This window comes from Bos grunniens, chromosome 15, assembly GCF_055505025.1.
Source record: "Bos grunniens cultivar Pamir isolate PY7600 chromosome 15, Bosgru_T2T1.0, whole genome shotgun sequence".
Classification (NCBI taxonomy): domain Eukaryota; kingdom Metazoa; phylum Chordata; class Mammalia; order Artiodactyla; family Bovidae; genus Bos; species Bos grunniens.
The window spans coordinates 48278273-48350361 of NC_141179.1; the positions used below are offsets into that span (position 1 = coordinate 48278273).

General features: G+C 40.2%; 1 protein-coding gene and 2 pseudogenes across 1 annotated transcript; all 3 read right to left on the reverse strand.

Annotated features, from left to right (window-relative positions):
- Positions 1 to 2451: 2451 nt before the first annotated feature.
- On the reverse strand, positions 2452 to 3393 carry LOC147357948 (olfactory receptor 52H1-like). The gene has a single exon (XM_086342002.1). It carries the CDS (start codon positions 3391 to 3393, stop codon positions 2452 to 2454), a length of 942 nt encoding a protein of 313 aa, XP_086198128.1.
- A 14793-nt stretch (positions 3394 to 18186) lies between these two features.
- Positions 18187 to 20073, reverse strand: LOC147357949 (endogenous retrovirus group K member 25 Env polyprotein-like; annotated as a pseudogene).
- Positions 20074 to 35832: 15759 nt separating this feature from the next.
- Positions 35833 to 36743, reverse strand: LOC147357950 (olfactory receptor 51Q1-like; annotated as a pseudogene).
- Between the last annotated feature and the right edge of the window lie 35346 nt (positions 36744 to 72089).

A 72089-nucleotide genomic window follows, 5' to 3' on the forward strand; every position in this document is an offset into this window, starting at 1 on the left:
ACAATTCCATTCACCATTGCAATGGAAAGAATAAAATACTTAGGAATATATCTACCTAAAGAAACTAAAGAACTATATATAGAAAAGTATAAAACACTGGTGCAAGAAATCAAAGAGGACACTAATAGATGGACAAATATACAATGTTCATGGATTGGAAGAATCAATATAGTGAAAATGAGTATACTACCCAAAGCAATTTATAGATTCAATGCAATCCCTATCAAGCTACCAATGGTATTCTTCACAGAGCTAGAAGAAATAATTTCACAATTTGTATGGAAATACAAAAAACCTCGAATAGCTAAAGCTATCTTGAGAAAGAAGAATGGAACTGGAGGAATCAACCTGCCTGACTTCAGGCTCTACTACAAAGCCACAGTCATCAAGACAGTATGGTACTGGCACAAAGACAGAAATATAGATCAATGGAACAAAATAGAAAGCCCAGAGATAAATCCACGCACATATGGACACCTTATCTTTGACAAGGAGGCAAGAATATACAATGGATTAAAGACAATCTCTTTAACAAGTGGTGCTGGGAAAACTGGTCAACTACTTGTAAAAGAATGAAACTAGAACACTTTCTAACACCATACACAAAAATAAACTCAAAATGGATTAAAGATCTCAACATAAGACCAGAAACTATAAAAATCCTAGAGGAGAACATAGGCAAAACACTCTCCGACATACATCACAGCAGGATCCTCTATGACCCACCTCCCAGAATATTGGAAATAAAAGCAAAAATAAACAAATGGGACCTAATTAAACTTAAAAGCTTCTGCACAACAAAGGAAACTATAAGCATGGTGAAAAGACAGCCTTCAGAATGGGAGAAAATAATAGCAAATGAAGCAACTGACAAACAACTAATCTCAAAAATATACAAGCAACTCCTATAGCTCAATTCCAGAAAAATAAATGACCCAATCAAAAAATGGGCCAAAGAGCTAAATAGACATTTCTCTAAAGAAGACATACAGGTGGCTAACAAACACATGAAAAGATGCTCAACATCACTCATTATCAGAGAAATGCAAATCAAAACCACAATGAGGTACCGTTTCACGCCAGTCAGAATGGCTGCGATCCAAAAGTCTACAAGCAATAAATGCTGGAGAGGGTGTGGAGAAAAGGGAACCCTCTTACACTGTTGGTGGGAATGCAAACTAGTACAGCCACTATGGAGAACAGTGTGGAGATTCCTTAGAAAACTGGAAATAGAACTGCCTTACGATCCAGCAATCCCACTTCTGGGCATACACACTGAGGAAACCAGAAGGGAAAGAGACACGTGTACCCCAATGTTCATCGCAGCACTGTTTATAATAGCCAGGACATGGAAGCAACCTAGATGTCCATCAGCAGATGAATGGATAAGAAAGCAGTGGAACATGTACACAATGGAGTATTACTCAGCCATTAAAAAGAATACATTTGAATCAGTTCTAATAAGGTGGATGAAACTGGAGCCTATTATACAGAGTGAAGTAAGCCAGAAAGAAAAACACCAATACAATATACTAACACATATATATGGAATTTAGAAAGATGGTAACAATAACCCTGTATACGAGACAGCAAAAGAGACACTGATATATAGAACAGTCTTTGGGACTCTGTGGGAGAGGGAGAGGGTGGAATGATTTGGGAGAATGGCATTGAAACATGTATAATATCATGTATGAAATGAGTCTCCAGTCCAGTTTCGATGCACAATACTGGATGCTTGGGGCTGGTGCACTGGGACTACCCAGAGGGACGTTATGGGGATGGAGGAGAGAGGAGGGAGGAGGGTTCAGGATGGGAAACACATGTATACCTGTGGCATATTCATTTTGATCTATGGCATTTGATATATTCATTTTGATCTATGGCATTGATATATCATTTTGATATATGGCAAAACCAATACAATATTGTAAAGTTAAATAAAATAAAATAAAAAGAAATTTTTAAAAAAGCAATAAAGGACAGAGGAGGAGGAATTAATAATGTATAGAATCAAGACTGAAGTGTGAACCCCTAAGTTTGTTAGTTGTAGTAGAAAGAATTAATAGTTAAAAAGGCAGGAGGCTTTGCCTTTGATTAAAAAACTGGGAAACACAGGGATAGGTTGCATGTTAGGAAGTATCTAGCCATCAAATCTCAAAATCAGGAATAGGAAATATATAAACCTTACTCTTACTGCTGTTCTGTACCCATCATTAGTTTCTCCATACAAGTAGTGAGAAAAGCTAAATCAAGAAAATCTTTGATTTTCTAGAAGTCCCAAAGACTTTATTTCTCCCCTCTCCCTCATGCTTATACTTTTATTACATGAGTAGAACTCTAAAATTTCAAGTAAATAGTAGATACAACTTTATTTTATGTCTTCCAATGTTATGCAAAATTTTATCTTATCAGTATTACCTAAATTTCTCCTTCAGTGATGCTTCCCACTCATTGTGTCTTCTTCAAAGTAAAGAGGAGAACAAATTTGTCCTGAATCTTCTTGGTCTTCACTCCATACACTACAGGATTTAGAGCAGGAGGGATGGCCACATAGAAGTTGGCAAATAAGATGAGCATATTTCGAGGTACACTGTGCCCAAAGCGATGGGCGAGGATGGAAAAGGCAGCAGGTGTGTAAAAGATGAGGATGACACAGACATGTGAACCACAGGTGCCGAGTGCCTTTTGGCGGGCACCCTGGGATGAGAGATGAAAGACAGCACGGAGGATGAAGATATAGGAGACAGCAATAAAGATCACATCTGAAGCAACAGTCATGACAGGCACTGAAAATCCATACCAGATGTTGATGGAGATGTCAGTGGAGGAAAGCCTAGCAACACCTATATGCTCACAGTATGTGTGGGGGATGATTCGTGTTCCACAGAAAGGCAACCGCTTCAGCAGAAAGACATCTGGCAAGATGACCGAGAAACTCCTCACAACAATGACCACCACAAGCTTGATAATCACCTGAGGAGCTAGGATGCTGGTGTATCTCAAGGGGAAGCAGATAGCCACATAGCGATCCAGTGCCATAGTCAGCAGGATGGCTGAGTCTACTACAAAGCTGAAGTGGAGGAAGAACATTTGGGCGAGACAACCAGTGAAAGTTATTTCCTGGGAGCCAAGCCAGAGGTTACTGAGCAGTTTGGGTACCGTGTCAGTAGACAAGATGAGGTCCGTGGTGGCCAGCAGAGAGAGGAAGAAAAACATGGGCTCATGGAGGCTGTCCTCAACAACAATGAGGTAGAGGAGAGTACCATTGCCCACAATAGCCAGACCATAGATGACACAAAAGGGAATCCCGATCCAGACGTGAAACTTCTCCAGGCCAGGTATTCCAGCAAGGATAAAGGAACCAGGATTGTAACAGCTCAAGTTATACATGGTCTTTTCAGTCTGGGATGCACTGGTTTTTGAGCCCTGAGGACAAATCAGCTGTCAGAATATATCATGAAAGTTAACAATTCCACTCTGGTGGTGAGCACTCTGGTGGTGAGCTGTTGAGGACAGCAGCTGTCACATTCAGCATTCCTCTATGAGAAGTACCTTCTCCCCTGGATGAACTAGCATCTATAGAATTGACTTGTTATTGCCCCCTTTGCTTTGCCGTTGGCCCCACTTCATTTCTTTATGCATTTGTTAATAAACCATGTGAAATAGTTATTTTTGTAGGTCAGCAATTTCATATGATTAAACCTAAATAATCATGCCCCTTTAACCAATGGAGAATATTTAGGATAGGCATAGGTTCAAATGAAGAAATAAGTTATATATGAGGAGGAAGAAGGAGACATGTATGAGGGAGACAGAGAGGAAGAGAGAGAAAAAAATAGAAAAATATTAAAATTATTAAATGGGATGTGACAAGACAAAAAGGGAGTAATTGACCTGTAAGGAGTAAATATTATGTCTTAGACACTGGGTTTGATAAAATAAGCTGAGGTATTTTAATAAAGTAGCAGAAAAATAATGACAGGGGTGAAGAAAAAGAAAGGACATATTCCAGTGTGTGTGTACTATGGGAGGTTTGTTACACAGAGATTGAAATACAGTTCAGATTAAGGTATGCTTACTGGGATGTGAATATTAAGAAAAGGGATGGGGACTCAGTCATGTCTGACTCTTTGCTACCCCATAAACTGTAGCCCACCAGGCTCCACTGTCCATGGGATTATCCCAGCAAGAATACTGGACCAGGTTGCCATTACCTACTCCAAAGGATCTTCCCAAACCGGGGATCAAACTTGAGTCTCCTATATCTCTTGCATTGGCAGGCAGATTCTTTACCACTGTGCCACCTGGGAAGCCCATAAGAGAAGGCTTCTGTCAGGAAATGCACAAGATAAGTGAGCAACATTTCTGTGACTCAGAGAGCAGTGAGCTCAGAGGATAATTTATGACTTCAGGGGCAATGCCCTAAGCTTTGGAGGATCTGCTTCCTAACATAAACTGGGGAGACACCTCTGCTCATCTGTGGTCTGGGAATGCCTCCATACTAGATATCAGCCAGAGTGATTTAACCTAGGCAAAGTCAAGTGGAGTATATTTTCACCTCCAAGAGATGAACTAAAGACTAATAAAGTTTTGATCAGTGTTTTCATTTTCTAATCTGCCAGTACTTGAACTGCAAATCCATCTTTGGGAATCTTCAGTTCACCCATATAGAGCCGGCCTTTAAGATGACTTTTGTATTGGAAATATCCCTCGAGTTTTAACTTTATTCTGTGATCTATTTTATAAAGTACTTTTGAAAAGAGAATCAGAACACTGTTACCAGGAAGCACAGCATCAGAAAGACCCAGCACAACATGAGCCATCTTTAGGCCAGTTTCGGAGAGGTTTAGTTCTTATACTCTGTCACATATTTACAAAGTCATTCAAAAAGTTTTTAAGGAAGGAAGTGGATTTTGTGGACAAGCTATAACAGCTCTGTATCACTGAATTTGTCAGTTTTCTAGAGTTTTGTGGGCAAGGAGGCAGAAGTGGATTGAGCCATGTAGAATTTTGAGATATCTCTTTCCTACTCCTGCTCAAAGCTTTATATAGTGAGCTTCTCATAAGGGATGGTTTTGGTTGTTGCAAGAGCCCTGGATTAGCCTAAGTGAACAAAGTAACTACTTAGGAGGAATGTAACTAGTCCCCACTGTCCAAAGACAGCTCTCTGCCACTTAAATATATTCTATTTTTTTTAAGGCTGCTTTACTTAAAACAATAATAATAATAATTTCATTTATTTTTCACTGTGCTGGGTGTTTGTTGCTGCATGGGCTTTTCTCTAGTTATGGAGAGCAGAGGCTGCTCTCTAGTTTCGGCCTGTGGGTTTCTCATTGCTATGGCTTCTCTTTTTGTGGAGCATGGGCTCTAGGTTGTGTGGGCTTCAGCAGTTGCCGCAGATGAGCTCAATAGTGACAGCTCCTGGGCTCTAGAGCACAGACTGAATAGTTGTGGTACATGGGCATGTGGAATCTTCCCAGACCTCCTGCGTTGCAGGTGGATTCTTTACCACTAAGCCACCAGGGAAGCCCTAGAATACATATTCTAAATTACTCCTCCAGATCTAATGCAGACTGAACTCCTACAGGCACTGAACTTTTTAGAATAAAGAAAACAACAGACCTTGCAAAATCCTCCCTTAAAAAGATGGTGACATCATCTCTTGTAGCATGAAAAATAAATAGACCAAGAAAGCTCAAAAATGTAACTGTAAATTTAAGCTAGATTGCAACTCAGTCCTTTGGAGGATAAATTCACTGCCTCCTGAAAAGAAGCACATTTCCTCAGGGTCACAGGGAAAAAAAAATATAATAAAAGGAGAAAATAAACCCCTAATCATTAAAACTACAAAAGGGAGTCAAAAAAGAAACATCCAAACCAGTCTGCTGCCTTAGTCAAAATCATTTGACTGACCTCAGCCTTTTACCCAGAGAGCTCTTCTTTGCTTATGAATCCTCTGCCATTACCGGTCACAGTACTTGGGAACATCTTCCTCCCAGAGTCATGTCCTCCAGGGCACAGCCTCTACTTGGACGCTAAATAAACTCAAGGCTATGTTATTTGATAAAATCAGAGAGCCAGTGTAACATTTTTCTTCTTTCTAGTTAATTATAGTTTTCAACTCACCAAACTCTGTCTTCTGTCTCTTGCTTCACAGAAATAGTAGGAAGTTTCAATTTAAAGGAAGAAAGCAACATTTTAGGCTGGAAGAGATTCTGAAAGAGATGAAAGAAAACACTTATGCATTTTCTTATATCCCCAGGAGACAGAACATAAGTTATATCCCCTCCATTTCCCATTCCCAGGCAAGGAATAGAATCAAACGTATTAACTTCTCTCCCTTGAGATGGAATGAAGTTTGATGGTTTCAATACGCTGTGGATATTGGATCCCTGAGAGATTCAGTCTAAAAAATTCAGTCTGTTGAGACAGAATTCTCATAGGCCTAAGAATGTTCCTGTACTTTTGGCTTTCATTAATTAGTCTAGTTGTATAAACTTGGATAAATATTGTAGGTTTGCACTTAAAAGCTTCCCTGATGGCTCAGTTGGTAGAGTCTACCTGCAATGTGGGAGACCTAGGTTCAATCCCTGGGTGGGGAAGATCCCCAGCAGAAGGAAATGGCAACCCACTTCAGTATTCTTGTCTGGGAAATTCCACAGACAGAGGACCCTGGTGGGCTGCAGTCCATGGGGTCACAAAGAGTCAGACACAAATGAGTGACTAACACTTTCACTTTTCTTTACACTTAAAATTTTCTAGTCTTGATATTGGAATATAAGTGCTCCAACTTTTTCTTCCAAAAATTTTTAACCATTCCTGGCACTTTGCATTACCATGATAGCTTTAAAAGCAATTTCTGAACTTACAAGAACACATACACACACACTCTGAGTTTTTATCTTGAATGCATGGAATCTGTACATTCATATGGAACTACTTTATATGTTTATAATACTGTATATTTGTATTATAAGTAGTATAAATATGATATATGACTGAATCAATGTAGTCTTTTGATTTCCTCAATAATGGGTTAAGATGTCCATATGTTCTTAAAAAATACAAATACCCTTTTTTTGGTTGGATGTGGAATACCTTTTTCCTACTTGCTAAAACAAATTTGTGCTTAAAATAGCACAAATTTACTATCTTATAGTTTTGTAATTCAAAATTCTTGCATATGTGTCACTGGGCCAAAATCAAGGGATTAAGATGACTGTGTTCCATTCTGAAAGTTCTAGAAGGTAATCTGTTCACTAGCTTTTTCTAGCATCTAGTCCCTTTCCTCCATCTTCAAAGCCAGCAATGTTCCATATTCACACTTCACTCTGACTTTTCTCTTCTGCCTTCCTCTTCTTTTTGATGATAGCCTTTCTGGTGAAGGTGACATGATATCTCATTGCAGTTTTAATTTACATTTCTCTGATGACTAGCAATGTTGAACACCTTTTCATGTGCCTATTGGCCATCTGTATATCTTCTGAAACATGTCTCTTGAGGCTTTGTGCTCAGTTTTTTTTTTACATGTAATTTATTTTTAATTGGAGGATAATTGCTTTACAATGTTGTGTTGGTTTCTGCCACACATCAATATGTATCAGCCATAGATATATACGTGTCTCTTCCTCCCCCCACCTCGCTTGAATCTCCCTCCCACCTCTCACTCCATACCACCCCCTAAGGTTATCACAGAGCACCTGGTTTGTGCTCCTCTCATCATACAGCACATTCCCAGTAGCTTTCTGTTTTACATATGGTAATGTGTATGTGTCAATGTCACTTGCAATTCATCCCACTCTCTCCCTCCCTAGTGTCCATAAGTCTGTTCTCTCTGTGTCTCCTTTGCTGCCCTGAAAATAGTTTCAGCCTACCTTTAAATTGGATTGTTTTGATACTGAGTTGTGTGAGCTGCTTATATTAATATTAATACATTTTGGATATTAACACCTTATCAGACATATAATTTGTAAAAATCTTCTTTCATTTCTAGGTTGTATTTCATTTTGTCAATAGTTCCCTTTGCTACAAAAAGTTTTAAGTTAGGTCCCATTTGTTTATTTTTGCTTTTTTTTCTTTGACTTAGGAGTGCTCAGTAGCTCAGTCGTGTGATCCCCATGGACTCTAGCCTGACAGATGCCTCTGTCCATGAAATTTTCCAATTAAGAATACTGGAGAGGGTTGCCATTTCCTACTTCAAGGGATCTTCCCCACCCAGGGATTGAACCCACATCTCCTGCATTGCAGGAAGATTCTTTACCACTGCGCCACCTGGGAAGCTCCAGAACAGATTCCCCCAAAATATCGCTACAATTTGTCAGTGTTCTGCCTATGTTTTTTTCTGATATTTTTATGGTTTCAAGTCTTATTGTTAGTCTTTAATCCATTATGAGTTTATTTTTGTATATGAGAAAGTGTTCTAATTTCATTCTTTTATATGTAAGCTGTCCAGTTTTTCCCAGCACCACTTATTGAAGAGACTGCTTTTTTCTCCATTGTATATGCTTGCCTCTTTGCCATAGATTAATTGACCACAGTGCCAGGAATTATTTTGGGCAATCAGTTATGACCTTGGCAATCAGTTATATCCCATTGATAGGTGTATCTCCTATTGTGCAGAAATGTTATGTTCTCATCCACAGAAATGGCAATATTTGATTTACCTGTGGGATTATGGAAGGTCACGTGAACTATGGTAAAATTATAGGGTTGGGTTGGGTTGGGTTAGGGTGGGCTTCTCTTGTGGCTCAGCTCATAAAGAATCTATCTGCAATGTGGGAGACCTTGGTTTGATCCCTGGGTTGGGAAGATCCCCTGAAGAAAGGAAAGGCTACCCCCTCCATGGATTGTGAAGTCCATGGGCTCACAAAGAGTCGGACAGGACTGAGCAACTTTCACTTTCACTTTTGGATTAGAGCGATGATGTAGTTTTATTTGAGACATTTTGAATGGGCTCTATAGAATAACTTCAGTGCAAAGACAATGTTTGTTGTGTTGGGAGGGAAAACATGGGTCTCAAAACATGAGACCAACTAGAAAATGAAAAATTCTGAAAGATGCTGAGAACAAGGTGGCTTGATAATACTGTGATGTCTCCTTATCCCAGTAGCATTACACATCTGTTAGCTCTGAAATGATTTTTTAAAAATTCACAATATTAAATATAAGCAAAGGAATCAGCACTATAATCTATTTTTTTCCAGATTATGGTGAAGTAGTGAACTGGTGAAAGAAAGGATGAACCAAGTTCCTGGTCACTCCCCATAAAAACGATCACATCATCAGCACATAGTGTCGGGCTTCCCTCTCCCTACCCACACTTAGAAATGGAGTCTTCTCCTAAGGTTTTCTCCATCACATGAATCCCACAGACACCCTCCGGGGCAGCATGCCTCACCATTAAACACTCATAGTATGTCTGTCAAATCAGGAGTTCAAAATACTCTCTTCTGTTCCTTTGGGAAAGTTTCTGGCTACTTCAGAGTCAAGGTCTCACCCCTGGAGAAAACAAAAATTGATCCCCACACTGTTGAGTTTTACTTCTACTCCATTTATGCACTTGAACTGTCTTCTTGGAAACCCTTGGAAAGGGAAGAGTGGATGCCTGACCTTGGAGGCAGAGAAATGTGCTCGTGTCCCAGTTACCTTTGGGTGATTTGAGATAATCTTTACCTGTCAGAAAGACAGTTTTCTTTTCAAAATGAAATCATTAACCTCTCCCTCTCTTCCTCCTTGAGATAATATGAAATGATATGAAATGATAAATTTAATAAAACTTTGGTACCTAAAAAACTTAATTTGTGGAATCACTGCATAGATATGTGTTCCCAGGAAGATGTCAGAATGTGATGTAGCTGGATCAGGATCCTGGGTGTTTGTGACATATCTGATATGAGAACAAAGTCTAGAGTCTCCAAGTCTTCAAAGGCTGCTCCCTTATAGGGAGGTTCTCAGAACAGCATGATATTTCATGATCTCTGGGAATAATTAGAAACCACTGGAAAAGAAGACATTATGAACACTAAATGAATAGGGGACTGCATCTCATGTGTTTGTAAAGAGTCTGATGCTGACACATTTGGTGTGCAAATTCACACCAAATGGTACTTTTCCATTCTGGTGCCTAAATTATGTGGCTAAGATGAATCAACTCTTTGCAGCAAGGACAAAATATTCCTTAAGATTCAAGTCTGTTTTTGGGAATCTAAACAGAAAGATAATAAAAAACTGTATCTCTTTTATTCCCAGAGCAGAAAGTTAAATATAAAGGAGTTGTCTCTAATTCTAGGTGCTTCACAGGTAAAGACTCAACTTTCACATGATAAACCAGTTCAGTTCAGTTCAGTTGAGTCATTCAGTCATGTCCGACTCTTTGGGACCCCATGAATCGCAGCACACCAGGCCTCCCTGTCCATCACAAACTCCTGTAGTTCACTCAGACTCACGCTCATCGAGTAAGTGATGCCATCCAGCCATCTCATCCTCTGTCATCCCCTTCTCCTCCTGCCCCCAATCCCTCCCAACATCAGACTCTTTTCCAATGAGTCAACTCTTCGCATGAGGTGGCCAGAGTACTGGAGTTTCAGCTTTAGCATCATTCCTTCCAAAGAAATCCCAGGGCTGATCTCCTTCAGAATGGACTGATTGGATCTCCTTGCAGTCCAAGGGACTCTCAAGAGTCTTCTCCAACACCACAGTTCAAAAGCATCAATTCTTCAGCGCTCAGCCTTCTTCACAGTCCAACTCTCACATCCATACATGACCACAGGAAAAACCATAACCTTGACTAGACAGACCTTTGTTGGCAAAGTAATGTCTAGCACATACTAAATATGGGAACCTGAGTTACATAGTTACACACAGTGTGAGTTAAATTTATGAAGTCACAGGCTTTTGATACTGCAATATCTTATTCCTAATACTGGTCCTGACCCAAACTCTTCAACTTCCTATGACCAAAATTCTCTACCATAGAATGTGGTCCTTTCAAAGTTTACAGAACAATCTAGCCATGATTTGTGAACAGAAATCTAAGCTAAATATATACTCTGTTTTTCTGCCTTGAGCATTGTTTTATCTTAATTGCCCACCAGATAACTCTATTAGCTTTAAATTATTTTACCAGTATAAAAGGACCATCTCTGGCTTCCCATATGTAGCTTTTCATGATGCCATTCACATCCAACTGAGAAAAAAGAAAATATGAGTCAAAAAATGATAGGTGCCCCCACTTAAAAAGCTTATTTACATCCCCATCAGCCCTTGATTGTGGAAATAGAGATGGTTTCAATGTGAGAGCCAGAAAGTAAAGACAAGAATGAGCCCAATCATACCAGAATGTGATATTGTCGGATTTCTAAAAAGGTAAAAAATCTCCAACCTCTGTGGAAGCACAAGGCTTCTAGTATATGGAAATGAGACATATTTATGGGAAAAACAAGGCTATAATTCTGGTGACCTAAGAGATGATTTGAATAATTCATGATTCTATCATTTATTAAACAAAATTGAAGTGATATACAAATTTTGTGCTGAGCATTAAACCAGGCTTTTGAGAATCAAAGATGAATATATAATCCTAATATAATTCTAATATTCCTCAAGCTATTCATATGGTTTTCATTGAGGGTACAAGCAAACAAATATATCCATGTAGGTGCTTTACAGGTGTCTCTCTTCTCATTTTGTATACAATTGATAATCTCTTCCACTCCATTAAATTCAGCATACTCACGTGCAATTGATTTCCAACTCTTTTATTTCTACTCACCTTTGTCTCTTAAATATATAATAATATATTTAGTAGTAAATAAGCCACAGGAAAGAGTAACTTAGAATATCTAATATGCAACTTGTTATTCACCAACCAGTTGTCTCCTTTCTTGTAACCCATTTCCATAAAGTTACCAATATACACAAAAGTCCGTCTAATCAAGGCTATGGTTTTTCCAGTGGTCATGTATGGATGTGAGAGTTGGACTATAAAGAAAGCTGAGCACAAAAGAATTAATGCTTTTAAACTGTGGTGGTGGAGAAGATTTTTGAGAGTCCCTTGGACTGCAAGGAGGTCCAACCAGTCCATCTTAAAAGAAATCAGTCCTGGGTGTTCACTGGAAGGACTAATGTTGAAGCTGAAACTCCAATACTTTGGCCGCCTGATGTGAAGAGCTGATTCATTTGAAAAGACCCTGATGTTGGGAAAGATTGAAGGTGGGAGGAGAGGGGGATGACAGAGGATGAGATGGTTGGTTGGCATCACCGACACAATGGACATGAGTTTGGGTAGACTCTGGGAGCTGGTGATGGACAGGGAGGCCTGGCATGCTGCAGTTCATGGGGTTGCAAAGTGTCAGACCCAACTGAACTGAACCAAACCAGTATACACTCACTTTCTAAAACCTGGGACATTTACTTGCAGTTTAGTCTCTATTGAGTCTGTTTAGTCCCTTGGACTGCAAGGAGATCCAACCAGTCCATTCTGAAGGAGATCAGCCCTGGGATTTCTTTAGAGGGAATGATGCTGAAGCTGAAACTCCAGTACTTTGGCCACCTCATGCGAAGAGTTGACTCATTGGAAAAGACTCTGATGCTGGAAGGGATTGGGGGCAGAAGGAGAAGGGGACGACAGAGGATGAGATGGCTGGATGGCATCACTGACTCGATGGACATGAGTCTCAGTGAACTCCGGGAGTTTGTGATGGACAGGGAGACTTGCCATGCTGCGATTCATGGGGTCGCAAAGAGTCGGACACAACTGAGCGACTGAACTGAACTGAACTGAGTCCAGATGCTTAACATTTTTTAGACATGTAATCTTCTTAATCACTACATTTAATGTTTTATTTATTTTAACCGGTATGTACCACTATATTTAGTCTCCTTTACTGCAGATTTACTTTCCCCATGTCACCAAAATCTATGACAACATCTGAATTTAAAAAAAAACAAAAACAAAAAACCTCTCTACAATAGGTCTCTTTTGTGTACATGACAAAAATCAAATTAGACTAGAATAAGTAGAGAAAGAATGCAGGATTGGAGCAGGGGAAGCAGTCACCATTTTAATCAAAGTTTAATTTTGATACTCAAACACTGTCTTCAGAATCTGATCTGTGTCTTTCTCCAATTCTACTATTTGACCTATATTGATTCTTTTTCTCAGTTTATACAGGAAACACAAACATCCTGATATAAACTCCAGATGAAGAGAGCTTCTCTTCCCAGATGTTGCAAAATGTTCAGATTCCTGCAGGCATTTGCCTGCACAGAATCAGATGCCCATATTAAAAGCATCACTACATTGTTGCAGAAAGGAAATGAAGGGATGCTGAAGAAAGTTTCTATTTTTTGGAAACTAAGTTAATATTAGTCTGAGGTAGATCTAGATAATATAGGAAACACATTTTAATCACTAGACCAACCAGTAGGGAAAAAAAAAAAAACTGAAAAAATACCACCTTGAACACAGGGAAACAAAATGTTATACTAGTTTATATTCATTTAATACAAAATAAGCTAGTTAAGGAGAAAAAGAATGAAAATTACAATAGCCACATAGGAAGCAAACAGCAAAACAGTAAATTTAAATACAGTCACATCAACAATTGCATTAAATGTCATGTATTAATGCCTCAGTTGAAATCAGAGATTTGTTGAAATGGATAAAAAGCAAAATTCATTTCTTGCTATTTACAAGAGACATAGTCAAGGCACAAAAAGGGCAAAGTTAAAAAAGATAGAAAAATATATACCATGCTTGCATGAAATGCAAGCAGAAATTTAAAAAATAGGTCAAAGATTTATGTTAATATTAGATAAAATACTTCAAGATTAATATTAGGGAAGATGAGAGGGAAATTTTATAATTATAAAATGTTCACTACATCAAAAATATACAACAGTTATAAATACAGATGCACAGAACAGCAGAGCTTCAAAATACTTGAAGCAAAAATAAAAGGAGAAATACACAATTCAATAATAATAGTTGTATATTTCAATAACTGACTGTCAATAAGATAACAGCTTATCAAATATATTGAAGACATGTACAATACTATCAACCAAATTGACCCAATCGACATATAAAGATAATTTTACTCAATGAACGAGAAACATACAATATTTTCAAATTCATAATAATTTTTTCTCTGGATATACAGTACCTTAGGCCACAAACAAGTGTCAATAAACTTATAAGCTTGAAATAATAAAAATATATGTTCTCTAATGGGCTTCCTCAGTGGCTCAGTGGTAAAGAATTCGTCTGCAATGCAGGAGATGCAGCAGACTCAGGTTCAATCTCTGGGTCAGGAAGACCCCTGGAGAAGGAAACGGCCACCCACTCCAGTGTGCTTGCCTGGGAAATCCCACGGACAGAAGAGCCTGGTGGACTATAATCTTTAGGATCGCAAAGAGTCCCGAATGAGCAAGCACCCATGCACAAGTTGTTCTCTAATTATGTCAGAATTAAAATTGAAATCCACAACAGATGTTAAACTCAGAAATCACCAAGTATTCTCTCATTAACAACACATTTTAAAATGTCCAAGTTTTAACAAACAAACAAAATTTAAAGAAAAAGAAAAGTGTGAAGGAAATTTGAGTGTATGTTGAGCTGAATGAAAATTAAAACTAAACAATCAAAATGTGTGAAATGTTAAATATACTTATGTCATTAAACCCTATATCAGAAGAGATGGTCCCAAATCAGTGATAAGTTTCCAGTTCAATAAACAGAAAGGAAGAGTAAATTAAACCAGCACACCCACCCACCCACACCCCAACGCACCCCAACACATCCCAACACACACACAAACACACACAAAGAAAAAAATAAATGTAACAGCAGAAATAAATGAATAAGAAAGTTTAAAAATAAACAAAATAAAGAAAGCTTAAAAACAAAATAACTGAAACAATGTTTTTTTAAAAGATCAATAAATTAACAAAGCATAGCTAAAGAGAAAAAAAAGTGAAAATGCAAATCACCAAAATCAGGAATAAACGATATTGTGATTATAATAAAAATTAAAGGGATAATAGAGGACTGTTGTAACCAACTGTATGCTTACAAATCAGGCAACTTAGAATAGACAACTTTCTACAAGACATACAATAACTGACTCAAAGACTGTAAAAAAAAATCTAAATGATCCTAACACAAGCAAGATATTTTAAACCCTTTCAATAAAAAATATCCAGAGTGAGATTCTTCAATGGTTAATTCCAATGAATATTTAGAAAATAAATAGCAACCCTTCAAAAGCTTTCTTCAGAAATAGAGAAAGAGGGAGAAAATCTCAACACATTGAGTGGAGAAAAAAAGATTCTTGGAATCTGAGGTGTGTTTGTTTGTCTATGACTAAGCTGCATCATGAAGAAGCATCCAATAAATACTTAACACTAGATCACAGATAACAGGGGCCTTTAGAAAACCGCCAAACATATTTACAGGGAAATTGGTACGTTAAAAAAATGAAAATTTCCCTCATTATTCTTGCATTCAATTCATGCATTCACTTATTCTTAAAACCTCTGAAATAGATGCAAAGAAGGGGTACTGGAGGCCCAAAACAACCTTACTGACAATACCACAAAGAATATAGCAACACAGAAAAGATGGAAACTTAGTCTTCATTTTTTTTTCATACCTTGGATCCTCAGACTTCTTTCCAAGTCTTACCTGCAGCATCTCCATTGCTGATCCCTGCAAATGATGCTCCAGATCTGAGATGAGATCTCACCAATTGACTCTACTGGACCATCCCATTCTCAGAATTTGCCATGTTCTGTAGACCAACTTCCTCTTCATTTCCCAACTTTTGCAGTCCCTTCAGCTCCTCACTGTCCAGGATCACTCTGTTTTTTAAACTCTGCCTGGACATTTTGTCTCATGTTATACTTGATTCTTCAGAAATGAGAGAGAAAGAGGAGGAGAGCAATTCATGGTGAAACTGACTTTGTCCATTTTTTCTACTTGACTTCAAAAATATGGCCCCAAAATCTGCTCCAAATTGTTGAGGACAACTCAGAGCCAAATGAGACCCCTGGGTGTGGGCAGGCTTCACACATCTGTCCAGGATGTTCATGCCTCTCTGTATTACTCCTGATCCCCTTCCACCACCCTATGCCAAAAAGTTGAACCCCGAGGATAAAGCCATGAGCCATTGCCAGATGTCTTCTGAGAGTCAAAGGTTAAAACACACGACAAGAATGGAATATGAAATTTGCTTGTCATCCTCACCAGAGAGTCTCTCTATAAGAATATCTCCCTCCAAATATCTGTGGCCATTTGTGACATGTTCACTTTTCAGCCACCATTCTTATCAGGAAAGGATGAAGAAAAGGCCTAGTCAAAAGACTTAACTGTCAGGGAACAAAGAAGGCAGCTCCTTGTGATCAACCCAAGGTCCTGCCAAGATATCTATCTAATTTCCTCAGTAAGTGTCTCCTCCTGCCTTGCAGGTAGATATCTCTTTTTTGAAGTAAGATCCCATCTTCGCAGCTTTCTGCTTCTCCCTCTTCAACCTCTTCAAATATGATTGGAGCATTTTCTGTGAGAAAAGAATCAGATCAGAGTCAAGAAAGGGTCTTCTAAGCAAGACTGTAGAGGATAAATGGTGGAGGAATCAAGCTGATTTCCAAAAAATAAATAGATAAATAAACTTTACATAAACTGAGAACAGTAATTGGAATCTGATTTTGGAAAAATACTGAGGTGGAGAATATATTCTTTACAACTCAAGAGATAGAAATCACCATCTTCTCTCACCAGAAAGAAGACTGGTTCTTTTTGTTCTAGAAGAAACCTGATTCTAGAGTGGGGGAAAAGTATACCTCAATCTTCCCAGTGTCCTAGTTACCCTCCTGTTCAATGGGGTAATGAGAACTTCTCCTGGGCACAGTTCTCCACCTATTAATACAAGATGCATGAATGTCTACTTCTGACTAAGAGTCTGTACGTAGGGCTATTACTCTGTAAGTGGGTGAGTGCACAGAAATGTTTTTCAGATATTAGAATGAAAGAGAAAGAAGAGAGAAATTCATGGTGAAGCATATCCCCTTCAGGGATCATAGCCTTGTCATGGTGAAAGGGGTGCATAACTCAATGAATCTATGAGCCATGCAGTGCAGGGCCACCCTAGATGGATGGGTCATAGTGAAGAGTTCTGACAAAACTGGTCCACTAGAGGAGGGAAAGGCAAACCACTCCATGAGAATTCCATAAACAGTCAAACTCTGAGAGACGATAGAGGACAGATGAGCTTGGCATGCTTGTTGTTCTTGGGGTTGCAGAGTGGGACATGGCTTTGTGACTGAACAACAACAACATAGGAAAGAAAGAATCACAGGTCTTAGGTTCATGGTGACCAGGTAGTTAAAGTCCAATGCCAAGTAGAGATTTCCCCTTAAGTATCATTTTCTGGCCTTTCTTTCCTCCATTCTGGTCTCTTTCCTGGTACTGTTGGGCAATGTCCTCCATGAGGAACGTGTGGTGACCACGGTACTCCTGGGACCACTCGCAAAGCCAGCAAATGAGCTTCCCATCTTCCTCACAGAAGAGTAGGGGTTTTCTCCATGGTGCAGAGATTTCTGTCTTGCTCCTCCAGGCTCCTCTTGACCTCCCTGAACTTCTGCACTATGCTGGCCTCATGCCTATTAGGCCACAGGTTCCAAGGCTCATAACTGAATCTGCACACAAACGAGTTACTCTCTCCCTCTTGGCCAATATTTGACTCCTTGTCATTTTTAGTTGTGGGGATTTTCTCCCCGGGACTTGGAAACGACGGACCTGAAAGAATGACACTCAGAGAGTCTCTTGCAAGGACTGACAAATTTATTTCTGCAGTCGAGCCTTTTTATAGAAGCAGGAACAAAGAGCTTAGAGTATATGGCTAGCAGAGCGTGTACAGGGTTAAGACATAATCAGTAAAAGATATTTCAAGGACAGCGCATCCTAAATGACCCAGGTATTTGTCCCATGACCCATTTTCTCAAGCAACATCTTTAATGTTTATTATTAAATCTTGGCGCCGAGCATAGCTAAAGGCAGGAGATGTTTTTCAGCCAGCAGCACGCAAAGCCGGGGGACTTCTGGCCCTCCACCATTTTCTCAAGGACCTTCTCCTACATGGCTATTTTGTGCTGTGCTTCCTAACACGTCCTCCTTTTGTTTTTAGTTTAAGCACGGCAGCTGCTAGTTGGGCTCTGTTGTGAGAGGCACGGAGTCTTGAGTAGAGACATCTGTATCTTATAATCAATGACAGAAAAAGTAGGGTGATTAATACATATATAAAAATGTTGCTTCCTGAAAACCAAGTTCTAGGGTCTAGGGACGATAGGGTTTTAGTTAAAGTATCATAAAATTGAGTGCTGTACAATTCTTTAGGTACCTCAACTTAAAAATTAGCAATCTGTTGTTTCAACAGATTGATGTCTAAACTTGAGTTGTCTGTGAGATCCTGTAAATGTGCTTTAACTTTATCCCAAGGAAACTCAGTGCTATTATAAGGCATGTTAGTCAGACAAAAAGACATAAAATTCCAGTGATAACATATATGTGTTTGGAAAGTCAGTTGCTGCACTTGATCTCCTAAGTGGATAACCACAGTTTGTAACTCATTAATTCGTGTTTGTAATTGCTGATGTATTTGGGCTTGTCGAGTCCAAAGATCATGAGAGTCTTTGTGCCATGCAGTGATAAAATCATGATTTTGTATAGAATTGTGTAATGCCATAGCAGACAGAGTTCCTATTGTAACAATGGGTATTAGACTAAGAATGCCAGCAATGATCCATCCTATTATGCGCTTCGACCTTTTCAGACCATTTCTGAGCAGAACTGAAAGGAATACAGAGTCAGTCCATGGTTCTGTTAAATTGACAGGAAGCCACAGTTTAGACCTCTACTTGACTATAGTGACGTTGGCGTTGTGGTAAGAAATAGTATGGTTTAAACATGTATATAAAGCACAAGCTGTACAGTTAACAATTTTAGCAGAAAGATCTATATCAAAGTTACCTACAATAAACATATACAGGAGGTGCACACAGGATTGGATATAACCTGTACTATTATACAAAAACGTATAGTTTTGGGGTTTTAAAGCCTTTGCAGTCCCATGTAAATTGGCAAAGCGTTCCAGTGCAGCAGGAATCTTCCAAATATGCCACTGTTCAAGTCCTATAAGAGGGACTATAATTCTGGGCCGAGGTGGAGACAACCCTCCATAATACCAGTTTAACAATACATCCTTGTCAGTCCAAAAAGCCAATATTGGTCTTCTGGAATTCCCACGTGTTGAGTCTATGATACCAGGAACAGCTATGATTTTTTTCTTGCTCCTCAGAGCAATTCACAAATAATCCATGGGGCCCCCAATCCATGCATTTGAATATGGATTGATTTTGTTGCTTGATAGAAACTTTCCTGAACTGTCCCTGACAGTCAGACCAATATAGTGGTTGATTTGATCGTTTCTTTCTCCAAGATACAGAATCACATATTAGTTCTGCAGGCTGGAAAAGTGAGTCAATATAGTTAGCTATTTATCCAGGATAATGTCTTTCAGAACCATTTAAGAGGAAGGATGCAGTTGCAAACATTCCTATACTGTAGGCAGAAACATTGTGTACAGAGTAAGCCCACCATTGTGGGAATATAGTCATGGACAAAGAGTGAGCTCCAAAGCATATAGGTAGTGTCTTGAATCCAACTGAAACAATTATATTTTTACCTTCATCTTCTTCATGAATTGGCCTCTGCATTGACCATGGGGCAGGGAAGTGCAGACTATCATTGGTGAATACCACAGGGACCTTGTCAACCCAATCCACTATGGATAACAAAGGTGGATTAGGTATATATGCCCAATAAACATATTCTGCACTTACCCCAGAGGAACAGGAAAGAACAGCTAACATTGCCGGAAACAGCTTATCTGGAGTCATAGGAGTTCCAGTGTTCTTCAGTGTTTGCTCAGCCTGACGAGTCATGTTTTTCACTTGAGCCCATGTCGGGTAAGGATTCAGATGATGGCATTTCCTCACTGGTTCCTCCAAGGTCATTGATGAGATGCTTTACATCAGCTTTGTTACTTGCCGAGGGAGTCCGGTCTTGGTGTCCTTCTTGGTAACGGACATGGTGAAGGGGAACCCAGATTTCCTCTCCATCTGCAATGACAAGACCATAAGCCTTGCCTAGGAGTCGTAAGATTCCTGGCAGCCACTGATAAAATTGCTTATATAATATTGGTGTATTGATTTCTAATTTGCTGTTTTTGTCTTCTGCAAAATGTCTATCTGCATGAGTGTCAGAATTATTTTTTGTTAGGTTTAAAAAATTTAGGGAATAAAGAGTTAAAGATAATAATAATTGAGGGTTCATAGAATAAGAATTGTATCTCCTATTCCAAATTTCCCCTTTCTGTTTTAATAAATGAGTTTTTAGGGTGCGGTGGGCTCTTTCAATAATGGCTTGACCCTGAGGATTATAGGGTATTCCTGTAATGTGCGTTATGTCCCATTCTGATAAAAATGAAGGAAATGGATCATAAGGCAGTTCTATTTCTAGTTTTTTAAGGAATCTCCACACTGTTCTCCATAGTGCCTGTACTAGTTTGCATTCCCACCAACAGTGTAAGAGGGTTCCCTTTCCTCCACACCCTCTCCAGCATTTATTATTTGTAGACTTTTGGATCACAGCCATTCTGACTGGTGTGAAATAGTACCTCATAGTGGTTTTGATTTGCATTTCTCTGATAATGAGTGATGTTGAGCATCTTTTCATGTGTTTGTTAGCCATCTGTATGTCTTCTTTGGAGAAATGTCTATTTAGTTCTTTGGCCCATTTTTTGATTGGGTCATTTATTTTTCTGGAGTTGAGCTGTAGGAGTTGCTTGTATATTTTTGAGATTAGTTGTTTGTCAGTTGCTTCATTTGCTATTATTTTCTCCCATTCTGAAGGCTGTCTTTTCACCTTGCTTATAGTTTCCTTTGTTGTGCAGAAGTTTTAAGGTTAATTAGGTCCCATTTCTTTATTTTTGCTTTTATTTCTAATATTCTGGGAGGTGCGTCATAGAGGATCCTGCTGTGATGTATGTCGGAGAGTGTTTTGCCTATGTTCTCCTCTAGGAGTTTTATAGTTTCTGGTCTTATGTTGAGATCTTTAATCCATTTTGAGTTTATTTTTGTGTATGGTGTTAGAAAGTGTTCTAGTTTCATTCTTTTGTTGACCAGATTTCCCAGCACCACTTGTTAAAGAGATTGTCTTTAATCCATTGTATATTCTTGCCTCCTTTGTCAAAGATAAGGTGTCCATATGTGCGTGGATTTATCTCTGGGCTTTCTATTTTGTTCCATTGATCTATATTTCTGTCTTTGTGCCAGTACCATACTGTCTTGATAACTGTGGCTTTGTAGTAGAGCTTGAAGTCAGGTAGGCCAGCAATCCCACTGCTGGGCATATACACTGAGGAAACCAGAAGGGAAAGAGACACGTGTACCCCAATGTTCATCGCAGCACTGTTTATAATAGCCAGGACATGGAAACAACCTAGATGTCCATCAGCAGATGAATGGATAAGAAAGCTATGGTACATATACACAATGGAGTATTACTCAGCCATTAAAAAGAATACATTTCAATCAGTTCTAATGAGATGGATGAAACTGGAACCTATTATACAGAGTGAAGTAAGCCAGAAGGAAAAACACCAATACAGTATACTAATGCATATATATGGAATTTAGAAAGATGGTAACAATAACCCTGTGTACGAGACAGCAAAAGAGACACTGATGTGTAGAACAGTCTTATGGACTCTGTGGGAGAGGGAGAGGGTTGGAAGATTTGGGAGAATGGCATTGAAACATGTAAAATAACATGTATGAAACGAGATGCCAGTCCAGGTTCAATGCACGATACTGGATGCTTGGGGCTAGTGTACTGGGATGACCCAGAGGGATGGTATGGGGAGGGAGGAGGGAGGAGGGTTCAGGATGGGGAACACATGTATACCTGTGGTGGATTCATTTTGATACTTTGCAAAACTAATACAGTTATGTAAAGTGTAAAAATAAAATAAAATTTTTAAAAAATGAATGAAATGAATGCAAGGTGAATGCAGGTCCATTGTCTGTTTTCAAGACTGAAGGAATCCCCATAACGGGGAAGGTGAGTAAGAGTGCAGAAATGGCGTGTTTGCTGGACTCTGAAGAGATAGGTACTGCCCAGATAAAGCCTGAAAATGTATCAACTGAGACAAAAAGCAAAGAAAACTTTCCTAAGGAGCAGTGAGTGAAGTCAGATTGCCAAAGGGAATTAGGCTGTTGCCCCCAGGGATTAACTCCTGAAATCATAGTCCGTAAATGCAGAGGGGCGCAGACATCACAGGTTTTAATAATATGCCGTGCTTCCGTGAGAGGAATATGATATTTAGGGTGCAATCTGTTAGCACTGGTATGAAGATTAGCATGTTTGTCACTGGCAGATGTAAAAATGGGAGCTATGAGACTGTCAACAGCATCATTTCCTGCAACTGGAGGGCCAGGTAAACCCTAATGAGCACGTATATAAGCAATAAAGAAAGGTTCCGTACATGAGAGAATTAAAGCTTGAGTCTGTGAAAAGAGAGTATATAATTCTTCATCTAGGTTGTATAAAAAGGTGGTAACAAAATCGGGAAAAAGGGAAGCAAGGTATTTGGAATCAGTATATATGTTGAAGGATAATGGTTGAAGCAACAAAAGAGCATATAAAGCATACAATTCAACTCTTTGTACTGAAGAATAGGTAGTGGGTAATTTCTCTTTGATATCAGGGCCGACAATCCCTGTTATGCCTTTCTTGTTGCCATCAATGAAATAGGTGGGTGCATTGGAAATAGGCTGGGATGCAGTGATATTAGTTATAATGAATTTAGTACATTGTAGAAAGTCCCATAATTTTCCTTTCGGCAAATGAAATGAGATAACATTTTGAAAATCATTTAATGCCATTTGCATGGTCAGCTTATATTGTAAGGCAATTTGCAATTCCTTTTTTGTCAAGGGGACGTGTATTGCATATGGATCAAATCCAGTCAAAGTTTGTATATGGCTTCTTCCTGACATAGTTAATGGCCCTATTTTCTCAATATATGATATAATTTTTTTAGACTGTTTAGTGTGTAAATATACCCATTCTATTGGGCTATGCTGAGCTATAATTGCTGTGGGCGAATGTTCAGTGGGGAATATATATAAAGAAACCAGTTGATCATGATCTAGCCGAGTTGAAAAAGATTGTTGAATGTGTTTCTCCATTAAGGCTAGCTCTTCTCTGGCCTCTTTTGTTAGTTGCCTAGGGCTATTAGGGTTAAGGGATCCCTCTAAAATTTTAAATAGATTTTGTAAGACTTAGGTGGGGATGCCAACAGATGGCTGTAGCCAATTAATATCTCCTAGCAATTTTTGAAAATCATTCAGCGTGCATAGAGACTGCATAGAAATTTGAGTTTTTTTGAGGTTTGATTTTAGATTCTTCCATAATATGTCCTAAATAATTAAAGGGTGCTTTCAATTGAATTTTATCTGGTGCTACAAGCAGGCCCTGATTTTGAAGAGCAGTAGTAACTTCATTATATAACTGTTGCAGAGTTCAGATTCCATAGAGAGAAGTATATCATCCACGTAATGAATTATAAATGCAGTAGGAAACTTATCTCTAATAGGTTGTAATAAAACAGATATGAGATATTGGCAAATGATAGGAGAGTTCATCATTCCCTGAGGTAGCATCTTCCATTGAAATCTTTTAACAGGAGCCATGTGATTTATAGAAGGAACTGAAAAGGCAAAACATTTTCTATCTTTAGGGTGCAGAGGTATAGTAAAAAAGCAGTCTTGTAAGTCAATAATAACTATAGATCATCCTTTTGGTACCATAAAAGGGGAGGGCAATCCAGGTTGTAAGGGCCCCATAGGTAACATGGTATTATTAATATTTCTTAAATCTATCAAAATTTGCCATTTTCCTGATTTCTTTTTTATTACAAAAACAGGGGAGTTCTATGGGGAAAATGAAGGTTCTATATAAGCTTTTTGTAATTGTTCATTTACTAATTGCGTAAGAGCTGCCAATTTTTCTTTAGTTAGGGGCCATTGAGGTGTCCATATTGGGGTATCAGATTCCCAATTGAGAGGCAGCGGTGTTAACTCAATGGCCCCCATTAAAAAGGTTCATTCAAAGAAATTGTGGCTTTCGTTTGTTCAAGAAAATCCCATCCCCATAAATTGATAGGGATATTAGTAATATATGGTTTAATATAAGCTACAATTTGATCAGGGCCATACACTTGTAAATAGGATGCACTGACAAAAGTTTGTGTGCCATCAGTTTTATTTACTCCTAGTAGTCTAGAAGGAGCCATAACCTTATCCCAATCAAGGGGCCATTCTGCAGCTCTAATGATTGAAATGTTAGCTCCGGTATCTAGCATGCCTGTGAAATTTTTTTTTCCCATATGTGTAAAGTGAGCATGGGTTTCTGATGTTCCTTTAATAAGGTGGATAGTGCAGCAGTAAGGTTGGTACTGCTAAAGCCTCCCTGCCAAACTATATCAGATGCCTTCATTGGTTTGACATATGGCTAAAGTAATAATTGTGCAAAATGTTCCCCTTTTTGTAAGTATATATTTCCAATTTTCACAACATTTACCATAATATGTATTTCCCCTTCATAATCTTCATCCACAACACCGGTCAATACCACTAAACCTCTCATTGTGTAGCTACTACGTCCCAAAATCAGTCCCACTGTCCTGGATGGAATCGGGCCATAATATCCAGTGGGAATTTTGTGGGGGTTGTATAATTCTATTAGTTCCCTGTCATAAAGACTAAATATATCAATGCAAGCACTCTTAGATGTGGCTGCTTGTAGCATCATAACGCTGGGTCCTCCTTTTGTAATGGGGCTAGAGGATGGCCCCTTTGTTAGTTTCCCTGTTGTTCTTGTTGTGCACCGGGGTTCAAGGTGTTTCCATCCTTATCAAATTTAGAATGACATTCATTCAGCCAATGGAACCCCTTTTTACATCTTGGACAGATTCCTGGGGGTCTCTTCTTATTAAAAGTAGTATTATTTTTTCTGGCCTATGTTGGCATGTGGCATTGTTTTTTCATATGGCCGGGCTTCCCACAGTTAAAACCTTTGGCATTAGCAGCTTTCTGTACATTAAAGGTTTCTAATGCCGCCAATTTTGCTCTATGGGACATAGATCTGATATCTTTACATGCTTTCAAATATTCCATAAGAGAGCCAGTTTCTCGAATTGGTCTGAGCATGGATGGACATTCCTCATTAGCGTTTTCAAAAGCAAGTTGTTTTAAAATAAGATTTTGTAAAGTCACATCCTTAATAGATTTTTCAATTGTATCCTTTAATTTTCCTATAAACTGAGAATATTCCTCCTCATGTCCTTGAATAATCTTAACAAATGAACCATCAAAGTTAGCGCTATCAACCTTTGCCAAAGCCCTGCAGGCAGTTTCTTTAATGAAATGCCACATCTCAGGGGTAATATTAGCTAATTGCGCCATTACATCGGCCATGGTCCCTGTTCCAGTAAGTACATCATAAGTTAAATTGGCGGGGTTATCATGAGATTGCTGGTCAATTATCAGTTGTTGGGCCTCATCACTAACCTACATTTGCCACTGCAGTAATTGTTGAGGATTTAAAATCATCTTTGCTACTTGAAAAAAATCATATGGCATCCAATGGTCAGCCCATCCTCTGAGAAATCCTACACAGTAAGGAGAAGTAGGTCCATACAGAGTACATGCTTTCTTAAAGTTAGACAACATGCCAAAATCTAGATTAGCCCAAGTATTTTGGCCTTGGGCAGGTTGATTAAACTGTATTGGGAAAGCGAAAGCGCAAGCAGGCATTTCCCAAGGAGTGAAATGATTAGTATAAGCAAAGTTAGCAACTGCTGTTACAGGCAGAGCAGAAGGAAAAACCTCAGATTTGGGCTGTCCGTTGAATGAAATGACCTCCGTTCTAAGTGGCTTCAGTTTTGACACATCCTGTATATATATATATGTCTCTAAGTTGTTTTTCTAAGGATTGTGTCTGATTGAGCATAACATTCTTATATTTCAAAGCACCTTGCATATCTTGTTCCTTAAGCTCATATTCATGTAAAGACTGAATAGTCTTTACTTACAAATCAACGTTATGCCCTTCAATTTGTTCTATGATAGCCCCTATGAGTGACCATGTAACCCTTACCGATATGCTTGCAAAACATTACTTTTAACCCTTTTCTATATGTCTAGATTGAGTGTCCCCTCTGCTGGGAACCATGAATTGTTCCAGTAAAATATGATAGCAGTCATTCAACTGATCTCTTGAAACATTAACACCGTTTTGTTTCAAAAAAATGATGCATTATAGAAATGAAAGGAATTTTACTGTTATGTTGTCCCATCCTGCTTGCCCCCTTCTGCAGGGGCTCGTTGCTTTGTTCAGCCTTCCTTTCAAGTCCCTGTTCGTGGCGCCACTTGTGGGGATTTTCTCCCCGGGACTTGGAAACGATGAATCTGAAAGAATGACACTCGGACAGTCTTTTGCAAGGACTGACAAATTTATTTCTGCAATCGAGCCTTTTTATAGAAGCAGGAACAAAGAGCTTAGAGTATATGGCCAGCAGAGCATGTACGGGGTTAAGACATAATCAGTAAAAGATATTTCAAGGACAGCGTGTTATAAATGACCCAGGTGTTTATCCCATGACCCATTTTCTCAAGCAACATCTTTAATGTTTATTATTAAATCTTGGCACTGAGCATAGCTAAAGGCAGGAGATGTTTTACAACCAGCAGCACGCAAAGCCAGGGTACTTCTGGCCCTCTGCCATTTTCCCAAGGACCTTCTCCTACATGGCTATTTTGCGCTGCACTTTCTAACAGTGGTGATGTAGGCTTGGTAGAAGCTTTGCCCACAGTCAGGGCTCAAGCATTCTATCAGAAGCTCCAGGCAAATGGGGCAGGTCACTTCCTCCTGTAAGTTCACCAGGATTACTGAAGCCATGTTAGGAAATGCCTGCTCCTACCTCTCCTGGCTTCTGTGGGTTCTCTTGTTCATGGATCCCAGCATGATTGGGAAAGTTAAAAGGGGGAGATTAAGGAAGGTAGACATACATGGTACTAACAGGATATAAATCAAGTGCACTCCAAAACCAAGTTACTGAAGGACATGAAAGCAAATGAAAAAACAAGGGAAAGAGTTTGATGACCTGGTGAAAAGAACATTTCATGATAATTTTAAGCACTTTACTCACTCATATCACATGACAAGTTCCATCTTTATGTGTGTAATGATTTTCATTATTTAATTTTACTAAACAAAAAGATGATCTGAGACGTTTTCTACCAAGATACTTGTATGACTCACCATCTATCCTGCTTTTTCATTCCTATGCCCCCAAATTATCCTCAGTGTGTATAGGTTGAAACCACTTTTGCCTTTGGGCATACATACCTGGTCTTCTCACATGGAATGGTAGCCCTGATTTTGATATGACTCTCTCTCATACTTCAATAAACCCTTTCCTTACATATTCCCTCATCACAAAGACCTGCTGTAACTAAGTTGTTTACAGTGTAACTACTGCCATCATTTGCTTTTCCTTTGCAATTATTTCTATCATCATGATATAATACATGACAATATATCATATATATGATACAATACATGGAGGGAGCAAACCTTCTATCAGATGTGTAACTAGAAATAGTGACTTATAAACATCTGAAATACAAAGAATAGAGATGAACTTTATGTATTTGAGATCATCTTTCAGAGGCCTGTCTCCTCTTCCGCTCAGTTAATCAAGTGCAGATAACTTCATGGACCCAGTGATACCCAGAGCAATGCAGAAGTAGGGGTAAAGAAGTAAGGACCTCAGAGCAACTGAGAGTTTCTGGGAAGTCTTGAGTATGCAAATTCAGATTTCACTTTGGCCTGGAAATAAGCCAAGGACATTGGTAGAAGTCTGAAGATGTGACATGCCTGAGAATTGTGGGGAGAGATATGGTGTATATACTCATCAGATCACACATGTCAGATACATTAAATATATATATAGAAATAGATGAAAGCAATATTAGTCTTGAGAAAAATTCACAAAACATTAGGCAACATCATTCAACTAATTATCATTGACAAATTATATGCTAGCAATGAGAATAATATCAATAAACACAAAGATGAATCTAAACAGAGGGTTTAAAAAAATAAATAAACAGAGGGTTTAAGGAAGAAACATTAAGATGGCAGTGTAGGGGGATATCAGGCTTACCTTTCCTCCCAAATGTAAAAATTTACAATTATTTATAGGATTCTCAGGGCTCCCCTGGTGGCCCAATGGTAAAGAATCCGCCTGCAATGCAGGAGACATGGGTTCAGTCCCTGGGTTGGGAAGATTCCCTGCAGAAGGGAATGTCTACCTACTCCAGTATCCTTGCCTGGAGAATATCATGGACAGAGGAGTTTGGAAGGCTACAGTTCATAGGGTCACAAAGAGTCAGACATGATTAAGCAACTAACACTACTTGCAGATTACCACACTAAATATATAAAAAACTCTAAAGTCTCCACCAGGAAATCTACTAGAACTAATAAATGAATTCAGAAAAGTTTCAGGATACAAGACTAATATCCTGAAATTGGTTACTTTTCTATACACTAATAATGACCTATCAGAAAGAGAAATTTTTTAAAAATCCCATTTATAGTCACATAAAAATAATAAAATAGCTAGGAATAAACTTAAGCAAGGAGGTGATGACCTTTCCTCTGAAAACTCTAAGACATTGATGAAGGAGATGATTCAATAATAGCAGTTGCAGATTTCAATAATTCCCTTTCAGTTTTGAGAGAACAGCTTGTATGGAAAGCATCAAGTATATAGAAAACATGGAAAGTTCTATATAAAGTAAGAGTCAGAAGCTTATAAGTATTTTTAAATTACCAATGTACTTTTATCTGTATATCTTCTCTGGAGAAATATTTAGACCTTCTGCCTTTTTTTTTTTTTTCAACTGAGTTGTTTGTTTTTTGAACATAGAGCTGTATGAGTTGTTTGTGTATTTTGGATATTAACCCCTTATTGGTCACTTTGTTTGCAAAAATTTTCTCCCATTCTGAGGGTTGTCTCTTTGTTTTATGTTTCATTTCCTTGCAGACACTTTTTAAGTTTAACTAAGTCCCATTTGTTTATTTTTGTTTTCATTTTTATTATTTCAGGAGGTGGTCTAAAAAATATATTGCTGTGAATTACGTGAAAGTCTTTTGCCTATGTTTTCCTCTAAGAATTTTACATTGTCTGGCCTTATAATTAGGGTTTTGATCCATTTTTAGTTTATTTATTTATTATGTTAGAGAATGTTCTAATATCATTCTTTTACATGTAGCTGCCCAGGTTTCCCAGACCACTTATTGAAGACACTGTCTTTTCTCCATTGTATCCTTGCCTCCTTTGTCATAGATCGATTGACCATAGGTGCATGCATGAATTTATTTCCAGATTTTCTATCATGTTCCATTGATCTATATTTCTGTTTTTGTGCCAGAAGCATAGAAAATGCTTAACTAACCACAACTAATCAGAGAAATGCAAATCAATAGTACAATCAGGTAGCACCTTACACCTGAGAGAATGGTCATTAAAAAATAAAAATCTACAAATGATAAATGCTGGATCAGGTGTGGAGAAAAGGGAACACTCCTAGACTGTTGGTGGGAATGCAAATTGGTACAGCCACTATGGAGAATAGCATAGGGCTTCCTTTAAAAAACTAAAAGTAGAACAATTATATGATCCAATAATTCCACTCCTGGGGATATACCCAGAGACAAACATAATTCCAAAAGATTCCATAATTCCAGTTTTCATTGTAGAACTATCCACAATAGCCAGGACATGCAAGTGATGTAAATGTCCATTAACAGAGGAATGGATAAAGAATATGTGGTAAGATTCGGTTACATATATAAATACATTTCAAGTAGTGGTTTTCAATGATACTGGCTAGTGGTGGAATAATGAGAATTAGGAGAAATTATAAAATAGATGCTAATTGTGCAGTGATGACAAATGAATACTCAATAGTCCTCCAATTCTTGCTAGTGTTTGTAGGTCAGCTGCTAGTACACAGAATAGGCATTAGCTAAGGGATTGAAATGTTATGCTTTGTTATTTTGATGTATAAAGTATTGGGGCTTCCCAGGTGGGCACTAATGGTAAAGAACCCTTCTGCCAATGCAGGAGAAATGTAAGAGACAGGAATTCAATTCCTGGGTTGGGACTGAACCTGGGTTGAGAAGATCCCCTGGAGGAGGGCATGGCAACCCACTCCAGTATTCTTGCCTGGAGAATCCCACAGACGGAGGAGCCTGTAGTGCTATAGTCCACAGGGTCACAAAGAGAAAAACATGACTGAAGCAACTTAGCACACATGCACTAAGTACTGAGATAATTGCTAAAATCAGAACTGGAAAGACTAAGGCCTGTGCATCCACTGAATTATTGGGAATGGACCGTAAGATTGCATAGGTGAATAAGAAGTATCACATAATTTGATGTGAAGGGAAGTTTTGATAGAGTTATCTGAAGTATACTTTTAATTTCCTAAAAGATGAACTGAGAATAGTATTAACATTAATGATGCTAGAATTAGGAATAAGACACCCAAGATGTCTTTGATTGTAGAGTATTGATGAGGTGGAATTTTGTCTATATCAGATGAGATTCCTCCTGGGACATTAAGGCATAAAGGGAAAGGTAAACAATTAAGAGAGAGCAGTTTTGTCAACTGAGAATCACCCCCAGACTCATTCAACTAGACTAGTATCAACTAGTATAGAATTTCTGGAAAGAGATTTGTAATGACTGCCATACATCAGGAGGATATTTGACCTCAAGATGTGGCATAACCTATGAAAGCTGTGGCTATTACTGTGAAAAGTAGATTAATTCTGACATTTCAATGTTTCCAGGAAGAGGACTGCTAGAATTTCTCAGGAAGTCCTGGCTAGAAGTAGGAGTACTCCTAGAGGTGAGAACTCAGCCAGTGTACCCGAGTTAGAAAGTTAAAATACATGTGTGTGCTGTCGCTTCAGTCATGTCTGACTCTTTGCAACCCTATGGATTGTAGCCTGCCAGGCTCCTCTGTCCATGGGGATTCGCCAGGCAAGAATAATGGAGTGGGTTGCCATGCCCTCCTCCAGGAGATCTTCCTGACCCAGGGATCAAACGCCCATCTCTTATATCTCCTGCATTGGCAGAAGGGTTCTTTACCACTGGCACCACCTGGTGGAAGCTAAGGAAGTGAAGCACAGTGGGGACAGTGCTCTTTACTAACACTGTCATTGCTACTGCTGCTGCTAAGTCGCTTCAGTCATGTCCGACTCTGTGCGACCCCATAGATGGCAGCCCATCAGGCTCCCCCGTCCCTGGGATTCTCAAGGCAAGAACACTGGAGTGAGTTGCCATTTCCTTCTCCAATGCATAAAAGTGAAAAATGAAAATGAAGTCACTCAGTCGTGTCCGACTCTTAGTGACCCCATGGACTGCAGCCCACCAGGCTTCTCTGTCCATGGGATTTTCCAGGCAAGAGTACTGGAGTGGGGTGTCATTGCCTTCTCCGAACACTGTCATTAGTCATCTCCAACACAACCCTACATTGTGCCCCCAACTGTAAGTTTCATGAAGTCAGATAAGGACTTTATTTTACTGAATAATGCCTAAGGTGTATAAAAGAGTGAAAAATACAGTTCTACAGATGTAAATGTGACTACAATTTAACTGAACTGAACATCTTGATGATAACGCATCTATCTACTCTTCTTCATGTAAACACAATTGCTGTATCACATAATGAAATTCAGCAATTTTTATGGTATTATGAACAAAATGTGGTTCTTTTGAGAAGGACTGGCCAATAATTATTCCTATCTCCTCTTTTCTTTCTAAAATTTACAAGATTGGTATTTAATCTGTCTCCACTACCACATTTTAACCATAGTAACTCTTACTTTGGCCTAAGATTTTCTCAAAGGAGAAAAGGGAGGGCCAAAGGGAGAAATATTTCACTGGATTCCTCTCTAGGCATGACATTTAATGACTGAAGGTTAAATACAGAGCCTTAGTTCAGTTCAGTTCAGTTCAGTCACTCAGTCATGTCCGACTCTTTGTGACCCCATGGACTGCAGCAGGCCAGGCTTCCCTGTCCATCACCAACTCCCAAAGCTTGCTCAAACTCATGTCCATAATGTCGGCGATGCCATTCAACCATTTCATCCTCTGTTGTCTCCTTCTTCTCCCACCTTCAATCTTTCCCGGAACTAGGGTCTTTTCCAATGAGCTACATCAGGTGGCCAAAGTATCAGAGTTTCAGCTTCAGCATCAGTCCTTCCAATGGATATTCAGGACTGATTTCCTTTAGGGTAGACTGGTTGGATCTCCTTGTAGTCCAAGGGACTCTCAAGAGTCTTCTCCAACACCACAATTCAAAAGCATCAATTCTTTGGTGCTCAGCTTTCTTTATAGTCCACCTCTCACATCCATACATGACTACTGGAAAAACCATAACTTTGACTAGACAGATCTTTGTTGGTAAAGTAATGTCTCTGCTTTTTAATAAGCTATCTAGGTTGGTCATAGCTTTTCTTCCAAGGAGTAAGTGTCTTCATGTCATGGCTGGAGTCATCATCTGCAGTGATTTTGGAGCCCCCCCACCCCCCGCCCCGCCAAAAAAAAAGTCTCTCACTGTTTCATCATTTCCCCATCTATTTGCCATGAAGTGATGGGACTGGATGCCATGATCTTAGTTTGCTGAACGTTGAGTTTTAAGCCAATATTTTCATTCTCCTCTTTGCCTTTCATCAAGAGGCTCTTAAGCTCTTTTTTGCTTTCTGCCATTAGGGTGGTGTCATTTGTGTATCTGAGGTTGTTGGTATTTCTCCAGACAATCTTGATTCCAGCTTGTGCAGAGCCTTCTGGAGGCTTATAAATCTAATGCTTTATAAAACAAACAAATTATCAACCAAGGAAATTGGGTCAGTTCAGAGAGTCAAAGAAAGAGTATAAGGATGGATATTGGATCTGTAGAAGAACTGGGAAGAGAATTGGACAGAGAAAATACATTTGGATAAGGGAGCTCATTTCTTTTCAACATTGAAAACAGTACCCCTCTGCTGTATTTGTCATATAACCACTGTGACTTCACTCTCTCAAATCCCCTCCAACTTTGGTTGTATAATATACCTAAAAATACATCTGAATATCTCTGCTTTAACCACCATACTCCATATCATCATTGTCATCTTCCTTAAGTATGAGGGGATGCAGTGTTATAACCACTTTGAACACAATGTGACAGTTTGTATTACAATATACCGTACAATCCAGCAATTCAACTATAGATAAGACTATGTATTTCAATGACTAAAGGTATTTATTCTAACAAAATGACACCTTTAACCCATAGATCAACATTATAAACCTTGAACAAATGTGTTTTTTTTAAACTATGAAAGCACTGCTGCTGCTGTTGCTGTTAAGTCGCTTCAGTTGTGTCCAACTCTGTGCGACCCCATAGACAGCAGCCCACCAGGCTCTGCCGTCCCTGGGATTCTCCAGGCAAGAACACTGGAGTGGGTTGCCATTTCCTTCTCCAATGCATGAAAGTGAAAAGTGAAAGTGAAGTCGCTCAGTCGTGTCTGACTTTTAGCGAGCCCATGGACTGCAGCCGACCAGGCTCCTCCATCCATGGGATTTTCCAGTCAAGAGTACTGGAGTGGGGTGCCATTGTGACAAAAGAGAAAGGTAAGTACAGTGTACTTAGAGAAACATTACACTTACTTAGAAAAAGAGAACATTATTGAGGGAGTTTCTTTGTTTTATGACTTTTAGCTTTACAGAGATCTCTATTGATAGGAGATGGGTCAGTTAAAACTCAGTAAAAAACATACAGACTTACTGGTTTGAAAAACAAAAGGAATATTTTGGAGCTGCCAGATTATCTAGAACGTGGTAAGAAAATACATGTAAAAGACAGATCAAGAAGAAGAATACAAATTTGTGCATATAAACTCAGTGAATATCTGAACTGTACATATTTGAGACAGGTATCAATCAGCCTGTGTAAGGCTAACAAAACTGAACAAAGATATTAGGTGCTTCAAAATGCAGGGGTGAATTGAGAATTTGAGTTCCGTGAGTTAACTATCTGAATAAAAATCAATCAAATTCTTCAGAGATATAAACAGAATCCAGAATCTCAACATCTTATTCAAAACATGGTTGAGGGAATTTTAGATACAATTTAAGAGTACTCAACATAAAATGAAACTAGAAATGTGGTGCATATTCCAGAGAAAAATAATCTGTGGGGATCAGCTCCAAAATAATCCAGATATTGAATGTAATAGACAAGGAATTCACAGCAGCCATTATATCAAGTATGGAACATATAAAAGAAAATAACTTTATATTTAACATGCACCAGATGAAGACAAATAGAAATAGATTTTTATTGCCAAATTAAAACTAAAAATGATAATCAATCAAAAAACAGATGAAGTTTTGGCTTAAGAGAATCACAAAATTAAGACTAGTTGTATTTTAAATTATGGATACATACTAAATACCATGTTAAAAAATTCAAGGTATCAACATAGGCTTTAAGTACAGAAAACATACTAAGATATTACAGTTGTAAAACTGCAAGTGTAGTTGAATTAAATAAGAAACAAGAGGGTAAAAATCACATGCTCATTTCAATGTAGGCAGAAATGCATTACACCAAATCTACTATCCAGTCATGGTAGTATTAAATTAGAGATACCAATCTGCTCAAGCTAAATAAGAAAAAGCACACAGTTAACATCATATTTAATGGTTAAATATTGAATACATTCTCTGTTTGACTGGGAACATATCAAGGAACATGTCAACATTCGTTCATCATTGAACTGTAGGTCCTAGCCCAAAAAGCAAGAAAAGCAAGTAAAAGTATATGAATGAATGAATGAATGAATGAACCTGTAAAAGGAAGCCAGTTTATTTCCAAGGTTCTTCTGATCTCCTTCTTAACAAATTTTCACTGTGAATACCCGTCTCCCAAATTAATGTCCCAGTACACATCTAACGTCTAAAAAATACAAGATTAAATAATTGCCACTTAGAAGCTGAGAGGTGAGAAGGAGAAACCCTAGAACTTATATTGAATCATGAGAGACCCCACGTTTGATGCCTAGTGAGTTTTTGTTTTGTTTTGTGTTTTCTTTTGGATCCAGAATTACTTCTCAGGGCATTTTCCGAGAAGAAACAGTGTAAATGGAAGCAACTTAGCGGCTTCATGTACATGTTAGGGGAGAGCTTCACAAGAAGAGACACTGTTGAAAACAGGATGTCCCCATTTGAAGGACTTTTGAAGGGTTACCTAACTCAGGTAGTTCACTCTATAACATATTTCACATCTTGAACTAGAAGCTTGGCAATTCCAGGATACAAATGTTGAGGAACTTAGCGTGCAAAAAGTGCGTGTAAATGAAGCAGCTCTGCCACATGCAGGCGGTTCAACTTAGCTTAAATTACAAATCCAATGAACATAATATTGTATTTAACTCTCAACCCTGCTTCCTGATTCATACATGACTAGACATTCAAACCAATTTTTCAAGTTTCTCAAACTATTATTTTACAAAGTAGTACCAAAAGCCCACTTCTCAACACTCTATTCCAACTGTCTATGAGCAAAGAGATCAAAGATCCTTCAGCGGATCTGTTTGGTCTTAACACTGTAGATAATGGGGTTCATCACAGGAGGTGCTAGTACATAGACACTGGCCATACTGACATGTACAACTCGGGGAGCATGCTTGGCAAAGCGGTGAGTCATGGACACACCAACCATGGGTATGTAAAGGACCAAAACAGCCAAAATGTGGGACAGACAGTTACTGAGGGCCCGGAGCCTTTCAACCTGGGAGGCAATTCTGAGGACATGTCCCAGGATGAGTGCATAGGACAGCACAGTGAGCAAGGGGTCCAGTACGATAATAAGCAGAGCTAGAACAAATCCATACCCATTATTTGTAGTGGTGTCAGCACACACCAGGTGAATAATGTCTTGATGGAGGCAGTAGGAGTGGGAGAGATGAGGGGAGCCATAAAAGGGGAGCCTTTTCAACAGAAACAATGCAGGAAGAACAGCCAGAAGATAGTGGCAAATGATGGCTAGACCTATTCTGCAGATTGCCTTCTTGGTGAGGATGGAAAAATAATGGAGAGGGTGGCAAATGGCCACGTGGTGGCAAAAGACATGGCCTACAACACAGAAGATTCCATAAAGGAGAATCCATGGAGGAAGAAGAACTGAATAAAGCAAGCCTCAAAGCTGATCTCTGAGGCATTGAACCAGAGGATCCTCATGAGTGTAGGCAAAGCAGTGAGGCTAAGTCCCAGGTCTGTTAGGGCCAACATGGAAAGAAACAAGTACATGGGTTCATGCAGAGAGGGCTCTGCCCTGATGACAGCCAGTAAGGTGGTGTTGCCTGCAATAGAGATAGTGTACAGACAGCAGAATGGGATGGAAATCCAGGTATGAAAGATGGCCATGCCCATGAGGATGAAATAGAAGGGGACTTGTGTGGAGTTAGTAACCAAAAGGCAACTGCACCCCATTCCAGTACACTTGCCTGGAAAATCCCATGGATGGAGAAGCCTGGTAGGCCGCAGTCCATTGGGTCACACAGAGTCAGGCATGACTGAGCGACTTCACTTTCACTTTTCACTTTCATGCATTGGAGAAGGAAATGGCAACCCACCCCAGTGTTCTTGCCTGGAGAATCCCAGGGGCGGGGGAGCCTGGTGGGCTACCGTCTATGGGGTCACACAGAGTCGGACACGACTGAAGTGACTTAGCAGTAGCAGTAGCAGTAACGAAAAGCATGACTGGAGGAGGCAGCCACAAGACCAGAGTTTGTTGCAAAATCTGTGAAAAGTGGAAAACATAAGATTAAAGTTCTACAACCATGTTAAATCATCATGTGATATATTTTCAAGAGAGATCTGCTTAAAGAGATAAACAGGAAATGAGCTCAAAATGCTTTATTATTTTTGCTTGTTTTAGCTCAAAGCTTGTCATTCACCTAGTTGAGAGCATAAATCAGTCATTTTTTTAACCTAAGGACGTTTTTATCTGTCCAGAAAGCAGTCATGCACTTATAGCAGGAAAGTATAGGAGTGTTTTATCGCTGTTGGAGAGAATAGCTGTAGAGAAAAGATTACTATAGGATATTCTTTGATACAATAAAGTTTGGAGAAGAGAGAGCATAGACTGATTAAGTTAAAAAGCAATACAATATACTGTCACCTATAAATTGGCACTTGCGTTCTACCTCTACAAAGATCCAATTAGAGCCACTGCAGCTGCTGAACTTTAACACTCCCTAAAAGGAGTTCAGGGTGGAAATCAAGAATGAGACACTGTGCTCTGGGAAAAACTGGCAGAACATGTCTTCAGATAGTTACATGTTTTCAGGAGATTTCATGAGCCCAATTCTTGCATCTTCTTGTATCTAGAAAAGCACTAAAATTCTTCATAATGACCTCTGCCCCTGGTGACTAGTGTTAATCTTCTACAAACAAATATGTGCCTGATTGCATGTATTCTTCCTTCACTAAAATCATATGTATACTGATCACATGTATACCAACATTTTTGGAACAGTTTTGTTAGAGCAAGTTTGTGTGCCTGATAGAGTGAGGCCAAACACACAGAAACACTGAAGTTTGAAGCAGAGAAGTATTTATTGTAGGGCCATGCAAAGAGACAAGAAGTTTATGTGCTGCACTCACTTCCCCTCCCCCACCCACCACCCTGAGCTCCCGGCACAGGGTGAAATTCAGCAAAGAATTTTTAAAACCCAGGGAAGGGAAGGGGGTTTCAGGGTATGTGATCAGTGAGTGTACAATTCTGAGTGGCTGAGGGTGAGGGAACAGGGTGATATTACAGAGTTAACATTATCAGTCAAATTATTGCATCAAATACTGCTATCTAGGTATATCTAAAGTAGAAGATATGGGAAAAGCCTGTCCTGGGAAGGCCCCTTAGGGTCCTGCTGGGCTACAATTCCCCCTATTTCTTTGACAATTCTCAATCTTGAGGAGAACAAGTTTTGAACAAGAAAAAGAATAAAGGTTCAGATAAGGAGGTTAATCATAGACTTGATAGAGGTACCTACAGTGTTCTGCTGGGTTACAATTCCAACAGACACTGTTGTGAGACCGACTAGGCATGTCTGAGTCTGACAGCTACTCCATTTTTATATTCAAATGCATTTCTCTCCTAAATTGCCAAAAAGGCATCACCATTAGTGATTTTAATACTTTTTAAGATATGAGAAGATGTGATGATTTAGGCTCATAAAAATCTTCTTAAAATTTCTATTTGAGAGCCTGTTTTGCCAGTTTTACCCCTGAGTACAGTGTGCCCCATTCCTAATCTCCACCCTGAAACTCCTTTCAGGGATGTTCAAGGTCAGAACTGCAGTGGCTCATGATTTAATCCTTGTAGAGGTAGAGAGCAAGTGTCAGTTTCCAGCTGGCAAGGCTTTTTCATATTTATAAGTTTGATCCTAGCTTTTGGGGTATTTCATGACCATTTCATCTTGTGATGATAGGAATGCTCATTCCCAAATCTGGTGGAGAGTTCCCTGGTAGGCCACTCAATGTGCTGAGCTTCTCTGGTGGCTCAGATGGAAAAGAATCCGCCTGAAATGTGGAAGACCTGGATTTCATCCCTGGGTCTGGAAGATCCCCTGGAGAAGGGAATGGCAACCCACTCCAGTATTTGCCTGGGAAGGATTATCTCATGACTTAGGGGCCCTCTGAAGCATCCCAGAGCAAGCTGAAGTCAAAAGAAATTTAATTAGAATTTGATTGTGTGTGTGTATTAGTTGCTCAGTCCTGTAGGATTCTTTGCGACCTCATGGCCGGTAGCCCGCCAGGCTCCTCTGTCCATGGCATTCTCCTCCAGGCAAGAATACTGGAGTGGGTTGCCATGCCCTCCTCCAGGGGATCTTCCCGACCCAGTGACCAAACCCAGGTCTCTTACTCCTCCTGCATTGGCAAGCCAGTTCTTTACCACTAATACCACCTGGGAAACCCAGAATTTGATAAGAAGCTCGTCAAAAACTTCAAAATGTTTTAAGAACATTTGGTCTGGTGGAATCATAGGTCACTTAAAATATTTCAAAACAAAATCATATCATTGAAAGGCAAGGAAGTTCACATATATTATCAAAAGCAGCATTTGAAGTAAACTTGTTCTTTTGGCAGAAAGGAACCAAATCTAGTCCTGTACCAGTCTACTTTTAATAACAAAATCCATTTACCCAATTAAGTTTAAACTAAAATAAGCCTGGCCATGCATAAAACTTTTTTCTCAAAATATATAACCCACTTTCCTACTATATAGTGAAATGTTTTATTATGTCTAGTAACTTTAATTACATATTTAAATTAGAATCCCCAACTTTTAAACACCTTAATTTCTAAGGAAAACCAAGAGAGCAAGTAATTTTTACCAAAATCTGGAGAGATTATTTTATATAATTTAAGAACATAATTATTCCTATAGTTTAACTCAAAAATTTCACCACACCAAGTTATTTTTCTCACCGACAGATCTGCAACAGATATCAGAAGATTTCCTTTAACTTCTACTAAACCTAAGCTCAGTGAAAATGTTACTTTGTGAAAGCATGAAAGTTGATGACGCTAAAGACCTAATTAATTAATTAGACCAAATTCATTAGACCTAATTAATTAAATCAACAAACTAACATTAATGCCAAGTATCAACAATATAGTATTTCCCCTTCCACATGAACTTGAAACGCATTTTGTCTAACTTTTTAAATATTTGAATTGTTAAGTGCTTAAAGTTCTAGGTGTCCAATACTTTTGCCACGTGATGTGAAGAGACGACTAATTGGAAAAGACCCTGATGCTGGAAAAGATTGAAGGCAGGAGAAGGGGACAACAGAGGACGAGATGGTTGGATGACATCACCAACTCAAGGGACATGAGTTTGAGCAAACTCCAGGAGACGGTGAAGGACAAGGAAGCCTGGCATGCTTCAGTCCAGGGGGTCGCAGAGAGTCAGACACAACTGAGCGACTGAATAACAACAAAGTCCTATATGGCTCAGTGGTAAAGAATCTGCCTGCAACATAGGAGATGCAGGTTCTATCCCTGAGTCAGAATGCTCCCTAGGAGAAGGAAATGGCGACCCATTTCAGTCTTCTTGCCTGGGAAATTCCAAGGACAGAGGAGCCTGGTAGGCTATAGTCCACGGAGTCACAAGAGTCGGACACAACTTAGTGACTAAACAACAATATAAATTTGCTAGCCTACAAAGAATAGTTTGAATACATTAAATTTGCTTGCTTAGATAAATTATGGTTTTACTGATTTTCTTGATCATCTCTTATGAAACTTATGTAAAGTTTCGCTGAGGGAGCATCCCCAGTAGTTTTGAGGGTTTTTTAAATATTATTTTTGCATCCCTTTTTTCTTCAGTTCCTAGTAACACAGATAAGCTCCAGAGGGCTTAGGTAGATCATTTACATCTCAAAGACACAGGAGGATAAAATGCACATTTTTTTCTACTTGTACAAAATCCAGCCATCTTGATGTATATTCAGGGAACTCTTTTTTCCAGTTTCCAAATATTCACCTCAGTTAAAAAAGAAAGAAAGAAAGAAAGAAAACCAAGTAACAGTAATAGACAATAATACATATCATCTGCTCACACTCTTAAGCCAGTCTTAACAAAACCAGGAAGAGAGTCAGGGATTTGGACTCAGGTACTGAGACATCTATTCACACACATTACCACCCCCAACCCCCACACTCCCCACCCGCTGCAAGAGAAAAGCAATTGCAAAAGATCCATTCTGATATAATAGACAAGCCATTAGAGGCCTCTGCCCTGCAGATCTCAGGGAGCACTGAGGCATTTTTTTCATTTAGGGAGCACAGCTAAAGGATCTCTTAAATTTGCAAAACTACCCCAAGGGACTGTAAGATGAACGGAGCTCTGATCATCCACACTTAATTATTCATCGTCACCATTAGCAAATATCAAGCAAACAGCAATTCAGAATGATTGTTCAGGGTCAGAGTTGCCTAGCCCTAAAAAAGGAAAATTCCCAACAAATGCCCAGTCAGTCCAAAAAGGGGCAACCTCAACCAATGCCCTATCAGAGATGAAGCCGCAGAATGACCAAGGCTAGTTCAAAAGGCAAACCAAAGTTCCACTGATGTAGGAAATAGATGGGCTCCAGGTTAGACATTTACAACTAGCTTCCTGTTGTATTTCCTGCGACAAGAGATAGGTGGGCTCCAGTTAAGGAATTTATAATTATCCTCCTGTTTGCTCTCCAAAATGGAAATAACAACAGACGCGGAGTAAATAGCCAGTATTTGTCTCTTGTAAATACCGTAAAGTAATAGTAATGGCAAGGACAAAGAGGGGGCAAAACCCTACTTGAGGAAAGGTTTAAGGGATCTCCCTCCTCTTTCTCTTGGGATAAGGGAGACACTACACATGCACAGAAAGTCTCCTTGTGGGTCAAAAGTCAAGGGACTATTGTCAAGCCATAAAGAGTCTTATTCCTCCCAGAAGCCTTCACTTGATTTGTCTTGACTGAGGGGCATATGCGCACCCCAGGGGAGAGTCCCAGAGCAGGTTAGGTGTGAGAAAAAGAAACCAGATAATTGGCCTGAAGGAAGACAAAGACCCCGAAAAACTGACCTATATATTTATATATAGGTCAAGTAGGGAAAACCACTAGACCATTGAGGTATGACCTAAATCAAATCCCTTATGATTATACAGTGGAAGTGAGAAATAGATTTAAGGGCCTAGATCTGATAGATAGAGTGCCTGATGAACTATGGAATGAGGTTCGTGACATTGTACAGGAGACAGGAATCAAGACCATTCCCATGGAAAAGAAATGCAAAAAAGCAAAATGGCTGTCTGGGGAGGCCTTACAAATAGCTGTGAAAAGAAGAGAAGCGAAAAGCAAAGGAGAAAAGGAAAGATATAAACATCTGAATGCAGAGTTCCAAAGAATAGCAAGAAGAGATAAGAAAGCCTTCCTCAGTGATCAATGCAAAGAAATAGAGCAAAACAACAGAATCGGAAAGACTAGGGATCTCTTCAAGAAAATCAGAGATATCAAAGGAACATTTCATGCAAAGATGAGCTCGATAAAGGACAGAAATGGTATGGACCTAACGGAAGCAGAAGATATTAAGAAGAGATGGCAAGATTACACAGAAGAACTGTACAAAAAAGATCTTCATGACCCAGATAATCACGATGGTGTGATCACTGACCTAGAGCCAGACATCCTGAAATGTGAAGTCAAGTGGGCCTTAGAAAGCATCACTACGAACAAAGCTAGTGGAGGTGATGGAATTTCAGTTGAGCTATTCCAAATCCTGAAAGATGATGCTGTGAAAGTGCTACACTCAATATGCCAGCAAATTTGGAAAACTCAGCAGTAGCCACAGGACTGGAAAAGGTCAGTTTTCATTCCAATCCCAAAGAAACGCAATGCCAAAGAATGCTCAAACTACGGCACAATTGCACTCATCTCACACGCTAGTAAAGTAATGCTCAAAATTCTCCAAGCCAGGCTTCAGCAATACGTGAACCGTGAACTTCCAGATGTTCAAGCTGGTTTTAGAAAAGGCAGAGGAACAGGAGATCAAATTGCCAACATCTGCTGGATCATGGAAAAAGCAAGAGAGTTCCAGAAAAACATCTATTTCTGCTTTATTGACTATGCCAAAGCCTTTGACTGTGTGGATCACAATCAACTGTGGACAATTCTGAAAGAGATGGGAATACCAGGCCACCTGACCTGCCTCTTGAGAAACCTGTATGCAGGTCAAGAAGCAACAGTTAGAACTGGACATGGAACAACAGACTGGTTCCAAATAGGAAAAGGAGTACGTCAAGGCTGTATATTGTCGCCCTGTTTATTTAACTCATACGCAGTGTACATCATGAGAAACGCTGAACTGGAAGAAACACAAGCTGGAATCAAGATTGCCGGGAGAAATATCAATAACCTCAGATATGCAGATGACACCACCCTTATGGCAGAAAGTGAAGAGGAACTCAAAAGCCTCTTGATGAAAGTGAAAGTGGAGAGTGAAAAAGTTGGCTTAAAGCTCAACATTCAGAAAACTAAGATCATGGCATCCGGTCCCTCCACTTCATGGTAAACAGATGGGGAAACAGTGGAAACAGTGTCAGACTTTATTTTTTGGTGCTCCAAAATCACTGCAGATGGTGATTGCAGCCATGAAATTAAAAGATGCTTATTCCTTTGAAGGAAAGTTATGTCCAACCTAGATAGCATATTCAAAAGCAGGGACATTATTGTGCCAACAAAGGTCCGTCTAGTCAGGGCTATGGTTTTTCCAATGGTCATGTATGGATATGAGAGTTGGACTGTGAAGAAAGCTGAGCGTCAAAGAACTGATGCTTTTGAACCGTGGTGTTGGAGAAGACTCTTGAGAGTCCCTTGGACTGCAAGGAGATCCAACCAGCCCATTCTAAAGGAGATCAGTCTTGGGTGTTCTTTGGAAGGAATGATGCTAAAGCTGAAACTCCAGTACTTTGGCCACCTCATGCGAAGATTTGACTCATTGGAAAAGACCCTGATGCTGGGAAGGATTGGGGGCAGGAGGAGAAGGGGATGACAGAGGATGAGATGGCTGGATGGCATCACTGACTCGATGGACGTGAGTCTGAGTGAACTCCCGGAGTTGGTGATGGACAGGGAGGCCTGGCATGTTGTGATTCATGGCATCGCAAAGAGTCAGACAGGACAGCGACTGAGCGACTGAACTGAACTGAACTGAGGTTCCAATAGGCCTGGGGCTGTATGCTCAGGGTCATCAAGTAGTTAACACCTGTTTGGTGAGGGGTATTCATAGCAGTAAAACAATACAGGAAATGTGCCTTTGATAGTGTTATCTAGGTACTTCAGAGAGGAGCTAAAGCAGAGAACGGGGGAGCGGGGAGTGGCCTGTCCAAAGAAAGACCCCTAGAGTCCTGTAGATTAGTTTCTCAGAGTTATCTGAAATTGCTGTCTCCTGGGCTACAGTCCTCCTTTTGCCCCAAATAAAACTTGACTCATAACTCTCACCTTGTGCATTTCTTTTTTAGCCAACAATTCCTATTGGGTCTTTTGAGCCTATGAAATCACAAAGAAATGAAGGAACTGTGGCAGAGTGAGGAAAGATGTCTGTCTTCAGAACCTAGGAATCTTGAGAAAAAAGAAAAAAAAAACTTTCACAGACTTTTAGTGAAAGTTAAAGTGTTTGTTGTTCAGTGGTATCCAACGCTTTGTGACCCAACCGCATAGACTGTAGCCTGCCAGGATCCTCTGTCCATGAATTTTTCCAGGCAAGAATACTGGGGAGGGTAGCCATTCCCTTTTCCAGAGGAATCTTTCTGACTCAGGGATTGAACCTGGGTCTCCCACATTGCAGGCAAATTCTTTACCATCTAAGCCACCAGGAAAGCTCCTTTAGGGATGGTGCAATGGCAACCCACTCCAGTACTCTTTCCTGGAAAATCCCATGGATGGAGGAGCCTGGTAGGCTGCAGTCCATGGGGTCCACGAAGAGTCGCACACAACTGAGCAACTTCACTTTCACTTTTCACTTTCATGCATTGGAGAGGGGAATGGCAACCCACTCCAGTGTTCTTGCCTGGAGAATCCCAGGGATGGGGGAGCCTGGTGGGCTGCTGTCTATGGGGTCGCACAGAGTCGGACATGACTGAAGCGACTTAGCAGTAGCAGCAGCATATTGGCAGAGGGGTCAGAAAAAGACATTAGATAAGCTAAATTTTTAAAACTTCAGTGCTCAGATATCTGTCAAAATAACATATATTAAAAGATTAAGAAATAGTTTTTGGAATTGAGCTGATTATTTATTAAAAACAAAAACAAAACACTGCAGATATAATAGGGTCTCTGAAAATTGGGTAAAAGTTATCTTGCAAGGAGGAAGCCAATTTTGACTCCATGTTTTGACTCCATGTTGGAAGCTGTTTTTTTTACTTGCTTTTATAATTATAATTATAATATTATTATAATTGTATTCTATGGCTTGCCTGAAGGACCCTGCCCCTCTGCTTGACTGTAAACTAAAGTGCCTTTGTTCAGCTCATGGAGATAGCTTGTGCCTGCCCACCTGTGAATAGAAGAGATTAACACACCCCTTCAGAAGGCTGGGCATTCCCTTGGAGATGTTTTGCAAAACTGAAGACCCTTTTACTTTTCTTCCTCACTGCATCTCCTTCTTTATTCTGCCTTTTGACTTTAGTTCCTCATTGCTTCTTTCTCTCTGATCTATAAAAGAATCTGGCATCCAGACCCCAATAAGATGGTTATTTTGAGGCTTTAGCCTGCCATCTCCTTGGTCTGCTGGCTCCCCATTTAAAGTCTCTTTCTTGCCTCAACACCTTGTCTCTCAGATTCATTGGCCTGGAGCACAGCAAGCAGAGTGAGCTTGGAACATTTGCACTTCTGGAAGAGATATTTACATTTGTGAGGGACAGTCCATTTGTAAAGGTATCTTCCTCTCTGTGTGAGAAGAGGATGAGTGAGTCTCTGGAAACTCTTATCAATAGACAAGGCTAGGACCTATATCTGCATAACAATTTTTGCTGTTGTTGAGTTGCCAAATCATATCCGACTCTTTTTGACCCCTTGGACTGCAGCATTCCATGCCTCCCTGTCCCTCATCATCTCCTGGAGTTCACCCAAGTTCATGTCCATTGAATCTGTGATGCTATCTAACCATCTCATCCTCTGCCCCATAACCATTTTTGACCTTGTCTTGTAATCTTGTTTACTGTGCTTTCCCTGTAACCTATTAACAGACCCCTGGTAATCTTTCTTTGTTTTAGCTGCAGAGATATTTAAGGTGATGGCTTGTGCCATTTCTATGAATTACTCAGTTTTCCTTGGTGTGTCTCATGTATACAGGAAGTATGCATATTCTTAAACTTCTGTTTGTTTCCTCCTGTTAATCTGTCTTTTATTACAGAGGAGGTTTTGTCAAAAACCTAGAAGGATAAAGGAAAAATCATTTTATTCCCCTACAGGTGTTTGGATAAACTATTTCATCAGTTTGTTTCATAACGTTGCTAGCTGGTAAAACTTTCTTGTGCTTTCTCTAATCTTGCAGTTGAAAAGCTCAAATCTTGCTATTTCTGTCCTCTATCAGAAAAAGAAAATTGGTACTCAGCAATCTCCAAGTGACTGAAGGTCATAATAGATGTTATCTTAACTGATATGAAGACTAATAGATTGGGGAGGCAGGAAGAGAACAGGAAGGGGAGAAGTCCCAGATGATGGAAGCCAAAATCTCTGCAGATTCATTACTATCCTCTCTCTATACTCAGAGGTCCAGCAGCTTTTTCATCATTAATAAATATTTTCTTTGGTGCCCTTTCTCCCCAAATAATGTTACCCATAAAAAGTTTCCTTCAGTAATTAGTGCCTTGGTACAATTTTTATGCATTTGTAGACTGTGATCTTCTAAGCTTGCTGCTGCTGCTAAGTCACTTCAGTCGTGTCCGACTCTGTTCGACCCCATAGACGGCAGCCCATCAGGCTCCACCATCCCTGGGATTTTCCAGGCAAGAACACTGAAGTAGGTTGCCATTTCCTTCTCCAATGCATGAAAGTGAAAAGTCAAAGTGAAATCGCTCAGCCGTGTCTGACTCTTAGCGACCCCATGGACTGCAGCCTACCAGGCTCCTCCATCAATGGGATTTTCCAGGCAAGAGTACTGGAGTGGGGTGCCATTGCCTTCTTCCTTCACTTATCTCTTTAGTAATGAACCCGATCAGAACCCTGTGGGAACCATGTGGGTACAAATCCTTTTCATGTCCCTGATTCTTGTTTGTAAGAAATGGACTTCATGCAGCCTCATAAGACCTTCCGTGAGTTCCAAAAGGCAGATTCAAGCAGTTGCTAACCAGAACAGTGACGGACTGAAGAAACAAAGGAGAAATCAAGAAACAATAGTGCAATGATAAAGCAGGATTGTGGTTCTTCATCAAGGGAGAAACATGACAATATCATTGAGTTGTTCTGCAGGAACTAAGACCCTTACCCAGGTGGAGGATGATAACATCATGCTAAGCATGAGTCCTGGAACACCTCCCTCATCACCAATAAATCTGTGATTTATTGTGCAGAACAAAGTCTGCACACAGTGGAAGATAACAAAGACTCTGACCCCTTTCTCAAATTACTAACTGCAACTAACTTCTTTCTCCCTTTAAAAACTTTTATGGTAAAGTAGAATTTTCAGAGTTCATTCTTAGATGCGAGTCTAGTCACCTTCTCCCCAGGTGGTCAGCCTCCACAATAAAGCAAGCTTTTCTATCCATGCAACACTTGTTTCTTGAGTACTGGCTTTTGAGCAGAGAGCAACGAAACCTGAGTTAAGTAACAGTAATACATATATACTTGTCCAGTTCATAGAAATAACTCTCCCTGTTCAGTCTTACTTTCTGTCTCACTTTTCTGGTATTCTATGACTATGTTATTTTACCTTTGTCTTCTTGCCAGTGCCTTCAGCTTTCTGTACAGCTTCTTACCCTGCTGAGTAGGATTTATATAGGTTCCTAAATGTCCTCAAGGAGCTGAATAGCATCTTTGTTTATAAGAACCCAAGGGACAGAAGAAAAGATTTGTGTGGCATAAACTGCTCTGTACCATGTCTAGGTAAGAAACACAGAAGTGAAGTGAAGTGAAGTGAATTTGCTCAGTCATGTCCGACTCTTTGTGACCCCGTGGACTGTAGCCCACCAGGCTCCTCTGTCCACGGGATTCTCCAGGCAAGAATACTGGAGTGGGTTGCCATTTCCTCTCCAGGGGATCTTCTCGACCCAGGGATCGAACCCGGGTCTCCTGCATTGCAGGCAGACGCTTTACCCTCTGAGCCAGAAACACGGAGAAGTACATAAAGATTTCAAGCTGATTCTCTGTGGATGACCTGAGCAAAATCCAAACCAAAACCAAAGCAAACAAGCAAACAAAAAAGATTTATGTAAATGCTTTCTCTAGTTATGTTTTTGACAGACAATTCCTGGATTACTTTTAAAAGAGAAAAATTATTGGAAGGGAATTATCTTTATGAAGTATTTATCATATAAAAGTCTGGGAAGTAGAAACTTTCCAGAAATTCTATTACATGCTGTGTCTTTGTTGTTTTTGTTTGTTTGTCACCAATTGTAAAGATAAATAAACTTAGAGTCAGAGGGGTATAATGATAAAAGGTGAGATTAAGAATCAGCTAACACTTTATTCTATATTAGAAAAAGATCAGAATTTTTCTTTACAAAATGGACTTGTTTTCAAACAATTTTATACCCTTCTCCTCAATATAATTAGCAAAAGTTTTTAAAAGAAAGTACAAATATTGCTTTCTTCTCCCTAAGTGGTTGTGAGTGAGGCAAATTTCAATTCAAAATCTAATTTGAATGCTCCCTAATTATATGACTTTGGGCTGGTGACCTTAAACTTCCTTTGACTTAATTTTATTTTCACTTTGTCAAGGATAATAATTGCATTTGGGAAGTGCTTTAGAAACTTCTCAAGACATTTCATGGCATAAATAATCATTGATTGCCTGTACAAGCAGACTTTCTCTCTGGGTTATCCTCTGCTCTACCAGTCCCTGCTTTACTTACATCCTACACACATGACTGATCTTCCCTCTTAAATTTAGAGCCTAATCAGTAAAAACCTGTGTCCTTCCTTCCCCCTGGCTCTGGCTAGTGATTGTTCTAATCCTTAGATCAGAATGACTCCACCATGCTATTTTTTCAAAGGGAAGATTTTACCCCATGAAGGTCCTTAGCCCCTCTGCTGGTTTCCCTGGTAACCGATAAATCAATATTAGGGGTGCTGTATCTTGCAGACTTCCTTGGTAGCTCAGCTGGTAAAGAATCCATCTGCAATGCAGGAGATCCCAGTTTGATTCCTGGGTGGGGAAGATTCGCTGGAGAAGGGAATGGCCACCTACTCCATTATTCTTGGGCTTCCCTAGTGGCTCAGTTGGTAAGAATCCACCTGCAATATGGGAAACCTGGGTTAGATCCCTGGGTTGGAAAGATCCCCTGGAGAAGGGAATGTCTACCTACTCCAGTATTCTGGCCTGGAGAATTCCATGGACTTTATACTCCATGGGGTCACAAAGAGTCAGACACACCTCACTTTCACCCCTCAGACAGCTTCCCTAGCTCCTCAACACTGTTGTTGGCAGTTCTGTCCAACAGCAAGATTGCTGCTGTGTTCTCTCCTCTACCTGCTACAGATAGTGGGAGTTGCTCCAGGACCTTGCTTCACACACATAAGGTTTCCTCTGTCTATTAAACATGTCTCTATCATTGACTTTGGGCTTTCTCTTTGGTCTTGAGACTCAGCAAGTACAGGGCTTGCAGGCTGAAGGATGCAGCCCGATGCTGCTGTAATACTGTTATTATATTGCTATTACTATCCAAAATTCAAACACTCAGTTATTTTAAATATTTTTTTGAAGTTATCTTTTTTCAAATCTTTAGGCACTGGGTCAGGATGTTTAATAAGTAAAGAAAATTAGATTATTAAAATGTGTTCAAAGTGGATAACCAAAGACCTATTGTATTGCACACGGAACTCTACTCAATGTTATATGCCAGCCTAGATGAGAGAAGGTTGTGGGGGAGAACGGATATGTGTATATGTATGGCTGAGTCCCTTTCCTGTTCACCTGAAGTTATCACAACCTTGTGATACAAGAAGAGTAGATTAATGACAGGGTAAAAAGAGCTCTTTGTAATTTTCCGGTTCTGTCTCTTTATCCCCTTGCTGAATGTTTTGTGTATTTTTGCCATTTTGATTCTGGTAGAGGATCTCCTTTTAGCATCTCTTGTAAGGAAGGTCTAGGGTTCATCTACTCTCTCAGCTTTTGCTTGCTTGGGTAAGTATTCCCCTGCCATATCTGTCAGGGAATACTAACTCTGCTGGATAATAACTGAATAATAGCTGAATAATAACTCTGTTGGATAGAATATTCTTGAGTGACAAGTTTTATCTTTGAGTATTTTTAAAATGTCATTCTACTCCCTCCTGGCCTGTTAGGTTTCTGCTGAAAACCTGCTGATGGTCCAGTAGGAGCTCCTTTGTAGGTTACCATCCCTTTTGCCCTGGCTGCCTTTAAAATTCTTTCTTTATATTGAATTCTGACAATTTTATTATCTTGTCCTGGAAAAGGTCTATTTGCAATGGGGTCTTTAGATGTTCTCTTAACTTCATGGACTTGTATATCAAGTTCCTACCCCCAGTTTGGGAAGTTCACAGCTATTATTTCTTAAATAATATTTCTTCTCCCTTTTCCCTCTCTTCTCCTAATGGGATACCCATTATGCTAATGGTGCCCTTTCTAAAAGTTTCCAGTAATTCTTGTAGGATTTCCTCATTTTTTTTTATATCTTATTTCTCTTTCCTCATCTATTGCATCATTCCTAGATTTCTATTTATGAGCTCACTAATTCTCTCTTCCTATGATCTGGTCTATTTTAAACGCTTTCTAATGAATTCTTCACCCCATTTAGTGTGTTCTTTGATTCTAGAATTTTTGTTTGGCTCTTCTTTAGGGTTTCAGTCTTTTTGGTAAAGTATTCCTTCGGGTTCCTTAATTTTATTCCTCAGCTTATTAAATTACCTTTCTGAGTTTTCTTGTAACTCTTTGAATTTCTTCATGACAACTATTTTGAATTCTCCAACAGTTCGATCACACTATTCTGATTATTTATTTATTTATTTTTGGCTCCGCTGAGCCTTCCTTGTGGTGCTTGGCCCCTTTGCTGTGGTATCTGGGCTTTCTCCAGTTGCAGTAGTCAAGTGCTTCTTTTGTCTTGGAGCATGGGTTCTACAGCAGGCAAGCTCAGTAGTTGTGGCACACGGGCTCAGTTGCTTCCAGACATATGAGATCCTAGTTCCCCGCTGAGCCCTGGGACCCCTGAATTAGAAGTCAGATTCTTACCCACTGGACTACCAGTTATTTTAAATTTGGCATCTAGAAAATTATCTTTTTCTTTGTGTGATGTAGTGTTACTATAATTCTTCATATTGTTTGATACATTTTTCCTCTGCTTGCACTTTTGAAATTAAATGACAGATTCAAGATAGTCTATTTCTTTTTATTTACCAGTAGGTGGCAACGTCACATAAGCTTTTGGCTTCTAGTATCTGCAGTTACTTGTGGTTGCATTTGAAGTTGGCACTTTCCAGCTTCCACCGGCTCTGTAAGAGGTGTGGGTGGTTCCACGCTTCCATTGCTCCATCTTGTGACAGCAGTGTTATTGCTGTTTTGTTTGTGCCTGAGCTGCTGTCTTCATCAGAATGGCGGGCTCTTTCCTTACATCCGAGATCCCTTGAAACAGGTTCCATTGTGGGGAAGAGGGGGAGAGCTGGAAGGACCTGGATTGAGCTGGATTGAGCAGCCCATCCCCACCTTGACCTTTGTTGTAAGGTTCAAGGGCCCCACCACCGTGGATGAGGGTGCAGGAGCTGGGGTTCTGATGCCTCAGCAGCAGGAAGGGTGAGGGTATGGGCCAGGTCTTCATGGACACTCCTGTCACGTTTCTTTGGAAGCAGGGTTTGTGTGCCCATGCATGATGCCAGAGTCATGTGCGCTGCCTTGCCTGCTGCTGCTGGCTCCTCTGGAGCCATGGGCTCAGCTTCCATGGTCAGAAGCCTGGGATCTCAGGCCCCATCCCCACCGTTCCCTTGGTTCCACCTACTGTGCGTTCCAGGCCATCCATCTTTCATGCTCAGAATTCTTCAGTGTCACACTGTGTTGGATGGAGGGCCCTTTGTTGAGCTGTGAATGTTTTAATGGTTGTAGATTGAAGGAGAGAGAGAGAAAGATAGTTTTCCACATGGCTACGTCTCTGACCCACAAGCAAATTTGGAGCATTTCCATCACTTGAAAACAAATCTAATACTATAACAGTCATCTTCATTCTAACATGAGCCTTAGATGATCACCGATCTTTTTCACATTTTTATAGATTTCCTTTTTGATCAATTCATAAAAATGAAAACCTTAATACATGATCTTTGCAGTCTGGGTTCTTTCACTTGGCATATTGTTTTTTAGCCTGCTCTTTTTCCCCATGGCCAAAGCACATCCACAGAGCCCACTGTGGCTCACAGATTTTACACCTGCTTACCTCTGCATAGAGTAATCCACCCATGATGTCAAAATAACTCATACTTCAATTCAGTTCAGTTCAGTCACTCAGTCGTGTCCGACTCTTTGTGACCCCATGAATCGCAGCACGCCAGGCCTCCATCACCAACTCCCAGAGTTTACTCAAACTCATGTCCATCGAGTTGGTGATGCCATCCAGCCATCTCATCCTCTGTCGTCCCCTTCTCCTCCTGCCCCCAATCCCTCCCAGCATCAGAGTCTTTTCCAATGAGTCAACTCTTCGCATCAGGTGGCCGAAGTATTGGAGTTTCAGCTTCAACATCAGTCCTTCCAATGAACACCCAGGACTGATCTTTAGAATGGACTGGTTGGATCTCCTTGCAGTCCAAAGGACCCTCAAGAGTCTTCTCCAACACTATAGTTCAAAAGCATCAATTTGGCGCTGAGCTTTCTTCACAGTCCAACTCTCATATCCATACATGACTACTGGGAAAACCACAGCCTTGACTAGATGGACCTTTGTTGGCAAAGTAATGTCTCTGCTTTTCAATATGCTATCTAGGTTGGTCATAACTTTCCTTCTAAGGAATAAGCATCTTTTAATTTCATGGCTGCAATCACCATCTGCAGTGATTTTGGAGCCCCAGAAAACAAAGTCTGGCACTGTTTCCACTGTTTCCCCATCTATTTTCCACCAGATGCCATGATCTTAGTTTTCGGAATGTTGAGTTTTAAGCCAACTTTTTCACTCTCCTCTTTCACTTTCATCAAGAGGCTTTTCGGTTCCTCTTCACCTTCTGCCATAATGGTGGTGTCATCTGAGGTTCTTGATATTTCTCCCGGCCATCTTGATTCCAGCTTGTGCTTCTTCCAGCCCAGCGTTTCTCATGATGTACTCTCATAGAAGTTAAATAAGCAGGGTGACAATATACAGCCTTGATGTACTCCTTTTCCTATTTGGAACCAGTCTGTTGTTCCATGTCCAGTTCTAACTGTTACTTCCTGACCTGCATACAGGTTTCTCAAGAGGCAGGTCAGATGATCTGGTATTCCCATCTCTTTCAGAATTGTCCACAGTTGATTGTGATCCACACAGTCAAAGGCTTTGGCATAGTCAATAAAGCAGAAATAGATGCTTTTCTGGAATTCTCTTGCTTTTTCCATGATCCAGCGGATGTTGGCAATTTGATCTCTGGTTCCTCTGCCTTTTCTAAAACCAGCTTGAACTCATACTTACATTTCATTAAATTTTCCTTTACGTGTTTTCTTATCAGAAGGAGACACTGTAACTTGTCTATAGCAAAATTGCCCTTAATATCACTTACTATACATTCACTGTATTTTTCTTATTTTTATTGTACAATATATAAAATCTTCCTTTAGATATTTACCTCTTCCTCCAAAAAGGTAATCCATGCAAAATAAGGCACTGCTTTTGCTCAGTGATATAGCTTCAGTTACTGAAATTGCATCACACACAGGAATACAATGCTTTACTATCTCTCCAGACCTTTCTTATTAGGTTTTCACCTTTATTTTCATCAACTAGTATTTCATTTCACACACATTGAGTGCTGTCATAGGTCATGGGCTGAACTGTGTTCTCCCAAAAGATGTTGAAGTCCTAACTGCCAATATATGTGAGTGTAACTTTATTTTTAAGAAACTTTTTATTTTATATTGAGGTATAGCCATTAACAATGCTATGATGGTTTCAGGAGAACAGCAAAGGGACTCAGCCATACATTCACATGTATCCATTCTCCCCAAACCTTCCCACATTTACGCTAGCACATAACATTGAGTAGAGTTCCATGTGCTATACAACAGATCCTTGTTGGTTATCCATTTTGAATATAGCAATGTGTACATGACCTTCCAAAACTCCCTAACTATCCCTTCACCCCAGCAACTATGTTTGTCATCTAAGTCTGTGAGTCTTTTTCTGTTTTGTATGCAAGTTCATTTGTATCATTTCTTTTTGAATTTCGACATATAAGAGTTATCATACAATATTTCTCCTCTGTCTGACTGATTTCTGTGAGTGTAATTTTGTTTGGAAGAAGCAACTTTGCAGAATAAAAATATCAAGTTTAAATGAAGTAATAATTGAGTGGGCTTCCCTGGTGGCTCAGAGGGTAAAGCATCTGCCTGCAATGCAGGAGACCTGGGTTTGATCCCTGGGTCAGGAAGATCCCCTGGAGAAGGAAATGGCAACCCACTCTAGTACTCTTGCCTGGAAAATACCATGGACAGAGAAGCCTGGTAGACTACAGTCCATGGGATCACAAAGAGTCAGACACGAGTGAGCGACTTCACTAACCCATCATGACAGTGTCCCTATTAGAAGAAATAAGAATTTTGACATAGAAAGATATGGACACATAGAGAATGGTGTATGAATAAAAAGCAGAAATCAGGTTGATGCCTGTACAACCAAGAAATGCCAATGACAGCCAGCAGCTGTCAGAAGCTAGCAGAGAAGCATGTAATAGATTCTTCCCTCACAGCCCTGAAAAAGAATCAACACATCAACACCTTTGTTCTTGTATTTCTAGTATCCAGAATTGTGAGACTATAAATTTTATTTAAGCTGCCCAGCTTATAGTATTTATTTTTTGTGACAATTCTAAAAAACTAATTCATGTAATTATTTTCCTTTTATTGTTTTTTAATTCTATCATTGAAGAAGGATTACTTCATTAAAATACTCCTCAACTAAGACACACACAACTAAGACAAGGCAGACAGATAAAATGTAGGCTCCCTTTGGAGATGGTACCATGTAGAAGTCTTTACGATAGGATAAGGGCGAACTAGGTCTCACTTTTCCTTAACTCATTATATTGTGATTGTCTGCACAATGGCCTTCTGTATCTACACAGTTTTGACAAGAAAAATGAAAGTGTCTCAAAAATAAATGGAAGTCCTATTAAGACATGAGTGAACATCTTTGAAATTTGCTCTGTTCCCTGGATCAGGTCAATGGGAAGGTGCCATGTGTTCTTAGTATTCAAAAACCTTGGGAACCCAGACATATGGCAAATCCTTCCCACTCCTCTATACACTGAACTTTCTCTTCTACCACACTTAGAATCCAGTGCTTAATCTTTCCCGAGTTAACAAAGTTGTCCCTCTAGCTCTCAGATCATTTGTCTCAAAGAAGTCATTTTGCAGTGGAATCCATCTTTATAAAGCTACCCTTTATCTCTGGTTTTCTCTCACAAAGTATCAGAAAATTCTATAGCACTCTCTTCAATTAGGTCCCATCCCATAGAGACTTCTACATGGATTCCAAGAATGGTTTTCCCATTGCTTTTCTTGACACTGTTAATGGTCTCATATTGTCTGTTCTTATCACTATTCATCAGCCAAAGTGACTTTTTTATGATATACATAAAAAATTGTCAGTTCTTTGCTCAAATGCATGTCATTCAGTGTGAGTCAGTATTTAACATGGTCTAGGTTAGTACGCATTACACATGGTAAAACTCATCTGAAAGCTATCACTTCCTTGAATAATGCACTTAGAGTTATCTTCCTACACTGACACCTAACTTGATACCCTTTTAAAAGTGTGAAGTCCTTTACCAGGACTTTCTGGATACCTTGCCCTAATGCACCTCTTTTTTTGATTGTTGTCTCTTTGTTTTACATTTCTGGCATAGTTCAGTTCAGTTCAGTTGCTCAGTCATGTCCGACTCTTTGCGACCCCATGAACTGCAGCATGCCAGGCCTCCCTGTCCATCACCAACTCCTGGAGTCTACCCAAACCCGTGTCCATCGAGTCGGTGATGCCATCCAACCATCTCATCCTCTGTCGTCCCCTCTCCTCCTTCCCTCAATCTTTCCCAGCATCAGGGTCTTTTCAAATGAGTCAGCTCTTCACATCAGGTGGCCAAAGTATTGGCGTTTCAGTTTCAACATCAGTCCCTCCAATGAGCACCTAGAACTGATGCCCTTTAAGATGGACTGGTTGGATGTCCTTGCAGTCCAAAGGACCCTCAAGAGTCTTATCCAACACCACAGTTCAAAAGAATCAATTCTTCAGCGTTCAGCTTTCTTTATAGTCCAACTCTCACATCCATACATGACCACTGGAAAAACCATAACCTTGACTAGATGGACCTTTGTTGACAAAGTAGTGTCTCTGCTTTTTAATATGCTGTCTAGGTTGGTCATAACTTTCCTTCCAAGGAGTAAGCGTCTTTTAATATCATGGCTGCAATCACTATCTGCAGTGTAATTTTTATCTTTTGGCATACTGCCTTACTCTTTCAATGTTTACTTCCTTCTCCTGTAGGTACTTAATATGTATTTTGTGTTCAATAGATGTTAACCCTGATTGTTTTTTTTTTTTGGATAATTTTTTTCTTTATTTTTGGTTGCACTGGGTCTTTGTTGCTGTGCAGGCTTTCTCTAGTTGCAGCAAGCAGGGGCTATTCTTATTATGATGTGCAGGCTTCTCAGTGTGGTGGCTTCTCTTGCGATACAGACTGTCAATCTGTGTGCTTCAGTAGCTGTGGATCCTGGGCTCTAGAGCGTGGGCTCAGTGGTTGTGGTGCACAGGCTTAGTTGTTCCACAGCACATAGAATCTTCCCAGATCAGGGATTAAACCTGTGTTCCTGATTTGGCAGGCAGATTTTTAATCAGTGAACCACCAGGGAAGTTCAATCCTGATTTTTCTTCTTGTGAATTTAATTTAAAACATTGAAATTTAAAAATCCATTTTCTTTTGTTTATCAGACACTGTACTGGACATTCCCTTCTCCAACTGTCACCTTAGTAGACAATTACTCTATGTGAGATAGAGGCTTTGCCCAGGAATAAGGTACAGACTCAGAATTTCTGAAATGCAGAAGGAAAGAAATGTGCACATAAACTTATGTGTAATATAGGGATCAAGGTGCAAAGTCTTCAGAAGAGAGACTAAGGTGAATTTCCTCTTGAGAAATTATCAAGCTCTATTTTATCTTGTTGCAAGGGGACAAAGTAAAGAATTGAGGTCATAAGCAATGGAAAATTTTATCAATGATGAAGAACAAGTTCTAAGGAAGGAAAGGTCACCAGAGGGTGAAAGGGGTGCTGCTGAGGTAGGAGGCAGTCACAGGCACTCACAGGAGAACAGGAAACTCACAGGAGAATTCCCTATTCCTGAAGCTCCAGAGGGACAGTTACTACAGGAGACCTGCACAGGTGGGTAGCCATCTGATTAACTGGTCCATTTCATCAGGCTGGATGAAGTACTAGTAATCTATCAGGAAGGCAATGGACAGTTTCCCAGAGGGTGCCAGGACAAAAGTAAAAGGATGAAGTATAAGAAAATCTTATCTTGGGCAGAATCCTTAAAATCTCTTTCCTTCTCACATAACTTCAGATAAGGGCTCTCTTATCTGCTGGTTCTCACCAGGAGCTTGAACTTTATAAGAGGGAAAACATGGCTCCATCTTACAACTTTTCTGCAGAAAAAGAGCACGTCTCTGAAAAAGAGTCTTCTGGCTCACCTTGGCAAGCTGGAACATCAAAACTATAGAACAGAAGGAAGATGAGGGTAAGTCAGCATGCAGAAATAGTATCTTCAAGAAACAAACCAGGTTCTTTGCTTTTTTAAACCTCCCTTCTGTGAAGGTCACTACAGCACAGACTCAATGATCACCCCCCTCTGTCACCTTAGAATAAAACGTATATTAATCTCTATCTGTTAATTAGAGCAGCTTCAGGATCACATAGACCTAACAGAAGCAGAAGATATTAAGCAGAGGTGGCAAGAATACACAGAAGAACTATATCAAAAAGATTTTCATGACCCAGATAACCATGATGGTGTGATCACTCACCTAGAGCCAGATATCCTGGAATGCGAAGTCAAGTGGGCCTTAGGAAGCATCACTACCAACAAAGCTAGTGAAGGTGATGGAATTCCAGTTGACCTTCTTCAAATCCTAAAAGTTGATGCTGCGGAAGTGCTGCACTCAATATGCCAGCAAGTTTGGAAAACTCAGCAGTGGCCACAGGACTGGAAAAGGTTAGTTTTCATTCCAATCCCAAAGAAAGGCAATGCCAAAGAATGCTCAAACTACCACACAATTGCACTCATCTCACAAGCTAGTAAAGTAATGCTCAAAATTCTCCAAGCCAGGCTTCAGCAGTACTTGAACCATGAACTTCCAGATGTTTAAGCTGGATTTAGAAAAGGCAGAGGAACCAGAGATCAAATTGCCAACATCCGCTGGATCATGGAAAAGCAAGAGAGTTCCAGAAAAACATGCGCTTCTGCATTATTGACTATGCCAAAACCTTTGACTGTCTGGATCACAACAAACTGTGGAAAATTCTGAAAAAGATGGGAATACCAGACCACTTGATCTTCCTCCTGAGAAATCTGTATGCAGGTAAAGAAGCAACAGTTAAACTGGTCATGGAACAACAGACTGGTTCCAAATAGGGAAAGGAGTATGTCGAGTTTGTATCTTGTCACCCTGCTTATTTAACTTAGATGCAGAGTACATCATGAAAAATGCTGTGCTGGATGAAGCACAAGCTGGAATCAAGATTGCCGGGAGAAATATCAATAACCTCAGATATTCAGATGACACCACCCTTGTGGCAGAAAGTGAAGAAGAACTAAAGAGCCTGTTGATAAAAGTGAAAGAGGAGAGTGAAAAAGTTGGCTTAAAACTCAACATTCAGAAAACTAAGATCATGGCATCTGGTCCCATCACTTCATGGGAAATAGATGGGGAAACAGTGTCAGACTTTATTTTTCTGGGCTCCAAAATCACTTTGATGGTGACTGCAGACATGAAATTAAAAGATGCTTGCTCCTTGGAAGAAAAGCTATGACCACCCTAGACAGCATACTAAAAAGCATTACTTTGCCAACAAAGGTCTTTCAGGTCACGGCTATGGTTTTTCCAGTAGTCAGGTATGGATGTGAGAGTTCGACTATAAAGAAAGCTGAGTACCAAAGAACTGATGCTTTTGAACTGTGGTCTTGGAGAAGACTCTTGAGGGTCCCTTGGACTACAAGGAGATCCAACCAGTCCATCCTAAAGGAAATCAGTCCTGTATATTCATTGGAAGGACTGATGTTGAAGCTGAAACTCCACTACTTTGGCCACCTGATGCAAAGAACTGACTCATTGGAAAAGACCCTGATGCTGGGAATGACTGAGGGAGGAAGGAGAAGGAGATAACAGAGGATGAGATGTTTGGATGGCATCACCAACTCAATGGATATGAGTTTGAGTAAGCTCTGGGAGTTGGTGATGGACAGGGAAGCCTGGTAGTATTAAAGAATCACAAAGAGTCGGACATGACTGAGGTGACTTAGCACACTCAGGCATGCACAATCCTTCCTTACTGAGGCAGTCTTCCAGAGACTAACTATGGTAAAGCTACATCACTGCCATTTCATCTAGCAACTTAGAGGCAGGTAAGAACACATAAATTAATAGATGGTTCTGATCAAATATATTGGGTCCTTGATTGACAGACTGCAAAGCATAGCAATCTGCACACATCAGCAGATTGGGAGGTTGGGAGACAGAGAAGTAGATGCTTGTAAAGTTAAAGGACACATATTTTGATATTATTTATAATACACAGGAGAAAAAAGCTAATACTGGCTTATAAACTCTTTTTGACTCATATCTATCAGGCAGAAATTAAATTATATTAGGCATAATTGTTGAGCCATATGAACAGTTTCATTTTCTTGGGAATGCATGAACTAAAACCCACGATGATTTTCAAGTGTAATGATAATGATCTAACTTTTGTAGAAATGGTATTCTGAGAACTGGCATTTTTTTCCCTTTATATTCTGTGTTATTAAATAATGCAATTACTGAGAATCTCTCCTCATGGATCAAACAGTGGTAAGGTTTTTGAAGGCAGGGAGGGAAATTTTCTATGCTGTTCTTTATTGTCTCAGTTCTGCTGCAAATTGTTGTGGATAAGGAGTGAAATTTAAATAGAAAGACATGCAGTGACATGGCTATTGATACAGTTTTAATTGTCTTGAGCATACTGAGGGTAGTCATGGTTTTCTCCTATTGTTGCAGTAATATAATTGCTGTGGTACCTAATGGAACTCTAGTATTATTAATGATAGGGCCCACATGGGGTCTCATTGATAAGGTGGCCTGTTATATTGACTTCACAAACAAAGAATAAATCACATTGATCTATGAGACTGACCAAATTGTCCAAATGGTATCCTGTTATCTCACTGGCACCTATCTTCTGAAAGCTGCAAGACCACCAGATTCCAGACCTCCGGCTGTGTGACCATCCCTTCAGAGAATTTTTCATTGGTGGGGTATAAGAAGGACTCTGTCAGAAAGGGAGAACGCTGGTTCTCCTTAAGAGCCAATCACCCTCTCTTTTCCCTCTAATCAATTTACTTTTGTTGCCTGACTGCCCGGCTCACTCTCTTTTTCTCTACATTCTGGTGCCAAAATGGGAGGGAAGATACAACTGGGTGGGCTCCTCTCACGAGCCCACCTCCAGTGGTTCCCTCCCTTAGACCTTGCCTAGAAACTGAGATGAGCTCGGACGGTACTCTCTACTTGTCTTGCTGGACTGACATCCATTCATTTCATCCATCGGTTACAAGGGTGAGTGAAATCCATTCTCTCGGATCCCCCCCCACCTCTCTCTAGGAGGGAGGATCCCCATGGCCCTCAGGCCCTCGGCTTTGTGCCCCGTCTGACTGTGAAATAGGGGATGCCCATTTCAAAGCAGACTATTATTACTCTCTGAGAAAGTCCTGAGAACAGGGATGCCTTTTCTCTTGGACCTTTCTCCTCGCTTTCTCTCTCCCTTGTCTAACCTCCCTATTCAGCCTCAATGGGAAATTCTCAATCCCAGCCCTCAAAAATCTACTCCTCTAGGATGCCTTCTCCAAAACCTAAAAGCTTTGGGCTTCCAAGGGGAGATAAGACTAAAAAGATTTATTTACTATTCTATCACTGTTTGGCTGCAATAACAGGTCTTGATAACAGGTCCCAGTGGCTAGAACTCTCAATTTTGATACTCCAGGTCTTCCGCATTATAGACAGACACTAAATCCTTCCAATACAATGTCTCCCAATCCCCGTTCAGAAGGTTCTTCTTCCTTTGACCCTTCCAACCACAGGCCACCCCTATCGCTCCCAATCCCCTTGCAGCTGCTCCAGATCCAGTTCCACACCATCCACCTTATGTCCTCTCCTCCCTCCCTCCTTCTCAAGTGCAGGCCTCTGCCACCTGCAGCTCCCAACCCTCCTCCCCAGCCTGTGCCTGAGATAAGCTCTGAGACCTCAGCCCCACCCTCTACCCGGAGGCTCCCAAGGCTTTACCCCACCTCCCTAGATCCCCTCCCTGTGCCTAGTCCCATACAACTTAAAAACAGGAAACTTCACCACAGGACCCCTCTCCTTCCTCTGCTCCACTCCTCCCTTTATGGGAAGTAGCTGGATCACAAGGCATTGTTTGGGTTCATGTCCCATTCTCCCTCACTGATCTATCTCAGATTGAAAAGCGTCTTGGGTCCTTCTCCTCCGATCCTGATAATTATCTAAAAGAATTCAAGTATTTTACCCAGTCTTATAACTTAACCTGGCATGATATTTACATCATCCTTCCCTCCACTCTTCTCCCAGAAGAGAAGGAACAAGTATGGCAAGCCTCTCAGATGCATGCTGATGAGATACACAGGACTGATGACACTAATCCCATAGGGGCAATGGCTGTCCCCCGAGATGATCCCAACTGGGATTATCAGGCAGGGAGACCTGGACAAGCAGCCTGTAATCACATGGTTGCTTGCCTCATTGTGGGCCTTCAAAAGGCAGGGCATAAAGCCATCAACTTTGATAAGCTCCAGGAAATAACTCAAGGGAAATATGAAAACCCAGCACAATTTCTAGCCAGGTTAACGGAAGCACTACAAAAATACACAAAATTAGACCCCACTTCAGCAGAAGGCACCATTGTCCTTAACACCCATTTTATCTCCCAGTCGTCCCCAGATATCTGAAAGAAACTAAAAAAAGGCCGAAGAAGGCCCTCAAACCCCTCAACAAGACCTTTTAAATTTAGCCTTTAAAATTTTCAATAACCGGGAAGAACAGGCAAAGCTAGAGAAGGCCCAACAAGATCAGGCCAAATACCACCTTTTAGCCACTGCCTCCATCAACCAAAAAGAAAGGAAGCCATCTGGGCCCTGCTTCAAACGTGGCAAAGAAGGCCACTGGGCCTGCTCATGCCTAAAGCCAAGGCCCCCTCCAGGTCCCTGTCCCAGCTGTGGCATAAAGGGACATTGGCAGGTCGACTGCCTAAAGCCCCCTCCAGGGATCCAGACATCCCCTCCTGGTGCCAAACAGGAGTCCTCTCACCCAGCTCTGCCCAGTCTCCTTGGGCTTGCTGCTGAAGACTGAAGGTGCCCAGGGTCCCAGGCCCCGATTCTCGTCACCTCTACAGAGCCCAGGGTAACTCTTAGAGAGGCAGGTAAGCCGGTCTCCTCTCTCATTGACACGGGGGCCACTTACTCTGCTCTGCCTGTCTACTCTGGAAAGACCAAGGTTTCTCAGGTCTCTGTAATGGGGGTTGACGATTTAATATCTACACCATGAATAACCGAGCCTCTACCTTGCACACATCAAGATACCCCATTTTCCCATTCTTTTCTCATACTCCCAAAATGCCCCACTCCTATTCTTGGGAGAGACCTTCTCTCAAAATTCAAAGCCTCTATTACTATCCCAAGCCCACCCTCTGATCTAGCCTGGTTACTGCTCCTTAACATCCACCACTTTTGATGTTTGTCTACAACAGACTCCTTTCTGTTTTTCCAGACAAAACTCTATAAACAGTTCTTTATCCCCAACTAGGAACTATACCGCCACACCTTTGTAATCACACTTCACATCTCTCCTTCCCTTCAGGCCGATCTATCATGTCTCAGGAACTGCAGGACACTCTCTTACTTTCTCAGGGAGACTCCCTTCTGCATATGGTATAAATACTCTTCTTGTAGGGGCTACTCTGGGGAGTTCACTGTCAGTTTCAGAGACCACTAACAAGTTCCCAGAAAGACTCCTATTTGCTATCGATTTCAGCTGTTGTCTTCTTACTCCTGGAGTATTTTTATTATGTAGAACCACTATTTATTTATGTCTTCTCACTAACTGGACAGGAACATGCACCGTGGTATATCTGGCCCCAGATACGTCTATTGCTCCTAACAATCAGACCCTTCCTATCCCACTAACTAATAACCCACTAACTCATAACTGACCCACACCGGCAATTCAATTCATTCCTCTATTAATCAGTTTAGGAATAGCCACTGGGATGGGGAAAGGGACCACAGAACTCACAACCTCTTTAAATTACTATCAAAGCCTTTCTAAAAACCTCACAGCCTAAAAGAAATAGCTAACAGCCTTATCACTATCCAAAATCAGCTAGATTGCCTGGCATCCATGGTCCTCCAAAACAGAAGAGGATTAGACCTCCTCAAAGCAGAAAAAGGAGGCCTATTCGAAGGTTAGGAAGGGCGGCGGTGAGGAGATACCTCTCGTCCAAGGTAAGGAGCAATGGCTGCGCTTTGCTGGAGCAGCTGTGAAGAGATACCCCATGCCCAAGGTAAGAGAAACCCAAGTAAGATGGCAGGGGTTGCAAGAGGGCATCAGAGGGCAAACACACTGAAACCATACTCACAGAAAACTAGTCAATCTAATCACACTGGGACTACAGCCTTGTCTAACTCAATGAAACTAAGCCATGCCCGTGGGACAACCCAAGATGGGCGGGTCATGGCGGAGAGATCTGACAGAATGTGGTCCACTGGAGAAGGGAATGGCAAACCACTTCAGTATTCTTGCCTTGAGAACCCCATGAACAGTATGAAAAGGCAAAATGATAGGATACTGAAAGAGAAACTCGCCAGGTCGGTAGGCGCCCAATATGCTACTGGAGATCAGTGGAGAAATAACTCCAGAAAGAATGAAGGGATGGAGCCAAAGCAAAAAGAATACCCAGCTGTGGATGTGACTGGTGATAGAAGAAGGTCTGATGCTGTAAAGAGCAACATTGCATAGGAACCTGGAATGTCAGGTCCATGAATCAAGGCAAATTGGAAGTGGTCAAACAAGAGATGGCAAGAGTGAATGTCGACATTCTAGGAATCAGCGAACTGAAATGGACTGGAATGGGTGAATTTAACTCAGATGACCATTATATCTACTACTGTGGGCAGGAATCCCTCAGAAGAAATGGAGTGGCCCTCATGGTCAACAAAAGAGTCCGAAATGCAGTACTTGGATGCAGTCTCAAAAACGACAGAATGATCTCTGTTCATTTCCAAGGCAAACCATTCAATGTCACAGTAATCCAAGTCTATGCCCCAACCAGTAACGCTGTAGAAGCTGAAGTTGAATGGTTCTATGAAGACCTACAAGACCTTTCAGAACTAACACACAAAAAAGATGTCCTTTTCATTATAGGGGACTGGAATGCAAAAGTAGGAAGTCAAGAAACACCTGGAGTAACAGGCAAATTTGGCCTTGGAATATGGAATGAAGCAGGGCAAAGACTAATAGAGTTTTGCCAAGAAAATGCACTGGTCATAACAAACACCATCCTCCAACAACACAAGAGAAGACTCTATACATGGACATCACCAGATGGTCAACACCGAAATCAGACTGATTATATTCTTTGCAGCCAAAGATGGAGAAGCTCTATACAGTCAGCAAAAACAAGACCAGGAGCTGACTGTGGCTCAGACCATGGACTCCTTACTGCCAAATTCAGATTTAAATTGAAGAAAGTAGGGAAAACCACTAGACGATTCAGGTATGACCTAAATCAAATCCCTTATGATTATACAGTGGAAGTGAGAAATAGATTTAAGGGCCTAGATCTGATAGATAGAGTGCCTGATGAACTATGGAATGAGGTTCGTGACATTGTACAGGAGATAGGGATCAAGACCATCCCCATGGAAAAGAAATGCAAAAAAGCAAAATGGCTGTCTGGGGAGGCCTTACAAATAGCTGTGAAAAGAAGAGAAGTGAAAAGCAAAGGAGAAAAGGAAAGATATAAACATCTGAATGCAGAGTTCCAAAGAATAGCAAGAAGAGATAAGAAAGCCTTCTTCAGCGATCAATGCAAAGAAATAGAGGAAAACAACAGATTGGGAAGGACTAGAGATCTCTTCAAGAAAATCAGAGATATCAAAGGAACATTTCATGCACAGATGGGCTTGATAAAGGACAGAAATGCTATGGACCTAATAGAAGCAGAAGATATTAAGAAGAGATGGCAAAAATACACAGAAGAACTGTACAAAAAAGATCTTCACAACCCAGATAATCACGATGGTGTGATCACTGACCTAGAGCCAGAAATCCTGGAATGTGAAGTCAAGTGGGTCTTAGAAAGCATCACTAAGAACAAAGCTAGTGGAGGTGATGGAATTCCAGTTGAGCTACTCTAAATCCTGAAAGATGATGCTGTGAAAGTGCTGCACTCAATATGCCAGCAAGTTTGGAAAACTCAGCAGTGGCCACAGGACTGGAAAAGATCAGTTTTCATTCCAATCCCAAAGAAAGGCAATGCCAAAGAATGCTCAAACTACCCCACAATTGCACTCATCTCACAAGCTAGTAAAGTAATGCTCAAAATTCTCCAAGCCAGGCTTCAGCAATATGTGAACCGTGAACTTCCTGATGTTCAAGCTGGGTTTAGAAAAGGCAGAGGAACCAGAGATCAAATTGCCAACATCCGCTGGATCATGGAAAAAACAAGAGAGTTCCAGAAAAATATGTGCTTCTGCATTATTGACTATGCCAAAACCTTTGACTGTCTGGAACACAATAAACTGTGGAAAATTCTGAAAGAGATGGGAATACCAGACCACCTGACCTGCCCCTTGAGAAATTTGTGTGCAGGTCAGGAAGCAACAGTTAGAACTGGACATGGAACAACAGACTAGTTCCAAATAGGAAAAGGAGTTCATCAAGGCTGTATATTGTCACCCTGTTTATTTAACTTATATGCAGAGTACGTCATGAGAAATTCTGGACTGGAAGAAACACAAGCTGGAATCAAGATTGCCGGGAGAAATATCAAGAACCTCGGATATGCAGATGACACCACCCTTATGGCAGAAAGTGAAGAGGAACTCAAAAGTCTCTTGATGAAAGTGAAAGTGGAGAATGAAAAAGTTGGCTTAAAGCTCAACATTCAGAAAACGAAGATGATGGTATCCGGTCCCATCACTTCATAGGAAATAGATGGGGAAACAGTGGAAACAGTGTCAGACTTTATTTTTCTGGGCTCCAAAATCACTGCAGATAGTGACTGCAGCCATGAAATTCAAAGACGTTTACTCCTTGGAAGGAAAGTTATGACCAACCTAGATAGCATATTCAAAAGCAGAGACGTCACTTTGCCAACAAAGGTTCATCTAGTCAAGGCTATGGTTTTTCCTGTGGTCATATATGGATGTGAGAGTTGGACTGTGAAGAAGGCTGAGCACCGAAGAATTGATGCTTTTGAACTGTGGTGTTGGAGAAGACTCTTGAGAGTCCCTTGGACTGCAAGGAGATCCAACCAGTCCATTCTGAAGATCAGCCCTGGGATTTCTTTGGAAGGAATGATGCTAAAGCTGAAACTCCAGTACTTTGGCCACCTGATGCGAAGAGTTGACTCATTGGAAAAGACTCTGATGCTGGGAGGGATTAGGGGCAGGAGGAGAAGGGGATGACAGAGGATGAGATGGCTGGATGGCATCACTGACTCGATGGACGTGAGTCTCAGTTAACTCCGGGAGTTGGTGATGGACAGGGAGGCCTGGCGTGCTGCGATTCATGGGGTCACAAAGAGTTGGACACGACTGAGCGACTGATCTGATCTGATGCCTATTTTTGGAGGAAGTCTGTTGTTTCTATGCCAGTAAATCAGGCGTTGTAAAGGAAGCAGCAAGAAATCTAACAAACAAGGCCTCGAGAATATGCCAATACCTCAGTAATTCATGGGAAAACTGGTTAAGCAATTGGAATTGGATGCCCTGGGTCCTACCTTTTCTTGGCTCTCTCTTTCTACTTACCCCTATTCTAACTTTCAGCCCATGTTCATTGGGTCTTTTTTCAAAATTTCTTCAGGACCGCTTACAAGCCTTCGCCAACCGAACTATCCACGAGCTACTTCTAACTCACTCAGATTATCAAAAACTTTGACTCCACACAAATCCCCATGACCTGCATTTCAGCCTTTTCTTATTTTACACGCCCCCCCACCCCACCCCGTTTCCTGCCCCTGTCCCGCAGGAAGCAGTTACAGAAGATTGACCTTTAGCCCTTATCCTAAATCAAAAAGGCAGGAGTGATAGGGCCCACATGGGGTCTCATTGATAAGATGGCTCGTTATGTCGACCTCGCAAACAAAGAATAAACCACAGTGATCTGTAAGACTGACCAAATTGCCCAAACAGCATCCTGTTATCTCACTGGCACCTATCTTCTCAAAGCTGCGAGACCACCAGATTCCAGATCTCCACTACGTGATCATCCCTTCAGAGAATTTTTCACTGATAGGGTATAAGAAGGACTCAGTCAGAAAGGGAGAACACTGGTTCTCCTTAAGAGCCAGTCACCTTCTCTTTTCCTTCTAATAAATTTCCTTTTCTTGCCTGACTGCCCAGCTTGCTCTCTTTTTCTCTTCACTAGCCTTACAATGAACATTTACATGAATTTCTTTGAAGAAAACTTAACTAACCAATTTTAATATCTTCCCTGTTTTGTTCCAAAGGTTTACTCAGATACTTACCTTAGTCTAGTTTATCTATATGGTCAAACTCTAACGACTGTTTCCTATACTTTAGGGTTTTTTTAGACCAGAAACAGTTAGAAGTCAAAGACCCAAAGTGACAAATCTTTCATTAGATTCCTCTCCAACAAGAACTGTATAGGTTAGAGGGGGAAACAGCTTGAAGGAGAATTTATTATTCTCTGGTTCTTCAATAACCTGTAATGTAATTGCTAGCAATGTAGTTGGCTCTGGACACAGATTTTGGGTGGTGGGAAAAGGAGCTTGGATCATTCAGGTTTCCCATTGGCCCGTGTTTTCTATACCTCACCACTGTGATTTCTTTACTGGCTTCTTCTTACCATAAATCTAATATGTCAGAGGAGGTTCCCAGGACATTGATCTCACCTACCCCTACATTTTCACAATTTTTCGAGGTTCAGATTTCCTCCTATATTTTCCAAGTGTATTTTTGATAATATCACCAAACAACCTCAGAAACACATGATACCTATATAGCCACCATTTTCAAATTATAGATTGAAACAAGACTTTACAATCCAAGTCTGCTATATATCAGTCTCCCCAGAAATACATAAGTAGGAGTTTGAGTTTTTGAAGAAAGGGAGTTCTTGGATGTTAAAGAGATGAGATCCTGATAAAGAGCCAGCATCTACATCCTCTACCAGCAGAAAGAATTCTTTCTTCACATTCCAGAGGCACATATATCTCATACAAATATCACACACAGACTCTTCTGGAGGGAATCCTTTAGTTCTCTAGGGTCCAGGAAGAAGGGTCAGATTAGACATTCAAAGGGACTGGAGAGTAAAAGGAGAAATATGGAATTTGTGGGAGGCAAGAGAGAGGAAGAAGGATTAGAGAGAAGAGAGGTCCTTGAACAGTGAAACTCATCACCTTTGGTCCTCACAATAAATTTTACCCTCCTCCCTTGCAGGCCACATTAACACACTCACACATGCTGAGCTTTCTAGTCCCTTCCAAAAGTCAACAAGATTTTCAGATCAAAAATAGTCTATATTCAAAGTCACATTTGCATAGCTCTGCATTAACCACCATATACAAAGTTATCTCTTTCTCCTTTCATGAGAATAAAAACTGAGACAACCACTCTGAAAATAATCTGACTGTTTATGACTCAAAATATATATGACCCTAAAAATCAATCAACTCATGTTATTTACTCAAGAAATATGATTTGTTCATAATTCTAAAAGACAGGACATAGGGATCCAATCAAGGCTTGCATGAATAACCAGTGCCAGGGACATTCCCTCTTCCCTTCACACCAGGGGAGGAGAGTGGTCTCATCTTCATTCCAGGATGGCCATGTTTATGAGCCCTCTAGAAAGGGGGATGTGAGCCAGGAGAAACAAAGTTTGCCTTCAATATTGTTGAGAAATTCCACAAAATACTCCTGACTATTCCTGCAGTGCCTTAAACAATAATTTTTTGAAATTGGGCATAGAGAGAAAAGGATTTTTTAAGAAATAAGACTACTGCAAAATTAGGATAGGATGTTAAATCAACTTTTAATTAGTATATTCAGTTAAAGAGGCTATTGTGATTATAAAGTAGGGCCTGGCAGCTATGAAATTGATAAGAAAAGATTTTTCACAATGATAATTATTTTATAATACACTAAAAGATTTTTATTGAGGTATAATTGATATGTAATTTTGAGCATTACTTTACTAGCGTGTGAGATGAGTGCAATTGTGTGGTAGTTTGAGCATTCTTTGGCATTGCCTTTCTTTGGGATTGGAATGAAAACTGATCTTTTCCAGTCCTGTGGCCACTGCTGAGTTTTCCAAACTTGCTGGCATATTGAGTGCAGCACTTTCACAGCATCATCTTTCAGGATTTGAAATAGCTCAACTGGAATTCCATCACCTCCACCAGCATTGTTCATAGTGATGCTTTCTAAGGCCCACTTGACTTCACATTCCAGGATTTCTGGCTCTAGGTCAGTGATCACACCATCGTGATTATATGGGTAGTGAAGATCCAGTAAAGTAATGTAAAGTAATGCTCAAATTCTCCAAGCCAGGCTTCAGCAATATGTGAACTGTGAACTTGCTGATGTTTAAGCTCGTTTTAGAAAAGGCAGAGGAACCAGAGATCAAATTGCCAACATCCACTGGATCATGGAAAAAGCAAGAGAGTTCCAGAAAAACATCTATTTCTGCTTTATTGACTATGCCAAAGCCTTTGACTGTGTGGATCACAATAAACTGTGGAAAATTCTGAAAGAGATGGAAATACCAGACCACCTGATCTGCCTCTTGAGAAATTTGTATGCAGGTTAGGAAGCAACACTTAGAACTGGACATGGAACAACAGACTGGTTCCAAATAGGAAAAGGAGTACGTCAAGGCTGTATATTGTCACCCTGCTTATTTAACTTATATGCAGAGTACATCATGAGAAACGTTGGACTGGAAGAAGCACAAGCTGGAATCAAGATTGCCGGGAGAAATATCAATAACCTCAGATATGCAGATGACACCACCCTTCTGGCAGAAAGTGAAGAGGAACTCAAAAGCCTCTTGATGAAAGTGAAAGTGGAGAGTGAAAAAGTTGGCTTAAACTCAACATTCAGAAAACGAAGATCATGGCATCTGGTCCCATCACTTCATGGGAAATAGATGGGGAAACAGTGGAAACAGTGTCAGACTTTATTTTGGGGGGCTCCAAAATCACTGCAGATGGTGACTGCAGCCATGAAATTCAAAGACGCTTACTCCTTGGAAGGAAAGTTATGACCAACCTAGATAGCATATTCAAAAGTAGAGGCATTACTTTGCCAACAAAGGTTCGTCTAGTCAAAGCTATGGTTTTCCTATGGTCATATATGGATGTGAGAGTTGGACTGTGAAGAAGGCTGAGCGCCGAAGAATTGATGCTTTTGAACTGTGGTGTTGGAGAAGACTCTTGAGGGTCCCTTGGACTCCAATGAGATCCAACCAGTCCATTCTGAAGGAGGTCAGCCCTGGGATTTCTTTGGAAGGAATGATGCTAAAGCTGAAACTCCAGTACTTTGGCCACCTGATGCGAAGAGTTGACTCATTGGAAAAGACTCTGATGCTGGGAGGGATTGTGGGCAGGAGGAGAAGGGAACGGCAGAGGATGAGATGGCTGGATGGCATCACTGACTCAATGGACGTGAGTCTGGGTTAACTCCGGGAGTTGGTAATGGACAGGGAGGCCTGGGGTGCTGCGATTCATGGGGTCGCAGAGTCAGACATGACTGAGCGAATAAACTGAACTTAACTGATATGTAATATGATATTAGTTTCAGGTGTAAAACCTAATGATTCAGTATATTTGTAGAAATACTTCTTTTAAAGTTATTTCTAAGTAATGTTATATAATATATTCTTATAGCTTTTTTATTTTAGGCATAGAAGTTTCCTTCTCTTATACTCATACGTATCTTGTTTCTCCTCACTTACTTTTCCCCAGTTGCAAGCACTAATTTGTTTCCTATATCTGTGAATCTGTTTCTGTTTTGTTTCATAACTTTGTTTTATTTTTTTAGATTCCACATGTAAGTATCAATCTAGGGTACTTGATTTCCTCAGTCTGACTTACTTCATTAAGCATAATGCATTTTAGATCCATACATTCATTGCAAGTGAAAGAATTTCTTTCTTTTTTTGTGGGGCTAATATTCCATTTTGTATACTTACCACAACTTTTTTACCCATTCATCTATATGGACACAGATTGCTTCTGTATCTTCTTTATGTAGATAATGCTGCCATGAATGTTGGGGCACAGGTATCTTTTCAAATTTTTGTTTCTGTTTTGCTTTCTTCAGATGTACATCTAAGAGTGAAATTGCTAAATCATATGCTATTTGTACTTTCAGTTTTTAGAGAAAT

What these genes read in the sequence shown, in the direction of transcription:
- LOC147357948 (XM_086342002.1), bottom strand. Translation starts at nt 3,393, where the DNA reads ATGTATAACTTGAGCTGTTACAATCCTGGTTCCTTTATCCTTGCTGGA.